General features: G+C 36.6%; 2 protein-coding genes across 2 annotated transcripts; both read right to left on the reverse strand.

The window, feature by feature from the left end:
• Nucleotides 1–10,441: 10,441 nt before the first annotated feature.
• Nucleotides 10,442–42,200, reverse strand: LOC131859078 (uncharacterized). The gene is made up of 3 exons (XM_059212606.1): nucleotides 42,195–42,200; nucleotides 28,658–29,237; nucleotides 10,442–10,677 (listed from the first exon to the last, which is right to left on the reverse strand). The coding sequence occupies exons 1-3, from the start codon at nucleotides 42,198–42,200 to the stop codon at nucleotides 10,442–10,444; spliced, it is 822 nt and encodes a 273-aa protein (XP_059068589.1).
• Nucleotides 42,201–42,751: 551 nt separating this feature from the next.
• LOC131052086 (uncharacterized) lies at nucleotides 42,752–45,046 on the reverse strand. Its single transcript, XM_057986675.1, has 6 exons — nucleotides 44,558–45,046; nucleotides 44,146–44,238; nucleotides 43,961–44,059; nucleotides 43,797–43,838; nucleotides 43,450–43,681; nucleotides 42,752–43,320 (listed from the first exon to the last, which is right to left on the reverse strand). The coding sequence occupies exons 1-6, from the start codon at nucleotides 44,708–44,710 to the stop codon at nucleotides 43,121–43,123; spliced, it is 819 nt and encodes a 272-aa protein (XP_057842658.1). The 5' UTR covers nucleotides 44,711–45,046; the 3' UTR covers nucleotides 42,752–43,120.
• Between the last annotated feature and the right edge of the window lie 27,043 nt (nucleotides 45,047–72,089).

Below are 72,089 nucleotides of genomic sequence, written 5' to 3' on the forward strand. Positions count from 1 at the left end.
TCTATGTCATTATATTGCTCAGATGGTTGATTTATATATCGTGTGATGTAATTTTGTAATTAAGGGTTGAGGGTTTGGTCGCCCTTGTAGTCAAGGTTGATGAATTGTATAAATAGGGGTTATATTTATGTAATTTGGGTGTCGATGGTGTATCTACATTATCAGAGAGTGGTGTATGTGTGAACAAATGAATTCATCTTTCGGTGTGGTGTATTGAGAAAAATTGTTGCAGAGAAAACAAATGAGGTTACCCGGAACTATTATCAGGCATTAGTAGATGCTATCTTTGCAATTCATCTTAAACCAATTGTAGTTCAAACATTATTGTAAGGTAGTGAGCCTTCCCTGAGAGTTGGAGCCTTCTGGGTCATTGTATTTTGAGTAGTGAGCTCTAGGAAGTGTGCCTAGATCCATGTGCATTCCCCATTGTAATATTTACAATACTACTATAGAGTATCATCTTATTGTGGGTATTCTCCCATCGTGGTTTTACCCTTAACCGGGTTTTCCACATCAAAAATCTTGGTGTCATGTGCGTTGCTATTGTTGTTATTATCTTTATTCCTATTTTAGTTGATTAGATCTGAGATTGTGCTTAATTTGTTTAATCCGGTGAAACTGATTCACCCCCCCTCTTAGTTTTCCCTCATTGTTGTTGCCAACAGTATGGAACTATGATTGGAGGATTGTTATATTTAATTTCCTATAAACCAAATATCATGCAAGTTACCTATTTAGTTGCTAGAATTCAAGTTATTCCGAAATAGTCACATGAGCAAGTTGTAAAGAGGATTTCTAGGTATTTTAAAGGGAGTCTGGATTTTGATCTTTTCTATAAGAAGAATAAAGAATTTGTGCTAAAAGAATACACAGATGTTTATTGGGCCGAAATTATTGATGGCAAGAAAAGTACTAACGGTGGTGCATTTTTCTTTGGAGACAGGTTGGTTTCTTGGTGAAATAAGAAGCGGGATTGAGTATCATTATCTACTACGAGAAGCATAATACATAGTAGTAGCATCCTTTTCTACTCAAGTTATGTGGATGAAACAAACTCTTAAAGATATTAGAATGGTATATGATGAAGCTATTCCTAATATGTGTGGTAATAAAGTCAATGCTACAAAAATTTCAAAGAATTCGATAATGCATTCAAGTACTAAACATATCTCAATCCAATATCATTTCTTAAGGGAGAAGGTTGTAGAAAGGGAAGCTAGATTGGAGTCTATTTCTACAAAAGAATAGGTTGTAGACATTTTTACTAAGGTGTTGGCGAAAGATGCCTTTGAGTATCTTAAATAGAAACTAGGGGTTAATGCCCCTCCCCTTTCAAAATAGATGCATAATTGTGGTACATTTCCAAGGGAAGATTTGGAGTTTATCTTTTATCTCCAGGATTGATGTTGTTGCTTCTCTCATGAGGAGTAGTGGATTATGTGTTGGGTGATCAGTATTTTGTGTTTTTCCCTTTGTCTTTGATGTCAAAGTGGGAGAGAACTTTGTTGATAGGGGGAGATGATTTGATGTGCTCAAGTATTGTCAACAATGACAAAGCGGGAGATTGTTGGAAATATGAGTTTGTATGGTTGTCATTGATGTCAAACTTGGTTGTCTAGATGGATTACATACTGAATATGTTCATGTTATTGCAATTGAGTTTGATATTTGGGTTTGTTTGTGGAAATTTGGTTTTGGTTTGCTGAAGTTGGTTGTTTTTCTTCTTTGACAGTAAGAGTGTCTATTAGACTGGTCTGAAAAGTCTTCAGTGGCCTCCGAATATGTTGAAGTTTGTGTTGTGGTTTAGTAGTAATGTTTTTGTGGCTCATGTAGTATTCTCAGTCTTTTTAGTGGTTTTTTTTTGTTCCACAAGAGAGCTATGATGATTTATGTTCGAAATATTCAATTGTGTTTTGGTTTGTTGTGTTTAGATAGATTAGCTTTTTGGATCATGCCCTTTGGTCTCGATATGCTTTGGAGAAAAAGTTAGAATTTTGTTATGGGTCTCACCATTCTGTGTGGAGAGTTGCATCGCATAATTTCTATAGACACCTAAAATTGTCCAATGCTTGCAAACACCAATTTTACTAATTATTCCTCTATATTGATTAAATAATTTAAATAATTTAATTAATCTAATTTTCTTCTTTGGAATTAATATTCCCCTTTCATTTTAAATTAATTATTCAACTCCCCTCTTAAGCATTTAATCAATTGACCATTCCCTCTTAAAATTAATCAAATAATTTTATTATATAAGTAATCTTGATTATTTACTTTAATTAAATGATCTTTATTGTTTAATTAAATTCAATTTCTATTTTTTCAAAATTTAAAAATTTCTTTAAATTATTTAACTATCTAATGATGTCCCCTAAATTAAAAACATTTGATAAATTTATTTAATCTAAATTTCACTTCATTCCAAATAAATCAAATTTCCCCCAAATTTGAGTTCATTTCATTTCCCATTAATTTTCATTTTAACGTTTTCAAAAATCCAAATTCAAATGACATTTCATTTTAATTTCCTACATCACATGTCAAATTCTTAATTGTCACCGACTTCTAGTTAACTACCCACTCAACCTTTTATGACTAATCAATTAAATCAAACAAATATTGAATCAAACTTCTTAACTAATCAATCAATCTTGTTCAACTCCCAATCAAATCACTTAACTATTCAATCAATTCTCTTAACTCCTCAATTAATCTAGTTGATCTCTTAATCAATTCGATCTAGCTAAATCATGCAAGTAGTTCACATTGTAATCATCCCTCGTCAAGTTGTCTCATCAAATCTCTACCATTGATTAATTATTTTCTCAAATTGATCTTGGTAATTTTATCAATCCTTTTGAAATCTATAAATTTTGCATCAATGATTTATTTTCATTAACGACATTCTTCAAATTCTTGTGCCTAAATTCTATAGGTTCTGTGCAACTTTGAGAGCACTACCATATTGCACATCAAGGAGGAGATGAGAAATGAAGAGTACATATATTGGAGTTGACATTAGATTCATTACTTAATTTTTGTGTTGTTGATTTTCATTATCATTCTCTATTGTTGTTACAATCAAATTACTTAATTAGATTAGATTTTGTGTTTTCTTGTTTATTTGATTAATGTCAATGAATTTCCCTCATACACATTCTAGCATCCTACCTCCATTCCTCGGCATACTGGGGCATATTTTTCATTTTTTCTTTGAAACAATGCTATTTCAAACATTGCCTCAAAGAGGGGCAAAATGTAGACACCTAAAATTGTCCCACACTTGCAAACACCAATTTTATTAATTATTCCTATATATTAATTAAATAATTCTAATTATCCAATTAATCTAATTTTATTCTTCAAAATTAATATTCCCCTTTCATTTTAATTAACTATTCAACTCCCCTCTTAATTATTTAATCAATTGACCATTCCCACTTAAAATTAATTAAATAATCTTATTATTTAATTAATATTGATTATTTACTTCTTTTTTTTTTTGAAATAAAAGGGTAAAAACTTTATTGAAAATCAGACACTAGAATTACAAAGAGAACCAAGGCCCCAAGGCCCTAGAAAAGAACCACAAGCCCAACCCAAAATCAGCCAGTTTTGTACCCATCCATGTCCTCAGCAAGAATCTTTTGCAAATCTTGACAGTAATCCGAGGAAAGATGCTCCCAACCTTCCACTTTCCAATCACTACTGTGTTCTGAGGCCCACTTAGCCAAACAATCTACTGCTCTATTCCACTCACGAGGAATGTGGATGAAAGACACCTGCTCCATAGCCGAGCTAATATGAAGAATCTGACGAACAATCTCTACCAACTGCCAATGAACCCCACTCACATTTTGCTCTGTCAACAAGTTCACAACAATTTCTGAATCTGATTCACAGATAACCTTCCTTTGATCCAACTCCCAGGCACGCTCCAAGGCATAGAGAATTGCAAAACCCTTCATAAAATTATTAGAATGTCGCCCTTTATGAACCAAAAATAAGAAGACTAGCTTCCCCATACGATTCCTACCAACACCACCAACCCCAGTAGGGCTTGGGTTACCCCTAGATGAGCCATCGGTATTAATCTTGATAAACTCATCGAGAGGAGGCATCCATCTTCCCATCCTTTGAACCTTCTTCAAAGTATGTCTACCTCTCCTAACACAAGCTGAGGTAGAAGACAACTCTTGCAACCCCAACCTACACACAATATTCGCCTCATCTCTATTTAGAGGAAAATTCACCTCACATTTAGCTTCCACCGTCTCTCAGATCATAACAATGATTATATTCCACACTTGTTGAACCACCAGTCTGACCTCACAAAAGATCCTCCTATTCCTCTCAAGCCAGATCTGCCACAGTATGAAAATGGGCCCAATGTTCCAAACAGTCTGGAGGAAGGAGGAGATGATAGGAGGTCTGCCCAAACTGCTCCAAAACTCCACCAGGGAATCTGGGTGAACACAAGGATGCTTCCACACCCCCCACCAATAGTGCCAAATAAGCATAGAGAAGGGGCATCTGAAGAACAAGTGTGAGGAGTCTTCCTCCCCATTACTGCACAAGGCACAAATGGAAGGCCCAAAAAATCCCTGCTTGTGAATATTGTCCCACGTTAGGCCTCTATTCAAAGCCAAAGTCCAAGTGAAGCAATTATACTTTAGCCAAGAAAGATTATTCCAAACATGTTTCCACCAGGGCACCTCTCTTCCCTCAAGTCTTTGGTTCAACAGTTCCCGATATCCACTAGCTATAGTAAAGATTCCCTTAGGATTCGGAAACCAAGTAAGTCTATCCCTACCCTTGAGAGAACTACAGTGTCTATTCGCCAGAATCCAATGCAACTCTGCACACTCTTCCTCTATCCCAGCAACCTGACACTCATTAGGAGCCTTCCACCACTCCATCTCTAGTCGCCCACACCTATACACAGCCTTGAAGTCACTTGCCCTAGACCACCCTGCCTCCAAAAACCTCTGGCAAAGATTCTCAAGGTTGGGAAACTGGTCCAGGATGGGGGGGTAACCATCCCAAGAGTCATTCCAGAATAGGACCTCTTCCCCCCTCCTACAAATCCAAAAGAGACCTTCCTTAATAAGAGAAGCCCCCTTCTTAAGAGTACTCCAAATCATTGAGCCTTTACCCTCCAACGGATATCTTGGAATTTCCTCCATCAGGATCCTATACATATATTTGTAGGCCAAAATCCTAACCCAGCCACGATCCTACTCAGCATACCACCTCCAGTACAATTTAGCCTCCAGGTGAACGCACAATAATGGTTCCCACTTTTTTTCTACTTTTGACACTGAGATGAACAATTTTAAAATAATCTTCAACTTCTGACAACTATAACTTTTAAACTATTAAGAATTTGAAGATGATGTAAATTAGTGATTTGTAGAATTTTGTCTGTAGATTCTGTATATATTTTTTTCAAATTTTTTTGAAGGATTTTTTTTTTTAATTTTTCCATCTCCCTCGAAAAGTAGTTTTTTACAACAAACTACATTTTTTAAGAGTGATGTGCCTCCCGAAATGCATAACTTTTTTTCTATAAATGATAAAAACTCAATTCTTTCAAATTTTGGTTTGTAACATCAATATCCAAGGCTTGTAGTTAGTTTGATAGTGATATGTTCAATATTTTTCATTTTATTAAGTTTTGAAGTCCAACTAGTCATAATTCAGACATAGGTTTATGTTTGAACACATAAATTATTCTATATATATCAAAATTCAATTTTATTTTTTTTGTTAGAAAGAAGACATCAATATCCAGGGCTTAGATATTTTTCAAAAATTTTTTGAATTAGTTTCCTATTTTTCCCAATGCGTTGAACAGAGAAGTTCATGTTCGGTGAAAAACCTATATTTGGTAAAATTAAAAAAACAAGTTCATAATAAACTCATTATGTAATAAAATTATATTCATTCGAAAGATTTCTTTGAGGACTATAATACTAAATTTTGGGTTGTCAAGATCATTCCATTTGAGCCTTCAACTAGAGGTTTCAAGGCCAAAAATCTGCAAAAAAATGTTGAAATCTTTAGAGAAGTGTTAAAAAAGGGGTTCGAATGAAGGGGGGTTCGAGCGAACCCCCCATTTTTAGGGGGGTTCGAATGAAGGGGGGTTCGATCGAACCCCAGTGCTATAACTGAAAAATGACATAAACGGGCATTAAAGGTGCTTCGCTCGAAAGATGGGGTTCAAGCGAAGTGGGGTCTTCGCTCGAACCCCAAAGGGTATTCCGTTCGAACACCCCCACTTCGCTCGAACCCCCCATAAACAAAATTTTCTACTTTCGTCAATTTCCTTCATTGGCAAAAGTGGGAACCAGCTTTGTGAGTTCACCCCGCCAGAGCCTCCCCAAATAAAATAGACTACCTTAAACCAAGCCCCCCCGACTGCTTTGGGCTACACACCAAATCCCAATTGACAAGGCTCCATTTGGAGGGGGAGAGGCTACTTGCCCATAAGAATTGCCTAGCCAGAGAGTCCAACCCCTTCAAGAACCACTTAGGAGCCACTTGAAGGATACATCAATAAATCAGAAGAGCCTAAACCACTGGCTGAATCAGTTGAACCCTCCCAGCAAAGGATAACCATCTATTAGTCTAGTGATCAACCTTTGTGCGAAACTTGTCCAAGATACCCTGCCAAGATTCCCCAGGAGGGTTACTAGGCGAAATAGGAATACCAAATAAGTCAAGGGAAAAGAGCCAACTTCGAATCTCAAGATAAGAGCAATCCTCCTTTGAATAGAACCAGGAGTGTTGAAAAAGAGGATAGAAGATTTATCCTATTTAATCATCTAGCCTGAAGTTGCAAGATAAACATTCAAAACCTTTCTCAGATTAGTGGCCTCTCTGATTTGAGCAAGCCCCATTAGGGTCGTGTCATCAACAAGCTACAAGTGAGACTACGGCTGCAAGTCATTACCCCAACTTCATCCCTAAATAAATCCCTGACCCACATTATGCTTAATCAATCTCCCTAGACCCTTAGTCAGAAGAATGAATAAGTAAGGGGCTAGGGGGTCCCCCTGGCGAAGACCCCTAGAAGCACCAAACAGCTCAGTATGATCTCCATTGATTAGCATCGAGAAAGATGTAGACATAACACAACTCATGACCCATTGGATCCATTCATCAATAAAGCCAAACGCCCTGAGAATCTTCTGGAGGAAGGACCAACGAACTCTATCGTAAGCCTTAGCCATATCTAGCTTAATAAACATATCTTTTTCCTTGGAAATTTCCATAGAGTGAATAGTCTCTATAGCAATGACCACCCTGTCCAAGATTTGGCGCCCTTCCACAAACCCACTTTGCTCCTCTGAGATAACATCCCCTAGACACGTTTTCAACCTATCCACTATCAGCTTAGAGATGATCTTGTAAATCACATTGCAAAAAGAGATAGGTCAGAATTGGCCTAATCGGTCAGCCCCATCACATTTTGGGATGAGTGCAATGAAAGTCGCATTCAAGGTCCGAAGCATCTGCTTATTCCTCTGGGACTCCTGAACTACTTCCCATAAATCCAGTTTAATAATATCCCAGAAATCTTGAAAGAATTCAATCGGGAACCCATCTGGTCCAGGAGCCTTTCCCTTTCTCATGTGAAACACAATCCTCTCTATTTCTTCCAGTGAAATGGGACCCATTAGTTTTTCATTCATCTCCCTAGTAACTAGAGAAGGGATGCAATCAAGAACTTGATTCTCCTCCACCGAATCCCCTTGAGAATCCTCCTTGAAGAGGGATCAGAAATAAAGTAAAGACTCCCTAGAAATCTCCTACATGGATAAAAGTTGCTCCCCTCTATCATTAACCAGAACCAGTATGGCATTTCCATGTCTTCTTGCTTTCACTAAGTTGAAGAAGAAGGTAGTGTTCTTATCCCCCTCTTAAAGCCAATCAATACGAGCTCTCTATTTCTAGTAAATTTCCCCCCTAAACTCCCATTCCTTAAGAGCCTTGACAACCTTGTCTTCCTCCCTAAGCAAGGCTTCAAAAAAACCATGCTCTCTGATGTTGCTGGTGATGCCATTCAACACTATCTGAGCAGCTTTCTTAGCATGAAAAATATTCCCGAAACCCTGACGGTTCCATTGTTTAAGCTGAAGCTTAACAAATTGCAGCTGCTTGGAAAAAGTGTACATAACAGTGCCAAAGGCTGGCCTCCCTTTCCTCCACCACTCCACTACTAGAGTCTGTAAAGAAGGATCCTGAAGCCACATAAGTTGGAATTTGAAAGAAGGAGAGTGAGCGACCTGAGCAGAAGAAGAAACCAACTTTATGGTCTAGTGATCGGACCCTCTTCAGTCAAGAATCTCCGAGCTTGTGGACCACTCCCCACCAATCCAAAAACTAGAAACCAGAAAATGATCCAGCCTTTCCACAATCCAATACTCCCCTACTCTCCTATTGTTCCAGGTGAATAGACCATTACTAGGCTTAATGTCAACAAGATGCAATGAAACTATATTATCCCAAAAAAGGAAAGACGAAGGTTCTAACTGCATAACACCCTCCTTCTTCTCACTCAACTCAAGGATGGCATTGAAATTGCCCACCATAATCCAAGGATGAAAGGGGACCAACCTCCGCATACAAGAGATATGGGACCATAAGTTCTGCTTACCCTGAAGATCAGTGGGGGCATAGATGTTAGTAACCAGGATATATTCCCCAGTGTCAAGACTAGAGACAACCCCGGATAACGAAGATCTGGAGGCCCCCCACTAGACAGGGCGAATCCTTAGAGGGTTCCAAAGATAGGCCACCCCTCCCGAGGAGCCCATAGCCCCAATACACTGACACTGGCATCTCCCCCAAAGCTTTAGCACCAGATCCATCATACTTTCCACAGAAAGTTTTGTCTCCTGGAAAAAAAGGATATCAAGAGAATGGCTCCTTATCAACTCCCGAACAACTTTTTGTCTAGGGTCGTTGTTCAAGCCCCTCACATTCTATGATAAAACAATCATTTAGGGGGATTGGAAAAGTGAGAATCCAGAGTCTTTACTGACCCTGACTCAACCAAATTCTCCCCCATCAATTTAATCTTCTCCAAGTCCTTTTTTCTGCCAACCTTTGAATTCTTCTCCGATGATCCTTTCTTAATGTCCTTCTGGTGGAGACCCAAATGTGAGCCCATCTTGTTACTTTTGGCCCCAACAGCTTCCAGTTTTTGAGCTAAAGGAGAGACCTCCCCCCAGCCAACTCCACTATAGCAATAGGAATGGTCCCCAACTTAGCCACAACTGGATGATCCATCTCCATTTTCTGGCTCCCAGCAATTTGCAAAGCCTGGGTTGAGTCCAATTCATACTATCATTGACCAACCCTGGTGCACCCTGATCCAAAGAAGTCAGCCCAGGGTTCACCTCTTGTTGGGTGAGGTCATCTAGGGGTTCAAACCTATTAAAGGTATCCTCCTCCTGTCTCTCTTATAGGGGCCTCTTTTGTCCCCAATTCCTGTTCTTTATCTTAACTGGGACAAAACCATCAGAACCCACAACTTCCCCAGTCATGGCGGCTTTTCCTTTATCAGCCCCATTTGTGTTATGGGTCGGCTGTTGAGATTGGTGCACCATCAGTTTGTACCTAGGACACTTGCGCTGCAAGTGACCGTACTCATGACATAGATGACACCGAAAAGGTAAAGTCTCATAATCTAGCTATTGAACCCAGGAATAAGAACCCGCACACATATCTATAGCATCTGGCAGAGGCTTACTAAGATCAATTTCAACACAGATACGAGAGAAGGTCATAACCCTTCTCCCCAGGGTTTGTGATGAGGCTCCAACTAGCCTCCCAAGCACTAAAGCAAGCATCTGTAGCACATCCTCCCGACAACATTCCACTGGAAGACGTGGTAAACAGACCCATACTAGGACCCTATTTGGGAGTTCCTCCAAAGGGTTGAACCCTACATGCCAAGGTTTGATGAACAACCCCATCTAGTTGTAAAAATATGACCCTCCTTCAAAAACCCTACTCTGATCCTCCATGCAATTGAAGGCAACCATGAAGTAGTTGATTTCCAATAACATAACCTCCATCTCCCCTTCAGGAGCCCAAGATCTCTGAGCCCAATTCTCCAAAAACTGTAGAGAAACCCTCATCCCCAAAAACTTGTAGTATAACGAATGTTTAGAAATGTAATCGACATCTTCCGCTATCATCTCTGGAGGAATACTCAACTTTGATCTCTTGCTGCACTTCTCCAGGCAACCATTAATCTTCGAGATCCGAGAACCCCCAGCACTTCCAGCCCCGGATTTTGAGGCAAAAAGGTTATTATCAAAGGTCTTTACATTTTGGGGTGGAGATTTAAAACCTACCACAACCCAGAAATCCATATCGTGAGGCACCTTCGAGGCCTCTCCATTAGATCTAGCCATCGCACCACTCAGAGATCCCACCTCCCGAAAAAACTAGCCATGGACACCACACTCCCTTGCAACCACACACCCTCTCCCCACCATGTATCATGAACCCCCCACTGCCCTTCCCCACAAACAGGATGTAGTTCCGCAAGAACCCCGAGCCCCTGCCTCCCACAGCACCCCCCCCCCACCCACAGCCACCGCTCTACCTTCACCCCTATAGCCCTGAAGAAAACCCCTCCCACAGCAACACCCCTGACTGCAAGCACCACCCTCGTGCTGCCGCACCAGCATGCAGGCTCCTCCTACAAGCTAGGGCTGTGATACCCTAGCCCACGTTCGGCTCCCTCCACACGCAGCGCCATCCTTTCCCCAACATAATATTTTCATTTACTTTAATTAAATGATCTTTATTATTTAATTAAATTCAATTTTGGATTGTATTTGGTATTGCATATCCTCCTCCCTTTTTCTTTTATCGTTAATGGCTCTTCTCGTAGCCTTTTCAAAGCTTTTAACAGAATACGACAGGGAGACCCGCTTTCTCCATTGTTATTTGTGCTGATGGCAGAGGTTCTTGGTAGGATTATAAAAAGGAAATTATCTTAGTGAGTGTGTAAAGGGATTAAGGTACATAGAGACCTGGATCCTATTACTCATTTGCAATTTGTGGATGACACTATTTTGTTTGGGGAGGCGACTTTGCATGAAGCGGCAATGATCAAAGATACTTTGGATGAATATGTGTTGGCTTCAGGACAACACATGAATAAATAGAAGTCTCAGGTGTTTTTCATTAATACTTGTAAAAGGGTCCAAAGAAGGATCACCAACATTTTGGAATTTCATATTACCTCATTCCCCATGACTAACTTGGGAGTTCCACTATTTATAGGACACAGAAAGTCGCTTATGTGGGAAGATGTTATCAATAATTGTTGGATGAAGGCTTTGATGTGGAAGAATAAATGGCTCACTTGGGCTAGGTGGATTAAGATGATCAAGTTAGTTTTGTTGGTTGTACCCATTTACACCATGTCATGCTTTAGGCTCTCAATGAGGGCTATTGGGGCTCTGGTTGGCTTCTTGAGAAAATTTCTATGGGAAGGATCCAAGGAGGCGAGAAAGATTTCATTAATCAATTGGGATCCCGCGTGTTTAATAAAGCCATTGTATGGACTTAAACAAGCACCTAAAGCTTGGTATGCTAGATTAGATAGATATCTGCTACAACAAAATTTCAGGAAAGAAACTACTGACAACAATCTTTATTCTAAGGTTCAAGGTAACAAGTTGTTGATCTTTGTTGTCTCTGTTCATGATATTATATATGGAGAAAGTGATGGTCTATGTAAAGAGTTTGCTGAAGAGATGCAGAAGGAATTTGAAATTTTAATGATTGGTGAATTGTCATTCTTTCTTGGTCTACAAGTTAGTTAGAGGATGAAATTTTCATTTTTCAAGCTAAATATGTCAAAGAGATGTTAAACAAGTTCAAAATGGAGAATTGTAAACTGGTTACTACCCCTTTAACTGTTGGTAGTAAATTGAGTAAAGATAATGTATCTCCTGAAGTTGATTAGAAGTATTATGGATCTATGATTGGAGGATTGTTATATTTAATTGCATATAGACCAAATATCATGCAAGTTATCTATTTAGTTGCTAGAATTCAAGCTAATCCGAAGCAGTCACATGAGGAAGTTGTAAAGAGGATTTTTAGGTACTTGAAAGGGAGTCTGGATTTTGATCTTTTCTATAAGAAGAATGAAGAATTTATGCTAAAAGAATACACAAATGTTGATTGGGCCAAAAGTATTGATGACAGGAAAGTTACTAATGGTGGTGCATTTTTCTTAGGAGATAGGTTGGTTTCTTGGTTAAATAAAAAGCGGGATTGAGTATCATTATCTACTACAAGAATCATAATACATAGTAGTAGCATCCTTTTGTACTCAAGTTATGTGGATGAAACAAACTCTTAAAGATATATATTAGAATGGTATATGATGAATTTAATCCAATTATGTGTGGTAATATAGTCAATGCTACAAACATTTCAAAGAATTCGGTAATGCATTCAAGTACTAAACATATCTCAATCCAATATCATTTCTTAAGGGACAAGGTTGTAGAAAAGGAAGCCAAATTGGAGTCTATTTCTACAAAAGAACGGGTTGTAGATATTTTTACTAAGGCATCGGCGAAGGATAAATTTATCTTAAGAAAAAACTAGGGTTTAATGCCCCTCCTTTTTGATAGGGGGAGATGATTTTATGTGCTCAAGTGTTGTCATCAATGACAAAGGGGGGGATTGTTGGAAATATGAGTTTGTATGGTTGTCATTGATATCAAACTTGGTTGTCCACATGGATTCTATTCTGAATATGTTCATGTTATTGCCGTTGAATTTGATATTTGGGTGTTGTTTGTGGCAATTTGGTTTTGGTTTGCAGAAGTTGGTTGTTTTTGTTCTTTGACAGTAAGAGTGTCCATTAGACTGGTTTGAAAAGTCTTCAGTAGCGTTCGAATATGTTGAAGTTTGTGTTGTGGTTTAGTAGTAATTTTTTTGTGGCTCGTGTAGTATTCTTAGTGTTTTTACTAGTTTTGTTTTGTTCCACAAGAGAGATATGATGATTTGTGTTAGGAATATTCAATTGTGTTTTAGTTTGTTGTGTTTAGATAGATTATCTTGTTTGTATCATGCCCTTTCATCTGGGTATGCATTGGAGATTAAGTTAGAATTTTTTTATGGGTCTCACCATTCTATGTGGAGATCTGCATGGCATAATTTGTGTAAACACCTAAAATTGTCCCACGCTTGCAAACACCAACTTTACTACTTATTCCTCTATATTAATTAAATAATTTAAATTATTTAATTAATCTAATTTTATTCTTTGGAATTAATATTCCCCTTTCATTTTAAATTAATTATTCAACTCCCTCTTAATCATTTAATCAACTGACCATTCCCTCTTAAAATTAATCAAATAATTTTATTATTTTTATTAATCTTGATTATTTACTTTAATTAAATGATCTTTATTGTTTAATTAAATTTAATTTCTATTTTCGCATAATTAAATAATTTCTTTAAATTATTTGATTATCTAATGATGTCCTCTAAATTAAATAGATTTGATAAATTTATTTAATCTAAATTTCACTTCTTTTCAAATAAATCAAATTTCCCCCAAATTTGAGTTCATTTCATTTCCCATTAATTTCCATTTTAACATTTTAAAAAATCTAAATTCAAATGACATTTCATTTTAATTTCCTACATCACGTGTCAAATTCTTAACTATCATCAACTTCTATTTAACTACCCACTCAACCTTTTATGACTACTCAATTAAATCAGTCAAATATTGAATCAAACTTCTTAACTAATCAATCAATCTTGTTCAACTTCCAATCAAATCACTTAACTATTCAATCAATTCTCTTAACTCCTCAATCAATCCAGTTGATCTCTTAATCAATTTGATCTAACTGAATCATGCAAGTAGTTCACATTGTAATCATCACTCATCAAGTTGTCTCATCAAATCTCTACCATTGATTAATTCTTTTCTCAAATTGATCTCAATGCTTTTATCAATCCTTTCAAAATCTATAAATTTTGCATCAATGCTTTAGTTTCGTTAACGATATTCTTCAAATTCTTGTGCCTAAATTCTATAGGTTTCGTGCAACTTTGAGAGCACTACCATATTGCACATCAAGGAGGAGATGAGAAATGAAGAGTACATATACTGGAGTTGACATTAGATTCATTACTTAATTTTTCTGTTGTTGATTTTCACTATCATTCTCTATTGTTGTTACAATCAAATTACTTAATTAGATTAGATTTTATGTTTTCCTATTTATTTGATTAATGTCAATGAATTTCTCTCATACGCATTCTATCATCCTACCTCCATTCCTCGGCATACTGGGGCATCTTTCTCATTTTTTCTTTGAAACAATGTTATTTCAAACATTGTCTCAAAGAGGGGCAAAATGTAGACACCTACAATTATCACATGCCTGCAAACACCAATTTTACTAATTATTCCTATATATTAATTAAATAATTCTAATTATTCAATTAATCTAATTTTATTCTTCGGAATCAATATTCGCCTCTCATTTTAAATTAACTATTCAACTCCTCTCTTAATTATTTAATCAATTGACCATTCCCACTTAAAATTAATTAAAAAAATTTATTATTTAATTAATCTCGATTATTTGCTTTAATTAAATGATCTGTATTGTTTAATTAAATTCAATTTTGAACTGTATTTGGTATTGCATATCCTCTCATTTTTCTTCTATTATTATTGGCTCTTCTAGTGGCTTTTTTAAAGCCTTTAACAGACTACAAGAGAGAGACCCACTTTCTCCATTGCTATTTGTGTTGATGGCAGAGGTTCTTGGTGGGAATATAAAAAGGGAATTCTCTCACCAAGTGTGGAAAGGGATTATAGAGATCTGGATCCTATTACTCATTCATTATGTTGTGGATGACACTATTTTGTTTAGGGATGTGACTTTGCATGAAGTGGCAGTGATCAAAGATACTCTGGATGAATATGCATTGACTTCAGACAACACATGAATAAATAGAAGTCTCTGGTGTTTTCCATGAATACTTGTAGAAGGGTCCAAAGAAGGATCACCAACATTTTGGAATTTTAAATTGCCTCATTCCCCATGAATAACTTGGGAGTTCCACTATTTATAGGACATAGCAAGTCGCTTATGTGGGAAGATGCTATCAATAATTGTTAGATGAAGGCTTTGATGTGGAAGAATAAATGGCTCACTCAGGCTGAGCATATTCAGACGATCAAGTCAGTTATGTCGGTTGTACCCATTTACACCATGTCATGCTTTAGGCTCTCAATGAGGGCTATTGGGGCTCTGGTTGACTTCTTGAGAAAAATTCTTTGGGAAGGATCCAAGGAGGCGAGAAAGATTTCATTAATCATTTGGGATATCACATGTTTAATAAAGGCATTGTATAGACTTAAACAAGAACCTAAAGCTTGGTATGCTAGATTAGATAGATATCTACTACAACAAAATTTTAGGAAAGAAATTGTTGACAACAATCTTTATTCTAAGGTTGAAGGTAATAAGTTGTTGATCTAAGGTTGAAAGTAACAAGTTGTTTATGTTTATGGTCAAATGGAGCTTTCAAACGAGAAGTGAAAATTTATTTGATTTCTTGCTATCATGGTCGATGGATAGACTGTATTCGAAATGGGGTGATCTATGGCTAGTAGGCTTGTCCTTTATTTTTTGACAGCTCTGGAAAGAAAGAAACAAAAGGGTCTTCAAGGAAGAGTATTAATCAATATATATCATCACAGGGAGAATTAAAAATGTGATAGTTGAAGTGTTCAATGGGAGATTGCAAGGCAAGCACATTAAGGTTTTCTCAAAATGGGACAGTTGATGGAAGAGAAATGGAATACATTGAAGGTAGGAGATTGTCAGATCATGGATAGTCGGTCAAGGAGGAAAAGGGTGCGTTGGCTGGCTCCTAAGTAGGGATGGGTTAAATTAAACTTTAATGGGGCTAGCAAGGTGAATCCTGGTGACTCTCAATTTGGGGATATTGTTAGGAATGAGTTGGTAGGGTTGGTGTCAGCGGTCATGGGCTTTATGATAATTGCGACCAATAATGAGGTTGAACTGAATGCTTTGGAAAATATATTAGAGATGTTTTTTGATCAGGGTGTTTCTAAAATTTTAATCAAAGGTTCTCAAGTGGTTATTAATGGAGTGATGAAGTCCCATTTCAATAACTGGAGACTTGACCAATGGCTACTTGCAATTTGGGACAAGTTGGACAAATTCTTAGAATTTAGTATTAGACACACATTCAGAGAAGGGAATAGGGCGGCAGAGTGACTCGCATGTGAAGGGATTGGGAGTCGTAAGGAGGTAGTCGAGGTGGATGAGAGGATAGTGCAGAAGGAGTTGATGGATATCATACTAGTGGAGTTGGATTAGGGGAAGTGCATTCATGAGTCGGGATTGGCTGAGTTGCTCTTCTTTTTAGGTCTAGGTGGTAGATAGTTGGAGGTCATATGTATGGAAAGTAAGATTCTAGAATTGATTTTCCAACTTTGAGGGATTTCCCGTAGATATGGCATCTAGATTTCGAGAAGATAAGTACCAGACGGTCGAAGTGCTTCGGGATAGGGGTGAGAAGATAAGCTTTCTGATGGTTCGAAGGCGGATTGGATTTCTATTCAAGGAGGGCATAGTTGGCAGTATTGAAACATAGTGTTTAAAGATCAAAATTGATATGGTTGCATCTTTCAGAGTGGAATACTTGTGCACCAAGAAGGATGGGGTTGCCGAGGCATTGGAGGAAAAAATTAGTAGGTTTTTCAATAAGGCAAACGACAAGGATAAGGAAACCGTCATCCAAATACTGGGCATAGACTTCTAGAGTGACGGACATGTGCATGATGGGGTGTTGTTAGAAGTGTTGTTTGACCCAATCGTACATATTTTTGGTTACCTTGTCTCTTCATTCGGGGTTGTGCATAGAATGGTCTGAGAGGATCTGGTGGGCGTGGTCAAGACCTGTCTAAATAAATTCAAACCTATTTCTAGAGTCTAGTGTCATGGTTGGGTATTTTGATCTTAACGCTAAGGGTGTGAAGACAAAGATGAAGAAGGCATGGTCCCTGTACAAATCTGGGGTGGGCAAGGAGTATAGCTTGGATAAGTTTGAGACCTTTATGAGGGAGAACAACGAGATCATGATTGAAGACATGGTTGCTAGGTTGGTAGAGCTTGGCAATGGGATTGTGTATCTGTATCACTAAGAGCTATGCTCTGAGCGCTAAGTTATGTTATGTAATTATTTTGCTTTAATAGAAGGGTACTACCCCCTTAGGCAGATATTACTTAAAAAAAATTAAATTAAATTAAATTCATATTTTACCATAATTAAATATTTTCTTTAAATTATTTGATTATCTTATTATATCCTCTAAATTAAATAAATTTCATAAATTTATTTAATCTAATTTCCCCTTCATTAATTCAACTTTCTCTTCAAATTCAAACTCAATTCATTTTTCATTAATTTCAATTTCATTTCATATTTTTTAAAAATCAAATGAAAATTAAATGACATTTCACCTTAATTTCCTACATCACATATGGCAAAATTCCTAAATGTCATTGACTTCTAGTTAACTACCCAATCAACCTTTTCTGAATAATCATTTAAATCAGTCAACTATTCAATCAAAATTCTTAACTAATCAATCAATCTTGATCAACTCCAAATCAAATCACTTAACTATTCAATCAATTCTCGTAACTCCTCAATCAATCCAGTTGCTCTCTCAATCCATTCAGTCTAGCTGAATCATGCAGGCAGTTCACATCACAATTATCTCCCATTAAGTTGTCTCATCAAATCTCAACTGTTGATTAATTCTATTCTCAAATTGATAGCATCCATTTAATCAATCCTTTCAAAATCTATAAATTTTGTATCAATCCTTCCTTTTCGATAACCACATTCTTCAAATTTGTGTGCCTATATTCTTCAGGCATCATGCAACTTTGAGAGCCACTATCATATTACGGATCAAGGAGGAGATGATAAATGGAGAGCATGTGTATTGGAGTCTACATTAGATTTATTGATTAATTTTTTTGTTGTTATGACCAGATCAGTTAATTAAATTAGGTTTTGTGGTTTCTTGTTTATTTGATTAACATTGATGAATTTCCCTTGTACATAATTTGCTTCGAAAGATGTCTTTTTAATGAGTTTTATTGCCTATCTACACATTACATTTGATTTTGACTTAGGAGGATGTGTTAGTGTGTGTGGATCATTTGATTCATCTTGGAAGGATTTGTTATGATGCATTTGGGTCCCCTCTTTCTCCTGGAGTGGACCACCTTGAGTATTTTTGGTTTGAGTGGCTTATTTTATGCAATAATATTTATTCCAATTGTGGCCAACCCTGAGTTATTTTTTTGATGATCTATATTATATTTAAGAAGTGTGGTTGTATGTGTTGAGCAATGAAATGTGTATGATGAGAAGTGTATGTGAATGATATGAAAGAAGATTTGAGAGTGTAGATGAGTGAGAGTTAGTGAACATCTTTGAAGGTGACATATTCTATGAGACAATGCATTGAGATAGTGATAGTGATCAAAGATGTTTGTCATGATTTTAGTTGCTTGACATTGATGTTCAAGGAAATTTCATGTTCAAGAGATCCTTCTCATATCAATTCTTTTATTTTTTTGTTGTTGAATGGCAGTGGGTCCTTTAGCAACATTTTGTATCTATCCCTAAAGTAATGTGCCTTAGTTGTGCAAGTCCATGTATCTTTCCCTAAGGCAATGTGCCTTAGTTTTGCAAGTCCTTCAGGTGTTGTTTCTCCTTGGAAGTAAGCCTAAAACATTGCAATCATTTCTATTCATATTGTGATTTTTATTCTCTCCATCATTTTTCCTAGTTTGGGTTTTCCACGTAAATCTAGTGTTCATGTGTTAATGGTTAATGTGTTCTCAGTATTGTTGTTGAATGGTTAGAAGTTGTTTATAATTAATTTGTTTTGAAGTTCTAAACTGATTCACGCCCCCCTTTCAATCCTACCATAGGTTCAACATAGCTTTCTTATGTGATTATAAATTTGAAAAGATTGCCAAATTTGGAATTAAATCCAAAATGAACATGTGATTGCACCATTCAACATAAATATAAAAATAACCATACTAAAAAAGACACTAGATTTACTTGAAGAAATACCTTTGGGAAAAAACTCCACTAGAGAACACGGCAAGTATATTATTATCAAAAGAGGAAATAACACAATAATACACTTCACTACACTTCTCTAGATGATCCTAGGACTACTTGGAAACAATTAACATTGATGATTAAACAACTATGCCTTGGCTCCAATTTATAGCCAAATGGGAGAGGAAAAACCATTATTGTTTTCCCAAAATAAGGGGCCAAAACCACTTACAAAATTCCATGCCTTGGAGAATGAATAGCCAATAGGCATAATAGAATAACTCTTCAAGTGACTCCTCATGGGAACCAAACCCAAATTCACTTAGTCTTTACACATTTCAAGTGCTCTGAAGCTTGCAGTGACTATTCAAAATGCCAAATGGATAACTTTTCTTCTCCCAAACTTGATCTCCTTATGCATGATCCTTCATGTCTCATTATGGATGTGGAAAGGAGTGTATTTTATCCATTTGATTTATATTTATCAACCTCTTCATGTTAAAATCTTGAAAATGCAATTATAAATAGCCATAAAGTACAAACATTTAATATTTTCCTCACATCTCCTAGGGAACACTTTCCAAAGAACATGGAGATATATGAATGGCTTAGGATTGCAAGGTTATCCTAACAGCACATGCATGTTATGTAACATGAGTGTGATATATAACACTCTCACATTATGGCTTATATAATTTGCACACATTATGGCATGGTATAATTTACCAAGCCATAACATGTGTTATGTGTATTTCAATATAAAATCATCATATTTTCTTTAAAATATTTGATTTGTCTATTTTTTTACCCCTAATTTGGTACACTCACCCATCTTGAAAATACAATGGTTCAAAATTAGCTTGTGAAAATAAATAATTCTTTTACAATCTTACCTCTTGCATCACCTTCGTGTGTTTTACTTGTATTCCTTTGATAAAATTTACTTAAGCTTCTTATCTTGCTTGAATTATTGGGACTTGAAACTAGATTTGTAATAAAATTAAACGAGAAGGTCCTTGGTGTACTTATACTACTTGAAATTAAAATACTAATGGAATGCTCATTAATGATATAATCAATTTACCACCATTAAAATATATTTTGACTTGTCAACATGGTCTTTTTGATGACCATACACCTCCATGTCATAAAAAATAATATCTCTTGACACAAAAATTTTGAGTGAAGATTAAATACATGATTTTATTTTTGGATCTAAAAATTGTCTCTTTTGATCTACTATATGAATATAACATAAACAACCAGAAACTTTAAAATTATTAACATTAGGCATTTCTTTAAAATTATTAACATTTAGGCATTTCTTTAAAAATAATAAAATATAATAACTTACCCAAACAAATTGTTTGTAGAGGATCATACATAATCATAATGGGCCCTCCATGTACCTCCTTTAGAATATTTTCTCTTATATGTTTGTCTTTAGCACATCCTCCATAAACCTTTGTGTGTTTTTCAATTGACCTCATGCAAGCCATAAACCAATTCTTTTGACATTAGTAGATTTATATTTGTCTATATTTGAGATGCCACAATAAACTTTTGTCTTCATATCATATTGACAAAGTTTTTGCTATGTTATTCAAACTTCTACAAGATCATCCTATTTTTTGACATTGACAGAACTATAATTATGTTTTCTTCATTTTAATGATAGATTGTATGTTACTTATTGTATACACCTAAAAATGGTCTGAAGACAATTAATTAAATAAGATATCATTTAATTAATCCCCCTTCCTAATTTAATTGAATTCATTAAGCAATTTGATTAAATTCCCCCATTCATCTATTTATTAATAAATCTAAGGATTTATTTAATAGGTTCATTTCAATAGTCCCCTTTGATTAATTAATTCAAATTAATTAATCCTCCCCTCACTTCAATTAATTTTCCTAATCCTCTAATGAATTAAAACAAATCAATTTATGAGTTGTTGAGAATTAATTAGTCTTTTCCTATTATTTGAATTTTTAAATTCAAATTATCCACATGCCTCCTAACTTCTAACCACCTAACCTAACCATCCCTCTAACCTAACCCAATCCACCTAACCTTGGGTTTGCCTAACCCTATCCTATCTTGCACATCCTAACTTCCTTATCCTAGCCTCCTATGGTGTGGATATTTTCTTCTTAAGACATGTGGCACTTTGGCCACATGTCTCCTCTCTTGGACACTTGCCCTTTTATGAGCAAAGCTTCTTAACACTTGTCACCACAGAGATGACAAGTGTCTCTTCCTCCAACCTCTTCTTCAACCTCCTCCAATTTCACCCTTGATATCTTCAAACTCAATCTTGACCGTTGATTCCTGCCACCTCACCCTGGCCTTGGAAATCCTATAAATATCCCCCATTTTGGAGCAATAAGGATCCTATCTCATTTTCATCTTATGCATTGTTACTATAGGCATATCCATTCTAGCATATCATTTGAGCATTGTTATTATAGGCAATTTCATCTTAGATTTACTTTAATTTAATCATTTTCTAGCATAATTATTGAATCATGTAGCTTAATCAATCTCTTTTCTATCTTAATTGCATCATCATCATAGCTTAATCATGCATATCATTAGTTTAATTAGTCTCTTGGATCAATCTAGCATAATCAATCTCATCTTTTTATATCATTATCATTTCAAATCCTCCATCTAGGTGTAGTCAAGTCACTGGGGTTGCTTATACAAATCTAAGATCAAATCCATACTCACATCTCTTAGGAGGCGATAGGTCACTTTGTCATGGTTTTACCTTTGTTTTCTTATTATTTGCTAACCATGCTTGTAATGATCTATTGAGTGTTTTTTGTGGCAGCTGCAGGTATCACACATCACAGAGCTCGACATTTTGGCGCCCACTGTGGGGCTTGAAATCTCATTTTTGGTCTCTCAAGAATCGTCAAATCTTTATTTTTGGCTATCTCATATGAGCTCCTTTATGTAGTGATACGATAATTCTTTTCGACTCATACAAGCTTTGAAGGACACTGAAGTGTTGTACAAGATCTATTTTGCACTCGTATGGTCCTGGAAGGGTACTCGTACGGTCAGGTAAATTGTGTCGTATGAAATTATGTTTCTATCTTTTCAAATCAGTTTTCATTTTAAGGGTTTCATGCTTCAATTTGTTTATTACTAATGCTAACCCTAGTCTGTTTGTGAGGTTTTCGGCAGCCTAACTGGTTTTTGTAGGACGATTGTTGAAGATTACACTTGTCAAAGCTTCACTTCAACAAAACACATCATGACTACTAATGCATCTATTTTGCAAGTTGCCTAGGAGGACTCAAATAAACTCTATGTCTTCTTTATGTTTTCTAGGCACACTTGATTTTACTAATGGAAATGAACAACCATGTTTTATGTGTTTTGATGATAGGCCAGTATGCTCTCACCTTTCTTAGGTGATCAGAAAGCTAGACTCATCCTTTTCTTTCATTAGTGCATCTCTTTAGCGGGCCTACCCTCTCGAGGAGCTAATAACTCTTAGCCATTAAGGCCAGTGAGAGGGGAATGACCTAAGTGGGAATGGCTAATGCCAAGTAATCCAACCCACTATAAAATAAATGTGATTTGATGAAAATCAAGTCAACGGCAGTGCTCGGGAATAGCTCTCCTTCATACCTTCGAGAATATCAAACCTTGGTTTTCAAGGCTGGGAGACCTTTTAATTGAGTATTATGCCCCGATGCACTGAACGGATCCCTTACTAGTTCCAGTTAAATTAGAAGATACCCGATTCACCTCCGAAAGGGTGATAATCTTTGTGCAAGAGAGATAGTAACTCTCCCAAGACACTTGCCATATCGTGCCCCCATTAGCATTTGGAGTCGGATAATACGACATTGAGAATCCATTGCGTGAGACTCAGTGGTCGTATTGTGATTAGCTATTGGGTGTGTACCTAAGCTTACAAGCAAAGGTTTTCTCTCTCAACCAACTTCCTTAGGTAGCGTAATGTGCTTGAAGGTCACTTATCATATCATGTGTTTGCTATGTATTCATCCCTAAAACAAGAAAATCAAACATTTAAAACTGGAAAACATAAGAAAAAATCAAACTTCAATGATCGAAAATATGTCCAAACAACATTTTTTACCTATGTTCTGTCTTGAGTCATATGAGCTTGTGTTTTATCATACGAGCCTTCTGGTTTATCATTTTTCTCATTAAGTTTTGTCGTACGAGCCTTCTAGTTTAGCGTTTTGTTCAGTAAGTTTTGTTGTGTGAGTCCTCTGGTTTATCATTTGATCAGTAAGTGTTGTCGTACGAGGCCTCTAGTTTATCATTTTTCTCAGAGGGAATTATCGTACGAGCTTCTGATTTTTCCTATGAAATTCTTGATTTGTCATATGGGCCTGTATGTATTGTCATCTGAAGTTCCTTAAACTGTTGTACGAACTTCTATCTCTGTCTTCTTGCACATCTTTTTCAGGTCTGTCATATTTTCTCGATCAATTTGTAGTGATCATAAGCACCTATTATCTATCATTTCATGCTTGGATTGTCTTCTTGGTTAGCTTGATCAAGTTATCATCTATCAAATCAGACTATAGAAATAAACACCTCAAGATGTTCAAGTACTCACCCTCAACAAGTTTAAGGTCTAAACATCTCAAAGTGCATCATCAACCTCTTTGATAAACTGATCACCCAAAACATAGTTTCTCATCAGGATCTATCATCCTTTATCACGAAACTACAATGTTTGGTCAGGATAATCTTGTCCCACATCGTAGGATATATCTTTCCTATTGGACTTGGTTTTTATCAAATCATCATCATTGCACTCCAAAACCAAAGATCGAAAAACTTGCAAACTTTTAAACACTTGAACCATCTTTCTGTGTCATATCACTCTATCACATTTACATTAATAGTTGATCCCTTATCAAAACAACTTTTAGACAATTGAATCCTAGCACAATATCTAAGATATGTGTATTCCCATTTCAACCAGAGCACAGAGACATAAGATCGCTGAAACAGAAATTGAAACATTTGAAATAGCTGAAGATCATAGCAACATGGCATACCAAAGAAAAATAAAAGAAGACATAACAAGCCAACGTATCAGAGAAATCAAACAATTCCAAAATTAAAATCCAACTATGTCAAAACCTCACAAGGATTCAAATGCATCTCCAAAGAAAGGTGGCTCTTTTATGCAACTCTTAAAAAGATCCCTAAGGGATTTTGATGAGAAAGATCACAATCATGCACCTGTGTCTAGCAATGGCTCATCCCCCCATAAGAAAATTGACTCTCCAAAGGCATTTATTCCTACACCTCTTGAAAACTTGCAAGAACCTTCCATAGCATCATCACCAAACAATACACCCAAAGATGAAGTTCCCCAAGGGATATCCATGATTGCCATCAAACCTATTTCAGAGGACCCTATTCAAATCTCATCTCCTTCATATCCAAGCATTAATTCATTGCAACATCCCCATAATGCTTCCTTGCAAATTGAAGTCCTCAATCATAGAACACTCGTTAAACATGTCCTAATAGATGGGGGAGTTGGCTTAAACATTTGCTCTTTGAGTATTTTCCATGCTCTAGGTTATTCAGAAGAGGCAGTTGATCCCCATAAAAAGATCACATTCAAAGCATGTGATGAAGAAGAACATTCCTCTAAAGGAATTGTGATATTACCCATCAGAGTGGGACCTTTACAAAAAGATACAGCATGCCAATTTTTTGACTTGGACCTACCATACAACATACTCTTGGGAGGACCATGGATACATGACATACAGGCTATTCCATTAACATGTCATAAGTGCCTAAAATTTCCTTACAATGGGCAGGAAATCACGATCTCAGCAGACTCAAATCCATTGCAGTGCTATAGTAATATAAAACTAGCTCAAGAGGTCATTGTTCCACATAACAGAGAAGCGGCACCTTCAAGCACACAATCCAAGGAACAATCATTTGCATCAATTTTGTCAAACATGGAAAAAAAAATGCAGCTAAAAGATTGAGGTAACGGAGAATATTTTCTATCACAGAAAAACAACCAAGAGCAACTTAAAATTGAAAGGGATGAAGAAGATGTAGGTATCGATATAATTCACATGTATGCAGGACAAACATTAGGAACTATCCCACTTGAATTAGAATCACATTCGGTTGACTTGGACTTAATTGAGGACAATCGGGAGATACTTGTGTGGGGTCATTCTGACGAGAGTATCGTTCTAGACATGGAAATACCTATTGAAAAATTCTAACATCTCTATCATAACCCCTAATATCTTTGACAGAATTCAACATGAGGATCCTTTATCCTTAATCCCTCCTAAACCTATGGACTGGGAAAATGAAGAACATATTGCCATTGATACTTTTCCTAATGACCATGACATATCCTTATATCTTAATGAAATCAAATCCGCAACAACTTTCACCAGGGATTCTGCTAACATACCTTCCAGTCAAGTGGGTGCCAAATCTCCTAGTCGCAAAAGTGAAAATAAAGAAAACAATATCAGTTTTCATGTTGAAAACCATTTATTGGCAACATTAGACCGTGAAAAAGTAAAAAGAAAGGATGCATCTAACGGTGAAAACCTCCTCAAGGCACCGGAAGATGGGATATTTGACACCTTACCTAAATTTTATCAAGAGAGGTCATCTATCTTGATAGAACCAACAGAGGCAGTTACCATTGGCACAACTGATCTATGTCCAGCAACTTCCCTATTAGAACTAGCAAGGCAAAAATATTTGGAACCCTTCAAAAGATGGCAAATCAATTTTACCTGGTCATATCCAGACATTCCAAGGTTCGATCCATATCTTACAATACATCACCCAAATATCAGTCCAAGAGCAGACAACAATAATGGAACACAACATGGATCAGGAGAAGGTATTCTATTTATCACACCACAAGGTCATACAATCCAAAAAGCATACAAATTAAGCTTTCCATGCACCAACAACACAACATAGTATGAAGCTTTGGTTAAAGGTATCAAAATGGCTATAGAATGGAACATTACACAACTTCAAGTCTTTGGAGACTCTCAGCTCGTCATCAATCAAATCAATGGTGATTATCAAACAAAGGACGAAAAGTTAATGCCTTATTAAAAGGTGGTTGATGATATCAAGAAATACTTTGTAGAAATAACTTTTCAGCAGATTCCAATAAATGGCAACAAAGCAGCAGACGCCATGGCTACACTTGATTCTCTCCTTCAGACACAGGAAAATCAACATCGTTATGAATTCCTAGTAGAAGAGTTGTTTTACCTTGCTCATAATTGTCCTAATTCCCAAACTATTTGTCACCTTGTTGGGCATGATTCCTCCCGCTACAGCCAAACTTACACATACCTGAAAGATAATATCCTCCCTCTTGACTCATCAAAAAATAAAAAGAGAAACTTTATTCGCCAATCCTCCCATTATACTCTTGTCGCGAGTACCCTGTTTAAATGAGGTCTAGACAATACTCTTTTAGGATGTCTTGAACAAGAAGAGTCTAAGAAGGCCTTACATGAAGTCCATAATGACATTTGTGGCACTCATTCAAGTGGTCTTACCCTTTCAAAAAAACTCATATGCTTGGGCTATTATTGGCCAACCATGGAACGAGATTCTTTTCAGATAGCTAGAACATGCAAACAATGTCAGATCCATGGAAATTTGATTCATGCACCTGCACAAGAACTTCATACTTTGGCAACATCTTGTCCTTTCTGTCAATGGGGTCTTGATCTAGTAGGAAAAATAAATCCTTCTTCATCTAATGTTCACAAATTCATCCTTGTAGCTACATAATATTTCACAAAATACATTAAGGTAGTACCTCTCACAAATATCACTGGAAAACAAATTGTTGCATTTATCTTGAACTACATCATTTGTCGCTATGGAATACCCATGACCATTATCATTGATAATGGGCGATCGTTCAAGAATCGGGATGTACAAGAGCTATGCGAGAAATTCAAGATCTAACACATATTTTCCACACCCTAATATCCACAACGGAATGGGCAAGCAGAAGAATCAAACAAAACTATTTTGAAAATCCTCAAAAAGACAGTGAATGATGCTGGAAGAGATTGTCATATTCAATTGAACCCTTCTCTATGGGCCTACCATACCAGTATCTACATGCCAATAGGTGCCACACCTTTCTCTCTTGTTTATGGATCAGAAGCAATACTGTCAATAGAAGTAGAGATACCTTCTCTACAAGTATCATTAAAAGGTCTTATCCCAGATGAAGAACAATGAGTATCTAGACTGTAGGAGTTAGAATTGATCCATGAACGAAGAAAAAATGCCTTTGATCATTTAAAGGTATATCAGCAAAGAATGTGCCGAATTTATGATCACAGGGTCAAACCACGAGTCTTTCAAGTTGGGGAACTAGCACTAAAAGAAAATCCACACAACCAGGCAGATCGAGAAAAGAAAGGAAAGTTTGAACCAAACTGGTTAGGTCTGTTTGTGGTCACAGCAAGGTTAGGAGCATATTAGCTATCAACATAGGACGGAGATCAGCTCGAAGAACCCATCAATATCATGCATCTCAAGAAGTTTTATGTCTAAAAAAGCAGAAAAAATCCAAAAAACGGTGAAAAAGCAGAAAATCCAAAAAAGTGAAAAAGCTGTTAGAATATTCGAGTATTTACTTGATTAATTAAACAATATTTGTTTAATTATTTAAGTTCCCTTTATCTCTTTTACACTTAAGCTAACTTTAGGTGCATATAATTAATTATTTTAATTAATTATTATTTGCAAACCTAGGTTTTCCCTTTTAGGGTTTCTTGACCTATTAAAGGTTGATTTCTTTCTTTTTATTGTAAGAATCACATTACATATTTTTGTGAATATTGAGCTCTCTCTTTTTGAGCATATTCTCTATGTATTTGTTTTTCTATATTTGCTTCCTTGCTTCTCCTTGTAACAAGTTTTTTAGTTTGCAGAGATCATTTGGGCTCCTATGGTGTTGTATTTTCTCAACTCCTTTATGGTATCAGAGCTTCAGATCTGCAGCTATCTATTCTTGTTTTGAGAATTTTTGCAAGGGAAGTAGATCTGGGGTTTCAGAATTTTTTTTATGCACCTAGGGATAGGTTTTTTTTTTGGAGCACTTTGGGCCTAAACAGACCTCACCATCGTGCTCAGAAGGCTCGAAAACCCCTATGGTCATATAAAATTTTACCTTTTTTGGTTCCTAAGCCTAAGGGAGTATTTTTTCTCCAGATCCAGGCCATACAACCTTGGCATGTAGTTTGAGAAAAAAATATTTTGCCATTTTACGGCATGCAAGCTGGATTTTGATTTTTTTTTTTTTAAATCTTCAAAAAAAACATCAAAAAATAGGGCACACAAATTTTTTTTTGGCAAAAAAAAAGTTTTTGGGGGCCCCCACGGTACACAGGGTACCGTGGGGCCCCTGCCTTGTTGCAAGCCTTGTTGTCCGGCCCCTTTCGACCTCGGGCTCCAGCCCCTGCCGGCCCCGGCTTTCGTTCTCGTCGGCAACCTTCTCTTCCCAGCACTCGGCGCCTACAGAACCCCCAGAACTCCGGCCCGTGCTCAGCCCGCCAACGCTGGCCGCTTCCCACCTATGGTACCGCCACCTCTTCCTAGCCCCCGGAGCTTGCAGAACCCCCACGCTACTGCTCTCTAGTCGCCACTTGCTGGCAGCCTCACCTCCCCAGCCGCCGCTGCTCCCCGGCCCGCTACCTTCTACATCGCCGCCGCCGGATGCCTCCGCCGCCCCAGCCGCCCTGCGACCTCCTCCTTGGCCCCCGTCGCTGGCTTTGCACCTGCCACCGGCCTCCTTGCGGCCCAGCTGTGCCACTACCACTGCCGCCGGAAAACCTTGGCCTGGCCCGCCGGCTGCAAGGAAACCACGAGCCACTAGATCTCCTCCCGGCCACTGGAGTGCCGGTCCCTGGCCACCTCCGCCCGCCAGAGCCACCGGAGCTCCTCCCAGCCATCGGAGCGCCGCTCCTTGGCTTATCTGGTTAGGATGTCTCTATTTTGGTTCTCATTTCTATTTCTGGCCTTCTTATCATTGTAGCATTGTAATTATGCAAATGCACTGAGATAAAGTGCCATCATGCATTGTTTACTTGGAATCTTGCACATCTTGTGCCTTGTTGTACATGCACTATTGATTAAGTGCCATGAGGGGGTTGATGTTCCTTCCAAGACACCCTATACTTTTCTTAGCACCTTTGATGTTCCTAGTTCTTCGTCATATAGTTCTTGTTGGCTATTCTTTTCAGTGTACTTGTCCCTCTCCCTCTTCCGCATTATGGGGAGGTTTATCCTATTGGTTCTAATGCTTATGTGGTTTGATTGATCAGCTCTTCAAGCTTTGATGTTTTCATGCCATTTGTATCTTCGATTTCAGTTGTTTGCCTTGTTTGCCTTCTGATTCGAGTAGTGTCATTTGAGGGCACTCATGCAGATTACAGTCTTCTCTACCTAGTCATGTTCTATTTCAGTGGAGGTTCTTCAGATCAATATTTATTCTTCGACAGAGTTTGTAGGTTCTTCATGCTTCAGTGGTATTCTTTTCCATCTCTTTTTGGAGTAGAGTTTTGTTCCCACGTGGTTTTCTCTATTTCTCCAGTTCATAAAGATTTCATTGTATTTGGGTACCTGATCAGGCCTTGTTGTTGGGACCCATCTTTATTGCTTTCAGTAGTTGTTCTAGGTTTTAGCTTCTCCCTAAGTCTAGCTTAAGGGGGGGTTTTAGAGTATTCGGGTATTTACTTGATTAATTAAATAATATTTGTTTAACTATTTAAGTTCCCTTTATCTCTTTTACACTTAAGCTAACTTTAGGTGCATATAATTAATTATTTTAATTAATTATTATGTGCAAACCTAGGTTTTCCCTTATAGGGTTTCTTGGCCTATTAAAGGTTGAGTTCTTTCTTTTCATTGTAAGAATCACATTACATATTTTTGTGAATATTGAGCTCTCTCTTTTTGAGCATATTCTCTGTGTATTTGTTTTTCTATATTTGCTTCCTTGCTTCTCCTTGTAACAGGTTTTTTAGCTTGCAGAGATCATTTGGGTTCCTGTGGTGTTGTATTTTCTCAACTCCTTTAAAAGCAAGAAAATTAAAAAAAAAGTCAAAAAGAAAAAGTCAAAAAAAAAATCAAATATGAGAAAAAGTGCAATAAAAACAAATGGTGAAAACCTAGCAAACAGTGCTATCTATCAGCTATCTCTTCCATCTATTAGTTCATGCATCCTTCCACTTGCATTCATTCAGCGTTGTTCATATGCATAATAAAGTCTTTGTACATACGTAGGCATCTCGGGTGGCTTCTCGCCATGGTTTGAATCATTGGGTATATCATAATGAATTTATTTCTAGGCTTGGGGCAAAATCCTACACCTAGTTAGGGGCAAAAATTTTGATCATTTTGAGCTTAATCAAATAGGTAGAACAACAGTTAGACAACTCTTATCAAACGAAAACTGAGACATATCCAACATCGAACATGAGATCAAATTGTCAACCATCAAACTATCACAAAGTCAGTCTAAACACATGGATGATATCTTTTGGATAATGATTTTAACATGATTGTTCAATTTTACTATCTTGATTTTCGCTATCATGATTTCTGAGTGACTCCAGGATATCTTTGACTAGAGAAACAAGGAAGGAACATGATTTTTTCTTGTCTGTTATCTATAAATTAATTATTAATATGTGCAAATTTGTCTCAGGACATGATCATTAGAGTATCATCAAAGACATTTCCGATTTGCGTATTGAAATGATTAATACTGCCTGTTTTATGCAAGCAACACTCTGGTCATCTCGGTTCAATTATACCTAGATGCTTGTGCTAACTTGCCATATCAAAATCTAGGAAAGTTGTGCTTAGGTCATCATGGTTTAATTATACCATCGTTGTTTGCACTTACTTCCCACATTTTAAAAAGCTCAATGATGACAAAACGCAATAACTCAATGACTGGTCTGGTCGTAGCTTTGCATTAGCTTTGCATTTAGCTTACATTTCATTCTTGCATGGGATCCCGCATGCTCATTTTATCCAAGGTTAAATCTATCGCAGGAATCATCAAAGTATCATCATAAGTATATACACAATCAAACTGATGACTCATCTCTATCTAGATGTTATCGACCCAGCAAAATCTTATATTACTTTGCCCTCAACAGAACCAACATCAACATATCTAAATCTTCCTACAACTTGATATCAACAAACTGTCAGTTCTTTATCCAATCAATCTTATCAAATTCTATTAATCAATCGCATCTAAATCGATCCTATCATGTCTTATACAAGATGTATCTATCCTGAAACCAGATGTTCTGATCATGTCTTATACAGGATATATTGTTCTTGAAACCAGACGCTTTGATCATCTTTGTCTTATACAGGAGGTGTCATTCTTGAAACCAGACTGAATCTTGATTTGATATCAATCTAATCAATCAAGCTTTATCAATAATCAAAAACCACATCACCATGATCATAGAACTCGCATTTTCATCAACCACAGTTGCAGACATCAAATCATTTCTAATCAGGATATCAATTTCGCAAAAAATCCAAACACTCCAAAGGTCAATTATCTCAATTGATCTCCCAAGGGGGCATCATCGTATAACAATTTATCAATCAATAGCTGGGGCATCCTATCAAACCAATATCATCATCAAAATGAGATTATTCTTTGAATCAACGTGTCATCACACCTCATTTCAAAGAGGGGCAAAATGTATACACCTAAAAATGGTATGAAGATAATTAATTAAATAAGCAATTATTTAATTAATCCCCCTTCCTAATTTAATTGATTTCATTAAGCAATTTGATTAAATTCCCCCTTTCATCTACTTATTAATAAATCTAAGGATTTATTTAATAGCTTTATTTCAGTACTCCCCTTTGATTAATTAATTCAAATTAATTAATCCTCCCCTCACTTCAATTAATTCTTCTAATCCTCTAATTAATTAAAACAAATCAATTTATGAGTTGTTAAGAATTAATGTCTTTTCCTATTATTTGAATTTTTAAATTCAAATTACCCACATGCCTCCTAACTTCTAACCACCTAACCTAACCATCCCTCTAACCTAACCCATTCCACCTAACCTTGGGTTTGTCTAACCCTATCCTATCTTTCACATTCTAACCTCCTTATCCTAACCTCCTATGGTGTGGATATTTTCTTCTTAAGATACATGGCACTTTGGCCACATGTCTCCTCTCTTGGACACTTGCCCTTTTATGAGCAAAGCTCCTTGACACTTGTCACCACAGAGATGGTGTTGGCATTTTGATGATGTTTTGATTGTCATTGATGGACACATACTTTCTTGATGATGGACACACACTTTCTTGATGTATGAGTCATGCTCAACCGGTAATTGTTCCAACCGGTATTGTGTATTATTGAATATATAGTCTTTAGACTATCGGTATTTTGCAGAAGATGTTTACCGGTCACAGATTGACTAAAGAGCTCAAGCGGTATAGAGACCTCAAGCGGTTAGAGGATCACAAGTGGTATGAAGGACCCAAGTCTTCATTTTTGACAACCGGTAATCAGTATATTGTATTAACTGGTATTACTCTGTGATAAGTTACCAGCTGGTATTTCTGTAATGTGTGATGAGTTATCATCCACCAACACTTTGGCGTTGATTTTGTGTCGTGTTACCAAATGTGTCTAGATGCACTGAACCTAGGAACTTGTAGTCTAATCCTATTGGACCGACATGAAATCAGTTTCCTTTATAAGGACATCATGTCTGGGGTTTGTATGTATGAGAGAGAGTATGAAAGATAGAATAGAAAAGGTTATGTGCGATCATACTAGAGAAGATTAGGTCTGTGTGAAGAGACAGAGTGTGGAGATATTGAAGACTAAAGTAATGCTGAAATGCATTAACAATGAGTTGTCAAGGATCTAACTAAGCATATTGTGCTATTATCTAGATCATTCACTTGTTGATTACTAATATCTTTGACAACTCTGAAACCCTTAACTGGGTAGGCTCAACAATGCCTTTGTAAATCCTCTAACAAGGTGGTTCACAACTGTGGATCTAAATTCCTTTAACAAGGTAGTCTTTAATAGGACTTATCTCCTAACAGAGATCTAGATTTCTAACAGGATCTGTTCTGGTGAAGAACATTGTATGACCTTAACTGGTCTGGTTTCTATTCTGCAGATAGTTACTTGTGAGTTTCTGCTCACCATGGTTTTTCCCATTTGGGTTTCCATGTCAAATATCTTGTGTTATGGTGATTGTGCTCTTGTGGGTGAATGCTTTGTTTTCTATTTGATTTGCATTTATCTTAACCGGTTTATTAGTGAATCTGTTGTACCGGTTATTTGCTAAACTGTTTAAAAGTTTGTTTACAGTAATTTTTGGTATACTAATTCACCCCCCTCTTAGTATTCATCAATTGGTATCAGAGCCAACCTTTCTATAAGTCTAACCACTTGAAAGGAGATATGGGAGAATACAGTGTGAGGGAACTTAATCATCATCTCACTTAGACTGAGAGAGCCTATGATGAACTCAAAGTCAAGTATAAAGCCTCTTTGGCCAAAAGAAGAGAGCATGCTGAAAAAATGATAGAACTTACTGAAAATAGCTCTTCTGATGAAGCAAACATGGATTCTCTAGTTGAAGAAGTTGAAAAACTGAATGAATCTAAAGCCAATCTGAGAAAAGAGTTGGAAGGACTGACTATCAGAATGTGTCAAGAGCTTGAGAACAGAAGGAAAGTTGAAGATTTGGTAAAAGACAAAGATCATGAGATCTCCAAGCTAAAGCAAGAAATTAGTACCCTTACCGCTCATCTTCAAGAGAGTAAAGTGGAAAAAGAAGAAATGCAAGGTGAACTAAACATGGCTATTTCTGAGAATGCAACCTTGATGGAATCCAATGCTTCTATTTCCAAGGAACTTACTGAGTCAAAGGAAATACTTGCCAAATTCAATAAAAGTACTGCTAAGCTAGAGCAAAAGCTGGAATCGACAAAGCTAGTAAAGAATACCACTGGACTTGGTTTCTCTGGGTATGAGGAAGGTGAGACCTCTGGAAAAAAAGATGAAGCATCAAAGAAGCAACCGACATCCAAGGATAAAGGTAAGCAAAAATTTAAACCTGTTTGCTTTAATTTTCTCAAAGAAGGACATACTACCAATGTGTGTAGAAGCAAGGTCTACAACAATTTTCCTTATTTTCTAAACAATAAGCCTAGATCCAATAGATTCAATGGAAACTATTATGCATGCAACAAGTTTGTGCATATAGTATTTGAATGCAGGTCAGTTTTGCACAACACTGGGAGACATCCTCCAAGGATTCAAGGAGTTATCCTGGAACCTTGAACCGGAATCCCAACCGGTACAATACCTATGACCATCAGTCAGGTGGTTATCAAGCGGCAACTAGTTGGAGAGCAACCTATTTGATCTGTTGTGGTAGAGGTCACACTGTTACAACATGCAAAAGGAAGAATGTAAGTATAAATAATGGACCATGGAGAACACCTAGAATGGTATGCTATCATTGCAACAAACCGGGACACACTGCCAAAACTTGCAGACTAAGAAAGAACCTATCGGATGATATACCGATCACTCCAGAAGGGAAGATTGATGATGAAACCGTTCAAGTGGAAATGAATAAAACTTGGAAAAAGAAATCTGAAGAAGAGTCACAGAATGAACCTGTTTCTGCACCTAGTGTGGAAGCCTCTGAATCAGCAAACTGAGCTTCAGAAAATCTTGGGGGGAACACATCGGTGAAATATTTCGAACCCCCAGTTTATATCGATAAAGACCTTAACCAGTATATGTTACCTATCAATCGACAGAAGATTTGAAGCGGTAAAAGGCAAAATTAGGGTTTTTGCCCTAGCGGTGATGCGTTTATTATGGTAGGTGAGAATTTGTTTAAAAGGGATTTTCGTCATCATTATCACTTATCAATTTTCGAGAGAAGAATTTTCAAGACCAGAGCGACAAAGAGCGATTCGTCTAGCGATTCAAAGTGAATTCAAAAGTCTTGCAGAGAAATCCAACGATCTTTTTCAATCTATCAGTGAAGAACACTAAGCGGTAATCTAGCAACTGAAGTGGTGTATTGTGGGCGACATTGGAAAACCCTAAATTTCAGATTGTGAAGGTATTTCTCGAAATTCTCTCTTATCATGGCTTTTGCATCGCACTCTAGTTCTAGTGCACCTATAGATTCAGTCGAATTTATTCAAAAGAAAATGAAATACAATGCCCCATCTCAAATACCCACCAGAGTTATTGTCGAGGAAGACATTTCAGGGTATATAGACTATAAGTTGGAAGACCTAGGATCCCTAGTAATCCATTCCCAGCTAAGTCTGTTCTGTGGGGATGACAAGAAGAACAAACCTGAGTATAGTATCCTTGAAAAGATGAAACTGCACAATGCGATATATTTTCTGGAAGAGTTCATAGAAGATCATATTTGCATCATCCTTAGCAGAGTGCACGGTGATAAGATGTATCTCGAGCGGACGCATGACATCACATTGGAAGCAATTTATGCCGTCACCAGTTTCTACAAAACTGGAGAGGTACCAGCTTTACGGAAGGTCACCAAAACTAAAATGACAAAGCTCACCAGTTCTATGAGTGACCAACGGGCGATGACCGTCAACACCATTAAAGATGATCTGGTGAAATATGCTTGCATGGTGATTGGTTACCAGATGTTTTATGCCAGCAGAATGAATTCTATCCCTGCTGCTGCGATGAATGTCGTTTACAGGATGATCAAGGAAGACACTACATTTGACCTATGTACCTGTCTATAGAAGCAATTGTTGTTGAATCTGAAGTCCATCAAACAGGACAATTCTCTAAGGTTCAGGTTTGGCCAACTTCTAGTCGTCTTATTCTTTTATTTTCAAGGTTATTTCCCTAGAGTAGGTGATGTGCAATGGTCTACTGACCTACCGGTCTCCAGACAAATTAAGGAAAGTCTACAAGTAGTGGGAACTACATATCCTGAGGTTCTAAATAAATATTTTGATGAATTCAAGCGGAAGATGAGCCAGAGAATAAGGATATCTGGTGATATTGTGAAGAAATATGAAGATGACATCTTCTTCACAATAAGGATTGATGACTGTATAATGGAAGCAGTGGAACCGAGAAAGGAAGTAGTTGGCCCTATGCGGTATGAAGTGATGTATGACATGTTGATTGGGTATGCCTCTACCTTACTTGCCTCTCCACTGGATGCTAAGAAAAAGAGAACCGGTACCTACTTAGAAAGGGTCACATTGGTTGAAGAACCAAAATAGAAAAAGGACAAAGCAGTGCCATCGGTATCTACACCGGTTACCTCTACCAGTCCGAAAGTGACCAAGCGGTCACCAGCTAAGAAGAAACCTAAGAAGGTATTTGAGAGGAAGCGGAAAACCAAAACCAACTCACCGGAGTTAGAGGACACTGAACTGGAAATCCAAACAAAGAAGATGAGGCAATCAAGAAAGAAGGAGAAGTCTACCGGTAATGTACCTGCAACTTGAGCACCAATAAATATAGATATTGCCTCTTATAAGCCAATGACACATTGTCAGAGGACATTAAAGAATATTAGGAGAAAAGTGCTTGATGATTTAAAGAAGTATTTTGATGATTTTAATGATAGTGAGAAAGAAGAAGTAGAACAGGAAGTCATCAAATATTTATGTGTTAATGATCGGTCGCTAAGATTAGATCGGTTACAACAGATTCTTTGTATAATTCTTTATATAACAAATGGTGCATTGCCATTGAGAAAGAACAAGAGATCAGGGAGAAAATTTTTGCACAATACTTTCCTGATGCTTCAAATTTAGAATTATTCGAGATAATGGATAAGAACAAAGGCATTTTCTTCATGAGAAGGAGAAGACTCGGGCTACTAGAAGGAAAAGATTTTGAAGTGGAAAAGGATACTCATACATGTGAAAGTTGTTGTCAATATGCACCAAGTATCTGAAGCTGCTAAGCAGGCTGACCAAGAACCGGACCTATCCTCAGACCAACCGGATGAAGTGTTTGACAATGAAGGTGAAAGAGTGACAAAACAACCTATTGATGTTGATGCCTTAGATACTGAGGATGTCACTCTTGATAAACAAAAAGAAAAGAAAAGAAAGAGAAACAGGACAAGGAAAAAGTTGAAAAAGAGAAACAGGATGAAGAGAAGAAGAAAGAGAAAGAGAGAGAGGAAAAAGCAAGGCAAGAAGAAAACAAGAGAAAAGAGGTAGAGAAAAAGAAAGAGGAAGATAAGAGAAAAGAGGAAGAGAAGAGGAGAAGAGGAAAGAAGAGGAGAAGAGGAAAGAAGAAGACAAGAGGAAGGAAGAAGAAAGGAAGAAGGAGGAAGAGAAGAAAAAGCGGGAAGAGGACAAGAAGAAAGAAAAAATGGAGAAGAAACAAGAAGAGGAGAAAAAGAAGAAAGAAGAGGATAAGAAAAAAGTAGAAGAGGAGAAGGAAGCAGAGAAGAACAAACAAGCGGAGACTCCTAAGGCAACCAGTGATCAAACCAAACAAGTTGATACCACCAGTCTTATTTATCTTCAATCAACAAATGATTCTGAGCTGTTTCGAAGCATCAAACATTGCACAGAAGAGACTGGAAGCATTGCGGAGGAAGAAAGAACAGGATGTCATACAAACTGCAGTTGACACCCTTACCAGTCTAATTCCCGGTACCAACCTCCCCCGATTCCTCTCTATCCAAGCTTAAACTTTTGTGTACCGTAGTGGAGGACCACATACAATGCTTGGAAGATGTTGCTGAAGCCACTGCAAAGAAGAACCGTGAAAGGTACTCAATGTTGCCTTAGTCAAGCAAATGAATGAACTACGGACAAAACTACTGAAACAACAAAATGATACCAATGTTGCTATGGGCGATGGTAAATTACTGTTGAGTAAAATCTACCAACCCTATCTATTTTGTGAAGATGTGTTTAACCAGAAAGCTAAACTCCAATCGGAGTTACAGGCATATATCAGCAATTTCAAGATGTCATATGATTCATTCACTACATATGGACAAACCCTTCATCATTATTAGTAGCAGACTGCCAAGATGGACTTAGAGATCTACAACCGGTCTAAAGATTTGCAAGAGCTTCAACTGCTCCTATTGCCAAGACTGCAGATTCTTTAGAAATATTTTCTCAACCTAGAAGCTATCATGGTAACTCAAGAGATGAGTACCATTGATGCAATGGAAGAACTGGTATTCCAGATGAAGACTGAAAGTGAGGTTTCTACCTCAATACTTGAGTCATGGACATTGGCCATGAAAACTTTTATGTAGGACTTTAAATCTGTTTTTGAGAAATTTCATTCCCTATTGTCATGAACATTTACTCTATTTTTATTATATATGCAAAAAGGGGTTACTTTGCATTACTTTGTCATTGTTGGCAAAGGGGGAGTAGTGTACATTAAAATTTTGGTGAATGTTACCATTTCATGTATACTTTCATGATACCATTTTGGGAAGTAGCGTACATTGTAATTTCTGCAAAAGGGATTGTGTATATGCTTAGGGGGAGTAATTTTGATTATGGAAATCTTTGTTGTAAAAACACTTAGATGTGAAAATTTTCCTAAGTGTTGCCATCAATTCCAAAGGGGGAGATTGTTGGCATTTTGATGATGTTTTGATTGTCATTGATGGAAACACACTTTCTTGATGATGGACATACTTTCTTGATATATGAGTTATGCTCAATCGATAATTGTTCCAACCGGTATTGTGTCTTATTGAATGTATAGTCTTTAGACTATCGGTATTTTGTAGAAGATGTTTACTAGTCACAAATTGACTAAAGAGATCAAGTGGTATGGAGACCTCAAGCGGTTCGAGGATCACAAGCAGTACGAAGGACCCAAGCAGTAGTTAACTTTTGATCTGAACACTATGATCTACCAGTCTTCATTTTTGACAACTGGTAATCGGTATATTGTATTAACCGGTATTACTCTGTGATGAGTTACCAACTGGTATTTCTATAATGTGTGATGAGTTATCATCCACTGACACTTTGGCAGTGATTTTGTGTTGTGTTACCAAATGTGTCTAGATGCACTAAACCTAGGAACTTGTAGTCTAATCCTATTGGACCGACATGAAATCAGTTTCCTTTATAACGACAGCATGTCTAGGGTTTGTATGTATGAGAGAGAGTATGAAATATAGAATAGAAAAGGTTATGTGCGATCATAGTAGAGAAGATTAGGTCTGTGTGAAGAGACAGAGTGTGGAGATATTGAAGATTGAAGTAATGCTAAAATACATTAACAATGAGTTGTCAAGGATCTAACTAAGCATACTGTGCTATTATCTAGATCATTCACTTGTTGATTACTAATATCTTCGACAAGTCTGAAACCTTTAACCAGGTAGGCGCAGCAAAGCCTTTGTAAATCCTCTAACAAGGTGGTTCACAACTGTGGATCTAAAATCCTTTAACAAGGTAGTCTTTAACAGGATTTATCTCCTAACAGAGATCTAGATTCCTAACAGGATCTGTTCTGGTGAAGAACATTGTATGACCTTAACTGGTCTGGTTTCTATTCTACAGATAGTTACTTGTGAGTTTCTGCTCACCGTGGTTTTTCCCATTTGGGTTTCCACATCAAATATCTTGTGTTATGGTGATTGTGATCTTGTGGGTGAATGCTTTGTTTGCTATTTGGTTTGCATTTATCTTAACCAGTTTATTAGTGAATCTGTTGTACCGGTTATCTACTAAACTATTTAAAAGTTTGTTTACAGTAATTTTTGGTATACTAATTCACCCCCCCTCTTAGTATTCATCAGATGGCAAGTGTCTCTTCCTCCAACCTCTTCTTCAACCTCCTCCAATTTCACCCTTGATATCTTCAGACTCAATCTTGACCGTTGATTCCTGCCACCTCACCCCTGGCCTTGGAAATCCTATAAATATCCCCCATTTTGGAGCAATAAAGATCCATCTCATTTTCATCTTATGCATTGTCACTATAGGCATATCCATTCTAGCATATCATTTGAGCATTGTTATTATAGGCAATTGCATCTTAGATTTAGTTTAATTTGATCATTGTCTAGCATAATTGTTGAATCATGTAGCTTAATCAATCTCTTTTCTAGCTTAATTGCATCATCATCATAGATTAATAATGCATATCATTAGTTTAATTAGTCTCTTGGATCAATCTAGCATAATCAATCTCATCTTTGCATATCATTATCATTTCAAATCCTCCATCTAGGTGTAGTCAAGTCACTAGGATTGCTTATACAGATCTGAGAGCAAATCCATATTCGCATCTCTCAGGAGGCGATAGGTCGCTTTGTCATGGTTTTACCTTTGTTTTCTTATTATTTGCTAACCATGCTTGTAATGATCTATTAAGTGTTTTGTGTGGCAGCTGCAGGTATCGCACATCACAAAGCACAACACTTATTATCAAATGCTACTTGTAATCCTACCAATAAAATTAACCAACAAATAATAAGTTATGTTTCAATTTTCAAGTGGAATAAATATAATTAACACATTATAAACCTTGTGTAGTATAAATCTTTATAGCTCCTTTTGCTACAACTTCCAAGCATTTGTCATCACCATATTTTGATCTTGATTTTGAAGCTTTCATCTAGTGTAAAAATGTTCATCATCCTTTGACAAATGATTACAGAAAACTAAATCTAAACACCTAAATCGTTTAGGACTATTTTAAATTTTGTCATATGATAAGAATAAATTATTGGAGAAGTTTCCTCATCCTCATGAACATAATTGACACTTTACTTTCATTACAAGCTTTGAACCTCCATTCCCTTTCAAAATGACCATATGTATTGCAATAATAACACTGACTATTTGTCATATCAAATATTCTTCTATCTCTTCCTCTATTTTATCTTGAATAATTTGTATTTATGTCATTTTTCACGTCCTTAATAGTTGACACCTTAATTCTTTATTATATACAATTTTGAAGAAAAAGCTTTCTCATCACTTTCTTCAGATGCATCTATTAGTATTTCTTCATGAGACAAAAGAGATGCAAACAAGCGATTAAACTAAAGAGTTGTCAAATCTCTACTTTCCTTGATAATTATTGTAATGTGATTCTATCTTGGTGTTAAGAGACCACATCATGTTTTTAAACCATAACCTCTTTTTTCATAGTTTTTCTAAAAATAGCCATTTTGTTGACCACATCCTTTTAATCATATATAGTAATGAGTGACACGCTAAGATCCTTGCATCTTCAAATTTTCAAATTCTCTTCAAAGTTTACAACTTGATAACTTCAACTTAATTATCGACTTAGGAAACTTGTAGAGAACTTTAAGCACCCATGTTTGCCTTTGCACCTACAATCCTTAGAAATAAGTTCTTATTTGGAACTGGTTGATCATGAAATCAAGCTTGAGAGTTCTAAATTTAAACACCTAAACCCTTTAGGACTATTTTAAATTTTGTTGTATGATAAAAATAAATTATTGGAGAAGTTTCCTCATCCTCATGAGCATAATTGGTATTTCTACTTTCATTACAAATTTTTAATTTTCAATCCTTTTCAAAGCGACCAGATATATTGCAATGATAGCGCTGAATATTTTTCATATCAAATTGACTTCTAACTCTTCCTCTATTTTCTCTTGAATAATTTGTATTCATGTCATTCTTAATTGTTGACACATTAATTCTTTATTATATAGAATTTTGAAATTAAGCTTTCTCATCACTTTCTTCACATGCATATGTTCCAACCAAGTGATCAAACTCAAAAGTTGTCAACTCTCTACTTTCCTTGATAATTATCGCAATGTGATTCTATCTTGGTGTTAGAGAGTGCATCACATTTTTTATCATACCCTCTTTTTTCACAGTTTCTAAAAACAGCCATTTTATTGACCAAATCCTTTTAATCTTATATAGTAGTCAATAACACACTAAGATTCTTGCATCTCCAAATTTTCAAATTCTCTTCAAGTTTGCAACTTGATAACTTCAATGATGAACCTGCAATTCTTAGAAATGAGATTTTATTTAGAACTTGTTGATCAAGGAATCAAACTTGAACAGTCTCTTTAAACTTCCTTTTTAGCTATTATGTCATTGGTTGCAAGAGTGGTTCAATTTGTTGGTTCTTGATTTCTTATTTTTACAATTTTTCACATTCCTTTTCTTATCAAAGGAATCATCATCCTAATCTAAAATAATCATATTATCAATAGTCATTTCAATTAAATTTTAGAATGAATAAAAAATTAACATTCAACATGATCAATTGTTAGAGAGAATTCAACTGTAAAATCTATAACTCACACAAACTAAACTACCACTTGATCTAAAATAATAAATGAGGATTTGAAACAGGTCTCACTATTCCATAATCCAACGAGAAATCAAATGGAACATCACATTAAAAATGTGTGCACAATTCAATATTCCACAGAAAACCAATAATCAGCAAAACTAATAATTACCAAACAGTACTCATGAAGTTTTGTGCTTAACAGAAAAAAGAAGCTCCCTCTTTATGAACTCTGAAATTACTGTCTTCTGTTATCTTAGATCAGCAAAGAGGTAATTGTTTATGATGAGCTTTGACTGAAATAATACAGATAAAGAAAACTATAGCTGTGTTTTAAATAACATTAAAAACTCTTTAAAACTATTAAAAAAAGTGATTCTAAGATCATCCCCTGATTTCATCAAGACCAGGAAAAATATAACTATGAATAGTCTTTAAAGCTGCTTTCAAATAAACTTTCACAGCAGTATTCATCCAATGGTTTCTCTGTGTCCTAGATTGTCACTGTTCTATGCTGATAAAGACTCTGTGGATACTGGTATAATCCCATCAACCATATCCATGCTGGAGCCATTGCATATAGGTTTACTTATCTCAGTAGATTCATCAGTTGAACTTTGTAACATATGTCCATTCTCTGGTTTTTCTTCGGCTTCCTTCAGCACCAAGCTGTCAATGAATTCATTCAGCTGCTTGACTGCTTCGGTATCTGTGTCACATTTACATAAACTTCTTTGAATCATCCAGAATCAATAAAAGCAAGTACAAACACTGGGAAAAAAAGAAATTTAGCTTGAATGGTTGAATTCACATCACTGAGTTGAATTAAAGAATGTACCTAATCTTGGAACAGTGTGGCCCTGTGGGTGTTTGATAACCAAAGGATCCTTAAAGGCCTGTGTAAATTCTTCACTGGGTTCCTTCAACCAGTCCTTGGCACCTATCATATGAACAGATGGGCATTCTATGGTTGGAGTATACAAAATTTCACACATCTCTGGCTTTCTGAACTTGGTTCCAGAAACAGATATGATGAACTTTATAGGGGGGTGGTTTTTCAGCAGCACTCCCTGCATGATTCATCACATAATTAAGTTAGGGTTTGGAATTCATCATAATCCCAGTTGCTTAAAAAGATAAAAAATGGGTTCCAAACGAAAATGATGATAAAAACATTATTTTCACCTTCCTTTGATACCCAACTAGAGCACCAGACAGAGTGGCCCCCTATAAGATAACAGGCAATTTGAAAAATTAATTTTACAGTCCTAATTCTCAGCAACAAAACAATCTAATTACCCTAGCATTCAACTTGTAAGGTAACAATTCCCAAGGCTAGTGTCACACACCTGGGAAAATCCAAGCAACCCATCAAAGGGGCCATTCTTCTCCATATAATCAGCAATGAAGGCAAATCCTTTGTCCAAGTTAGTGTATTCAGTAAACTCCTGTACAGGGTGCTTATGAATTAGCTCATTATCAGTACTAATAATGACATGGCTACAGGAAACCCGATTATCTGGTTAAAACAAACCTCATTATATTGGAACCATTCATAATAGGGAGGAGGAAAGATTCCCTCAATTTCAGACTTCCCTCCAGCAGGAAACAGCCCATCCAAGAAAGTCTGCACCCAAATATTTGTAATTATGCCAGTTACAGCTCAACGATTACAGTCTCAGACAATGGAGGGATTACAAAATTTGTGAGTAAACTATCAAATTCATGAAATTTATAGAGTCTATAATGATATCAAAATTTTGTTTCTGATTATTTATGTTTTTTGTTGTAACATTTAGAATCAAACCATATATGTTTTATTTAGGCCAACATTTCAAATCAAACCCTATGATCAATCATTAGAGCAGATAGATGGAAAAGAGAGGAGTAAACAATTGAAATTGCTATCATGATCTGTATTGGCAATGAAAAGAAGAAGTACCGACCATATCAAGCTTGTCCATGATAGAAGAGTCCCATTTGCTGACTTGCTTTTGCAGAAAGCTCCCACTTGTCCTGAATCCATGGAGACAGAGTACTCTAAGCTTTCTGGTCTGGCTCACTTGTGGACCCTGTTCCTCCTCCCTCATCTCACTCATTCTGAAGATTGTCTTCTTTCTGTGAGGAAGAAATTTAAGTGCAGACAGGCTATACTATCTGCTTAAGAAGAGAACTGGAATGAAGAACATATTTCCTGTTTGTTTTGACTCTCTGTTAGCATGCCTTAAATGAAAGGGTTGGTGAAATGAGTTAGATGAGCACCTGCTCCACAGATTCTGCACTAAATTGTTGAGTAACATTCATTTTTGGTATAGGTAGCGGTCAAACCACACCATTCTGACCTGCAGGTTCCCCATTTCTGCCTTGGATTTTATGCTCTTGCTTTAAAATATATACCTAGTCATTTTTCTACTATATTTTACATACACTATCTTCTTTCGCTGTATAAAAACATTCTGCTGGAATTAAGCAAAATGAAATTCATTTATTATAAAATTATAACTATACCTTGGGAAGGATACCTGTTATATTGATTATTATTATTTATTATATTACCAAATAAATTGAATGAGTTTGGGGAAAGATTATTATTATTATTGAATGGTAGATAGGTAGAAGTATATTCATGTTGATGAGATGGAATCAACAAATTATAAAATTAATCTAATTCAATATTCAAATTTTTAGTGTATTACATACATTAGCTTTTATTTCTACATAAAATATTAGGTTGGACTTAAGGAAATGAAATTTGTTTATTCTTATGAAATTATACTATAGCATGAGTAATAGTGGAGGAGTGTTGTTTATTGTAGGATCTATTGTTTATAGATATTTTTCTTGATTAATGATATGGTAAAAATAATAAAAATTATATTTTTTATGAAAATAAAAAAAGTCTTGAGATTATGGATTTATATATATTTAAATAGCAAGATTATTTTTCTTACATATTTTAGTCATTATATAATAACTTAGTCTAAATTATATAATGACAATAATTGCTTGCTTTTGTGTTTACTTCTTAATGAGTGTGATAGTTTGTTTGTGCTACTTGTTAGAAAAAGTATGTTATACACCTTGCACAAGAAAAAAATTATTTCAATTATGCAAACTAAATATCTATTTGTGATGCATAAGTGGAGATGTGTTTAGCCACATTAAACACATGTATTTGGGTCCATTTGTAAAATTGTCATAGTTTCACTTAAAAGGGGTAAAAATTTATTCAAAAACAAGAAGAACACAAAGCACAAAAATTAACCAATCCTATCACTCTCCACTAAGGTATCCAACTCTTAGAACAAATCCGGGGGTAATTGACCCCAGTCCACAATATGCCAACTATACATAGGATCTGAGGCCCATTTGGCCAAACAATCTGCAACACCATTCCATTCTCTAGGCACATGATTAAAAGTCACAAGATCCAAGGAAGCACACAAATTAAGAATTTGTTTAATAACCGAAGCAAGTTGTCAGCAGATATCATCCAACTATTGCCTGTTCAACAAAGTCACCACAATCTATGAATCAAACTCACAAATGATCTTTTGCCACCCAAGAGCACAACTGTGCTCAGCAACATATAAAATGGCAAGGGCTTCCATCAAATTGTTAGAATGCAAACCCTTGTAAATAGAGAAAATAAACCGAACATCACCAGAACTACTTCGCCCAATTCCAGCAATACCAGCATGACCTGGGTTACCATGAGAGGAACCATCAGTGTTGATTTTCAAAACCCCCTGAGGAGGAGGGCACCAATGCCCCTCTCTACTTATCTTTCGAAGAGGATGGCGAAACCTATTTCGCATGACTTGTTGAACTCTCAGAAGGCCTCCCGGAAGAGGAATTTTGAGACGATCACAAATAGCAACATCTCCCAGATCCACATGTTCTGCCAAGTCACACTTGGCCGAAACAGTTTCACGAAGAGAATGAAGAACTTTCCACCACAAATGCTTGATAATTAGTTTAACATCTTGAAATATCATACGATTCCTCTCCAACCAAATATGTCAAATGATGAAGGAAGGACCAAGAGCCCAGATAACTTGAAGAAAAGAATTCTTAACCGAGGGTCTACCCCATTGAGCAAAAAAGTCAACCAAAGAAGAGACATGCCAACAGGCCTGATTCCACACACCCCACCAAAGGTGTCAAATCTCCCTTGAGAAGGAACACTAAAAGAAGAGATGAGAAACACTCGCAACATTATTACAACACAAAACACACCTTGAGGGGCCTTGGAATCCATGCTTAATCAGATTATCCCAAGTAAGACACCAATTTTGAATCACCAACCACATTAAAAAATTGCATTTAGGCCATGCAAATTTATTCCACACCTTTTTCCACCAAGGGACCTCCATGTCTCGAAGCATTTGGCCAACAAGTTTCTCATACCTTGAAGAGATAGAATACTTACCAAAAGAATCCCTTCCCCAAGAAAGGACATCATACCCAACCAAAATATTACACTCACGAGAAGCTAGAATCTAAGCCAGCTCTTTCCTATCCTCTTCCGAACCACCTAGTAGCCATTTAGTAGAATGCTTCCATTGATAACCAAGAACTTAACCAAAAGTATAGGCAATCTTGTACTGCTCAACATATCCCAACCAACCACCATAAAAAATATCACAGAGGGATTGGAGATGCGGTTACTGAGTGAGAATAGGAGGTTTACCATCCCAAGAATCCAACCAAAAAAGAGCCTCAGACCCTGAATGACCAATCCAAAAAATGTCTTCCTTAACCAAATGAGCCCCTAATTTCAAAGTATACCAAATCATAGAACCCCTTCCCTCCAAAGGATAGTGAGGAATATCCAGGGGATTAACCCCTTTAAGATACTTGTGAGTAAGAATTTGAGCCCAAATCTGATGTTGACTAGTACACCAGTGCCAATAAAGTTTGGCATCTAGAACCTGTCCATTCAAAACAACAGAACAAAGACTAAGGCCCCCATTCTTCCTAGGCCTGAAAACATATTCCCACTTGACTAAGCTCCATTTTACATTCTGTAAAGTACCACTCCAAAGAAACTGATGAGAGAGGGCATCAAATTCCCTAAGGAAATACATAGGAGTCGCCTGAACAAAACACATTTAAATAGGAAGAGCCTGAATGACAGATTATATAAGAGTAACTCTACCAACTGTAGATAACCAACAATGGGTCCAATGAGCAATCTTAAGACACAACTTGTCAAGCAACTGTTGCCACGAATCCCTAAGTTGTCACCCAACAGTAAGAGGAATACCCAAATAAATAAATAGAAGAGACCCAATCTGAAACCGAAGAATGTTGGTAATCCTCCTCTGAATAGCTTCAGGAGAATTAAAAAAGAAAATTGAAGACTTATGTTCATTGATCTTCTGTCTTGAAGTTGCAAGATAAATATCCAAGGTCCGCCTAAAGGAGAGAGCTTCCTGAAGACAGGCCAACCCCATAAGAGCAGTATCATCAATGAATTGGAGATGTGAAAGAATAGGCAAACCATTACCCCACCTCCAACCATGAATAACACCCTGGGAAACCTAAGATTTAATGAATCTGCCCAAACCCTCAGCCATAATAATAAACAAATAAGGAGTGTAGTGTCATAAATTGTACACCCTTGCTAGGGTGGTACAATTTCACGCTTAGGTTAGCACCCACCTTAGTGTGTCTTGCATCTTGCATTTCTAATTCCCCTTTAAGCATTTAATTAATTAATTAATTTAAATATAAGGTCATGTTTCATCACTTTACATATTCTAAAGTTGGGCTCTTTACCCTAAGTGTGCCCCTTTTTATCTTATTCCTTCAATGAATCATTTAATCATAAACCCTATTATATCTTATTTTGACTGTTTAGGCCCGACTTTGCATATCAAAACATCTCAAAATCAGCTATAACTTTGGGATGCACTCTAATATCATCATATCTAACGGCCCAAAAAATTTGGTGAAAAGTTGGTCGGATCGTGGCGGGAATGCACATGGTCCGTGACTTTTTCCCCAAAATTTTGGGAGCACAATACTATGATATAATAATGCTTAACCCCAAAATATCAAAGGGAAATTTCAATCCTAGGTCGGCCTAAACATGAAATTAAGATCTAGGGTTTCATACTTAAGAGATCTCTTTCTTCATTTGAAGGGGTCTTCTTCTAAGAATATAAGGGCATGTTTTTGGAGTATTAGAGCCTTCTTTGCAGCGAAAGAGTAGATCTTTGAAGTCTTCAACAACATTCAACATTCATCCATCAAACATTCATCAAGCATCATTTCATCAATTGGGAGCTTTTGAAGATGTAGAAGAACAATAGGAGATCACCGACTGACGATTGGCTTGTACCTCTCCCTTGGGGTTGGGTATGGTTTCATGTTGTTTTCATGTCTTTGCATAAGCTTCATTTGATTCATATTCATGATTTAGATCACTTTGAATTGTGGATTTAGAGAATTTACTTTGTCAATTATAAACAATTAGGGTTTACTCTTTATGGTTGCTCTAGATTGTTTGCTATCATTTTAGGATCTTGCACACACATTTTCAGTACATTATCGGCTATTCGTGGAGGTGTAAATCACCAAAATGAGGGTTTGACTAAGGAAAAACCTTATATAGCCACCCCAAACCCTCTTTTTTAGCTTCAGGTACAGGTTCGGATCTGAGTGTCACTGGAGATTTCGAGACCAGAAGAGCACACAGGGATAGTTCTGGGTTGCAGATCTTAGCAGAAACCCCAAGGATAGGGGTGTGGTGCCCTGGTCCTGCCTAAGACAATGGTGTGGTGCCATGGTCCTGCCCTCTGTCAGCACAACTTGGCAAAACAACACTTTGCAAGTCTCAGAATCCTTCCTGTCAGTTGCAGCTCCAGAATTGCAGAATCAGGACGGTGGCTTGGCACCCTAGTCCTGGACATTTCTGCTTAGATTTCAGACATAGGTGCACTTCTTATTTTTCCTTCTGATCTATACTTTTCAATAGTGTATCAGTTGTTCTTTGATTTGCATTCTCAGATTAGGGTTTTCTTGCTTTCTAGGCTAGATTGCATTTTGCATCATTCCTCTCTCTTGTTTACAACAAAGGAATAGAAAACCTAAGAGGTAATCCATGAATCTCTCTTTTTCATAAGAAGTAGCTGATGTGTGTTACCTCCCTAGGCTCTTTTGTATTCCATGAGTGTCTATGAGAGTGGGATTAGGGTTTCCATACTTAGTCTCACTTTTTCCCCTACACATCTTTGGTGAACCTAACGTGAATCCAATTTAATTCTCATTGCATTGCATCATTAGATCTATATCTAGTTTATTTCATTTCCTTTCAAAAAAGAAGAAGATAGGTTTCTTTCATTTTCCTTGCATTGTGTGTTTGAGTTTCATGCAATTTTCATTTCAAAATGTCAAATTTCTATTTGCAAGATGTGCATGCTTTTGATGATGTATGCAATTTTGTTGATTATGAGTTTATTAAGGATGAATTAGATGAATCTCTAGATGATTTTTTGAACCCTAAGCCTTCTAAACCATCATTTTGCCATAAATTAATCAACCTTGTTACTATGCCATTTCGTGGTGATGAGAAAGATAAGTTGAATGATTCCTCTCATTGGTACATTCCTATCAACTCCTCCACTAGATTTAGAAACATGGTTGACTCCCTTGATTCCCTCTATGATGTTATGTCTCCTTTTGAATCCAAAGATAAGCCTTTCAATCACTATGACCATGCTTTATTGGATGATGCCCTTGATGACTTTATGTCCTTGCCTAAACTTTCAAACAAGAATAATGCATCTAAAAGGTTAATCAATATGATCAATGTGAATGAACATATCAAACCACTTTTTGTTTTCCAAGGTGCTTGTGCTTCTCCAACTTCACCCCTTCCTAATCAGCCTCTTTTCATGGTTCAAGGTGGATATGGTCATGATTCCTTTAGTACTCCAAACAAACCTATCATTACAGTTCAAGGAAGGAATTTCACTAAGAGTCCTTATAGCTATGCTAGACAACTAACTAAGGAGAGTTATAATGCAATTTCCCATACCTATAACACAAGAAACAATAGGCAACCTAACCCTCCTCTGACTGTTCCAACTCCTCTACCTGATCCTCAACTCATCCTTCCTCAAGCACCTCGTATTTCACAAACCCTTGGTAAGGAATATGATCTTGTTGAACAACTTAAAGCTACTCTTGCCAAGATATCCCTTTGGTATTTGCTTCAAACTTCCTCGACTCATCATGGAATGCTACAAGATGCCTTGAAAAATTTGAATATCCCACCCCTAGTGACATCCAATAATATGGCTTCTTTGATTCACTCTATTACAACACCTAAGGCTCAGATTGTGTTTACACAAGATGAGCTGCCCTCTAGTGAAATTCAACAACAGTATGATCCCTTAATGATTTTAGTTATCATAAATGATAGTGTGATAAGATGAACACTAGTGGACAATGGTTCTGGCCTTAATGTTTGTAGCATTAACTTGTTACATAAGATCAATGTTGATACATCTCTTATTAAGCCTGAATCTCTCACTATCTGTGGCTTTGATAATGTTGCTAAATCTTCACTAGGTATCATCACCTTTCTTGTTAAGGTAGGTCCCGTTACTCCTATCCATGTTATGTTTGGAGAGTTAACATGCAACTTGTTTCTAGGGAGACATTGGATTCATAGCATGCAATTTATTCCCTCTAAATTGCATAGGCAAATCAAGTTTATTCATAACAACACAACGTACACCTTGTTAGGTGACACCAAATTTTAGGCTTGTTTACAAACATCAAGTTCTAAATCCTCTTTAATCAATTCTTCCCCAACTATCTTAGATGATTCCTCTAAAGCTTCTACTCCAATTAGTGTGACCAGTTCATCAAACTCGTCTCCTATATCTGGATCGATTCCCAATACTTCCTCAAGTGGACATAAGGTTCTCGAGGAAGAGTCTTCTCAGCCCGATTCTACGATTGAGATCACTTTCTCTCCTGAAAAGATTCTTGCAGAAGATGATTGGGGATCCCTTTATTTCAATCCTACTTTCGTAGGGGAATACAAAATTCCCCCTAGAGAGCCTAAGGTCGAAACGAAGAAAGAAGAAGAAGAACCTAAAAAGTAATCTACTTTGTCTGGGCCATTGAGTAATAAATTTGTGGTGGCTTCTCAGACTTCATCTCCCTTAGTTTCTTGTCTAGAGGATTTTGATCCTTTACTTTTTGAAAATCCTTCTTCTTCTTCAGAAATGACTAACCTTTATGGTCTTGGTTTTCACATCCTGGCTAGGTGTGGATATAATGAAAAGGGATGTGGTGCTCAAGAACAAGGGATTAAGGTTCCCTTGGAAAACAAATTTTTTGATATGACATTTGGGCTTGGTTATGATCCTTTCAAGCGCACTAAAGCCTCTAAGAGACCATTTATTAGTGTTAATGTCATTTATGCTTCTCTCTCACTAAAATATCCATAATATATTGACTGTGACCATTCTTTTGTCTTCACTTTGGATGCTTTTTCTATCGATGATTCCTTAGCTGAATTCTTGGGAGCTTATGACAACCTTCCTCGTTATCACCATAACTACAATTTTCCCTATTGTCTAAATGCAGAAGCTTACTTTGGGAAGGAAAGGAATAACGATGAGATAGTTAAAGAATTTCCTCAATTAAAATATGCTCCTCAACAAAGCAATCTCCTAATAAATGACACCATTGATATCAAGATGGATCATAGTGTTGAAGATAAGATCATCAAGATAGGGAAATGTCTTGACGAAGAAGAGCAAAAACAATATGCTGAGTTGTTGCATGAATTCTTTGAGATCTTTGCTTGGACATATTCTGACATGCCTAGCATAGATCCTAAGATTTTAACTCATAACATTGTCCTAATTCCTAATGCTAAACCTGTGAAGAAAAAGATTTGAAAGATTCACCCTAAAGTGGCATTACTTGTTAAAGCTGAGATTGAAAAATTGTTGGATGTTGGATTCATTCATCCTATCAATTATTTCCCATGGATTTCAAACATTGTGGTTGTGGCTAAATCTGAAAACAAGATTAGGATGTGTACACATTTTTTAGATTTAAACAAGGCCTCTTTAAAGGATGACTTTCCTCTTCTGAATATTGATATGATAGTGGATACGGTAGCAGGGCATGCTTTATTATCCTTTATAGATGGTTTCTCAAGATATAATCAAATCTTCATCAATCCCCAAGATCAATATAAAACTACCTTTACCACTTCTTGGGGTACGTTCTATTGGATTGTGATGCCTTTTGGATTGAAAAACACAAGCGCAACCTATCAACGTGCAATGACTCTCATCTTCCATGATTATATGCATAAAACCTTAGAAGATTATGTTGACGACATCTTAGCCAAATTCATTCTTCGTACAGGTCATGTTAAGATCCTTCGTCAAATCTTTGAGAGAATTCGTAAGTATAACATGCATTTGAATCCCCGAAAATGTGTTTTTGGTGTGCATAGTGGAAAACTATTAGGATTCATAGTTTCACAACGTGGTGTTGAGGTGGATACAAAGAAGATAGATGATATTGTTAACATGCCACCTCCTAATAATGTTTCCCAACTAAAAAGTTTGCAAGGAAAGATCTAAGCTATTCGTAGGTTCATCTCTCAACTTGCAGATCATACCTTTCCCTTCACACAATTGCTTAAAAAAATTATCAATTTCCAATGGAATGAGGATTGTCGTCAAACATTTCAAGACTTAAAGACTTATTTGGCTAATCCTCTTATTCTTCAACCAGCTGATCTTGCTAAGCCTTTTCTTTTGTACACCACTACTTCCACTCAATCTCTTGCAACCTTATTGGCAAAATGTGATAAGGATGGTAGAGAATGCCTAGTTTATTACATAAGATGCACTCTACTCAATTACGAAGTTCGATATTCTGCAATAGAAAGACAGTGCCTTGCTTTATTCTTTGCAACCCAAAAGTTGAGGCATTATCTCTTGAATGTTGAGATCCATGTTATCATTAAATTCGATCCGCTTAAACATCTTTTCTCCAAAACTGACCTTTGCGGGCATTTAGCTAAGTGGGTTATGATGTTGATCGAGTTTGACCTTAAGTTTTCCTCACAAAAGGCAATAAAGGGTCAAGCGTTGACTGATCATTTAGTTGATGCTCCTTCACCCTTCTCCCTACCTAATCCTAAGTCCTTTCCCGATGAATACATTTTTTCCATTGAGGTTGATGAGACTTGGGAATTGTACTTTGATGGCTCTAAGTGTCATATAGGATCAGGGATAGGGGTGGTTTTAATCTCTCCTAAAAATAAGCCTATTCCTTTATCATATCATCTCAATTTCTTATGTACCAACAACATTGTTGAATATAAATCTCTTATAGTAGGAATTAAAGAAGCCTTGGCATTGAATGTGAAACATCTACATATTTATGGAGATTCTCAACTAATCATAAGACAAGTGACAGGAGTTTATCAAGCTAGGCAAGACAAATTATCACAATATAGAGATCTAGCTTTATCCTTGTTTCAAAAACTCGATTCTTATACCACGGAGCCCGTTCCTCGAAAAGATAATCGACATTTTGATGTGATGGCATGTGTTGCTTCTGTTGTGTCTCTAGAGGACCCCTTGGTAGATCTTGAATTCATTAGTCACAACCTCACTACCCCGACTATTTCTGATAATCCTAGTGATGTGGCATATTGTTGCATTATAGATTTTGATGAATGGTACTCACATATCATGAGATATTTTAGTGATGGTACCTTTCCTGACTTTGTGAATAAGAATACTAGGGCTAGGATTCACAAATTAGCTGCTAGATACATTATCCTCTCTAATGTTCTTTATAGGAGGGGTTATAATGGTCTTCTTCTTTGATGCTTAAACAAGGTTGAAATCCCTATTACTCTTGAGGAAGCACATTCAGGTGCTTGTGGGGGACATTTTGGGGGTAGGTCTTTAGTTCAGAGATTGCTCTGAATGGGATATTATTGGCAAACCATGGAAAATTATTCCTTTGCATTTGTTAAACGATGTCATCAATGTCAGCAACATAGCAATTTGATCCATGCCTCCGCCTAAGAATTTTGATCATAGGTAGCATCTTGGCCCTTTTCTACATGGGGTTTGGATCTTGTTGGTAAAATATCTCCTCCCTCATCTCAAGGACATACCTTTATCATAACTACCATTGCTTACTTTACAAAATGGGTGGAAGTTGTTCCTCTTCGATCCACTACTACTAAAGTAATTTGTCAATTCATTTTGGAAAACATTATTTCTCAATTTGGGATACCTTCCGCCTTAGTTTCAAATAATGGAACATCATTCAAAAATAAGGATGTGAAGAAGTTCCTTGAGAAATATCATATTCGACATAGATTTTCTACACCTTATTATCCTCAATCAAATGGTCAAATTGAGTCTTCTAATAGGATGATTGAACAAATTCTTTGAAAGACTGTAAACAAACATGGTAAGGATTGGAATACTCAATTAACCTATGCTCTGTGGACCTATCACATGAGTGTATGTGTTGCTATGGGTTGTACTCCTTATAATCTTGTTTATGGTGTTGATGCCATTATGCCTTTGGAGTTAGAGATTCCTTCCTTGAGAGTCTCTCTTAGGGGGGTAGTGGATGATGATTCCTATAGAGAGAAAAGACTTCAACAACTTGAGATGCTCGATGAACGGTGTATAAATACCCTCGAACATATTCAAGCATATCATAAAACTTTGCAACAAAGCTACAATGATAAGGTTATTCAACATTCCTTCTCAGTAGGGGATTTAGTGCTTTACGAGAATCAACACAACATGAATCCCTTACCTGAGGAGAAAGGAAAATTCAGCCCTAATTGGATTGGACCATACATTGTTGTTGAGGTCTATGGATCAGGTGCTTACAGGATAGCAGATATGGAAAGTATGCCTCTCAAGGAACAAATAAATGCTATGCACCTTCGTAGATACTATGCCTATTTCTATTTTTCTTTCTCTTTCTTTCTTTCTAGTCTACTTCCTTCTCTCTCTCTATATCTCTTCCTTCAAAATTGGGTAATATGTTAGCATGTCTTCATTAAAGTATGTAAGACGGAATGATGTTATATTGTTTGGTCTACATTACTTCATTCTTGATAAGCATGTTTCATTACTTTATTGTTTGTCTTGGATTATTTTATATCAAATGTAATTGATTTACATTTCATATGTGCTAGCATGTTATACAATTTCTTATGTGTTAAGTAGAACTATATAATATTGTGTTAATTATAGTTAATTAAATCACATTTTTCAAACAGTTTTCAGGCTTAATACATTCTTCTTTTACATCATCAAAGAAGCATTTGATTAAATACTCAGTAATTTAATTAAATCACACATGCATAAATTTAATCATGAAACATTGAGAAATAAATCACATGGAAATTAAAATTAGACATACATGTTCATTGCTCAATATGTTACTTCTAATATGAGAAATGCATATATTGTTTAAGCATTAAAATAACATAGCCATGAGTATCATCATATATAAATCAAAATCATCTCCTATCCCTGGGACTGGTAGTTGGAGGATGGTGGCTAGATGCCCCCTCCTGCTCTGGCCATGGGGGTGTATCGTGATACAAACAACGAGTGACTCCATGAGGAGCTCCTGTGATCCCTCTCCATCATGATCCCACAGTATGTGGTTGCCTTTGTCTGTGATGTTGCTAGGTCATGCTTTATCTGTTGTAATCTCTCTCGTAGGACCTCCACCTCTATCCAAATAGGAGAGAAAAGATCCTCGTGTCATCCTACACTCCTCTAGGATCTATGCGATATTTGTGATGAACTAGGAATGTGCACAATGATAATGAGGTCTATCACTGCATTCTGAATCAAAGAATGCCACTCCTAGATAATAGCTGCAAGAAAGGGAGAATATTTTTCATCAGTAACTTTCTCTATCATCATATCTAAAGCAAGTAAGATGCATAGGTTAATCAATAATATGACACTTTACCTGGATCTCCCTCTCGCCAGTGGGGATCGTGGACAACGACCGCTTGAGACTGGGACCTGCTAGGTTCTCTGCGCTCATACTCTCTCTGTATAGTGGGAGTGGGCCGATGGGGACCAGGATCAGGACCCCTTATAGGGTCCTTCTCCACCTAGAGTGGGAGACTCAGTGGATCTAGGGCTATGGTATCCTCCCCGGAGTGATGAGGAACTGCATCTGACTCTCCTTGTCCTCCTCCACCTCCTCATCCTCCACCTCCTCATCCTCCTCCTCATCATCCTCCTCATCCTCCTCCTCCTCTCCGTCCTCCTCATCATCTCCATCCCGATCTCCCTCTCCAGTATCAGGATCATCTCCACCTACCTCCTACTCTCCAGTATCGTCAACCTGATCATTTGAGCCCTCCTCGGATGTATCGAATCCCTCTCAGTTGCTTGACTATCTCCATGGTCCAGGGATCCAGCTAGGGAAATCTATGGGGAAAATGGCTCTAGGGTATGTCATCATCCACCATGTGATGTACCACCAGTGCGCACCTGAATCATCTCTATAAATTATTGTTGTGTCTTGATCTGACCCATCTGAATCTGTGATGTCAATTTCATCACTAGTAGGCCTAGGAATGGCTCCTAGCCTCAACATCATGCATGAGTGTTGGATGTACATAGGCACATAATTAGGAACACACTACTCAAACCCAAACTTCCACCCAACTTAGTCAAAGTAGAAGGAAACGACTATGTGGTTGTATCGTCCCTCTAGTAGACAGTTCCTCTCATGCTGAACATTTGCCTTCTTATCCCTGCCCACATGTACATCCTGAGGTAGGGTCTCCATATGACTTCACCCACTATCAATCTATCCAAGCTCAACCTCCAATACATAAGATCTCTGAATCGACACTCATGGGTAAGAGGATAAGCAAATACCCTAGGCTTCTCTAGGACTAGCTCTATGGGGGCTCCACTAGGCCTAGTGCAGGTAATATGCTCAAATATCCACACCTGTAGTAGTGTGCATGTCATTAGGATGCATCCCTATCCGAACACATACTCCCCAAGGTTGTAATAGAGATGTGCAAGCATGCTCCAACCCCAAGAGTATACCCTCCTTTGTCTCTCCATCGCTTAGATAGCGTAGATGAGTCCTCCATGCATATGTGTACCACGCCCATTAGGGAACACAACTAATGCAAGGGTCGCAATCATGAGTCACCTCACTAATGGAACCTTTACAGTAGGGTGTAGGAGCTATTTGATAATGATGTGGCCCCTCATCTCGCTACGTATCACTCTCCCCACATCATACACCTTCTCTCTTGTAATCCTCCTCTATCTGGTCGGATCGGTATCTCACGGTCTCTCCTCTAATGGGAAGGTGCAGAATGTGGCATACATCCTCAAGGGTGACCATCATCTCCCCCACAAGTAGTGAGAATGTTGAGGTATTTTCATCCCACCTCTCCATCAGTGCCATCAACATCACAGAATGGAATCAGATTGTCGACATGGTCATCACATCCTACAAGCCCACTGCATGTAGCAAATCCCTCTCTCCCACTGTCAGCCTTAGGATCTGCTCCTGAAGGATTCAAAAGGTGAGACCAATGGTATGCTTGCAGATGTACGGTAGTATCTGCAAAACGCAAAACAATCTATTGTCAGTAATTGATCAATCATCACTCTCATGTAATCAATGCAATCACTCTATCAATTCTAACATTCATCGCCTAATCCTGTGTCACTATTGGTCACCTCAAACAAGGACCAGGGCACCCTACTGGGACCATGGCACCCAGATGGGACCAGGGTGCCCCCTTGGGACCATGATGCCCTAGGAGGACCAGGGAACCCTAGGACCCCTAGGTGCCCAAAGAGGGGGTCTGAGCCCGGAATAGGTGATGACATCATCATTCCTAAAAATATGAAAGAATGAAAAACTCAAATGTAGTCAATGGAAGGTCAACTCTCCTTGCCTAGCGGTTGATCGATGAGTATGGGCTGGCGCAGGATCTCCATCTGTGTAGGTTGCTCAGGTCGACGTCGAGGCATGATGGCTCATATGTGGGCTCCTCTATAGTGAGTAGTGCCAAAAATTTAGAAAGTGACAAATGAAGGTGTCACTTTCATATTTATGTGTTATGCACTTTTTGACTTTATGTTTTTAAGTTAAAACTGTAATTTTTTCACTTTTTCTTCAATCTATCATATCTTGAGCTAGGAAGCTCTGATTCTCGCACCATCAGTGGCATTGGAATCATGAGTTCGCCCTCTCGCTTTGCATTAGTTCCACAATATTCTTGGATAATCAATCATGCCTTTTTATAAACTTCCTTCATCAAAATCTTTATCACAATTTGTTGTGGAAAACATGATACCATGTTTCACCTCACTAATAAGCAAGTCGAAATAGGGGGGCATATAGGTACCCATGAATTTCATCACCTTCCTTAGTAATAATTAGGAAATTTTGTGATCTAACATGTCGTTTTGTAGGGTGTGGTTCCTAATTGTGTACTGCAGATACTACTGGGGGCTTCGTTTGACAACTTATGGATATATCCTTTTTCAAATGATGTTTACTTTTTTGTACTTTAGCTTGCATATGCACGTAGTGTCATATGACCGCTAAAGTGGGGGCTAAATGTAGTGTTGCAAATTGTACACCCTTGCTAGGGTGGTACAATTTCACACTTAGGTTAGCACCCGCCTTAGTGTGTCTTGCATCATGCATTTCTTATTCCCCTTTAAGCATTTAATTAATTAATTTAATTAAATCTAAGGTCATGTTTCATCACTTTACATATTCTAAATTTGGGCCCTTTACCCTAAGTATGCCCCTTTTCATCTTATTCCTCCAGTGAATCATTTAATCATAAACCCTAATTATGTCTTATTTTGACTGTTTAGGCCCGATTTCGCATATCAAAACATCTCAAAATCAGTTGTAACTTTGGGATGCGCTCTAATATCATCATGTCTAACGGCCCCAAAACTTTGGTGAAAAGTTGGTTGGACCATGGCGGGATTGCACATGGTCTGCGACTTTTTCCCCAAAATTTAGGGAGCACAATCCTATGATATAATAATGCTTAACCCAAAAATATCAACGGGAAATTCAAATCCTAGGTCAGCCTAAACATGAAATATAGATCTAGGGTTTCATACTTAAGAGCTCTCTTTCTTCATTTGAAGGGGTCTTCTTCTAAGAATCTAAGGGATAGTTTTTGGAGTATTAGAGCCTTCTTTGCAATGAAAGAGTAGATCTTTGAAGTCTTCAAAAAATTCAAAATTAATCCATCAAACATTCATCAAGCATCATTTCATCAATTGGGGGCTTTTGAAGATGTAGAAGAACAATAGGAGATCACCGACTGATGATTGGCTTGTACCTCTCCATTGAGGTTGGGTATGGTTTCATGTTGTTTTCATATCTTTGCATAAGCTTCATTAAAATTCATATTCATGCTTTAGATCACTTTGCATTATGGATTTAGAGCATTTACTTTGTCAATTATAAGAAGTTAGGCTTTACTCTTTAGGGTTGCTCTAGATTGTTTGCTATCATTTTAGGATCTTGCACACACATTTCTAGTATATTATCAGCTATTCGTGGAGGTAGAAATAAAAAACATGAGGGTTTGACTAAGGCAAAACCCTATATAGCCACCCCAATCCCTCTTTTTTAGCTTCAAGTACAGGTTCAGATCCAAGTGTCGCTGAAGATTTCAGGACTAGAAGAACACACAGGGACAATTCTGGGTTGCAGATCTTAGTAGAAACCCCAAGGATAGGGGTGTGGTGCCTTGTTTCTACCCAGGACAGTGACGTGGTGCCATGGTCCTACCCTTTGTTAGCAGGACTTGGAAAAACAACACTTTGTAACTCTTAGAATCCTTCCTGTCAGTTGCAGCTCCAAAATTGTAGAATTAGGATAGTAGCGTGGCACCCTAGTCTCAGATATTTCTGCTCAAATTTCAAACATAGGTGCACTTCTTATTTTTTCTTATGATCTGTACTTTGCAGCAGTGTACAGTTGTTCTTTGATCTACATTCTCAGATTAGGGTTTGCTTTCTTACTTACTTTCTAGGTTAGATTGCATTTTACATCATTCCTCTCTCTCATTTACAACAAAGGAATAGAAAACCTAAGAGGTAATCCATGACTCTCTATTTCTCATAAGAAGTAGCCGATGTGTGTTACCTCCCTAGGCTCTTTCGTATACCATGAGTGTGTATGAGAGTGGGATTAGGGTTTCCATACTTAGTCTCACTTTTTCCCCTACACAAGGAGAAAGAGGGTCACCTTCGCAAAGGCCCCTAGAAGCTCCAAAGAGTTGACAAAGTTCCCCATTCACAATAATAGAGAAAGAAGATGTGGTTACACAACTTAGAGTCCAGCTAACCCATTCTAAGCTAAAGCCAAAAGCTAAAAAGAATATTTGCATAAAATGCCACTTAACTCTATCATAAGCCTTGGCCATATCTAGCTTTCTGAACATAGATTTATTCTTAGACATCATCATCGACTGAATGGTTTCAGATGCCACCATAACCCCATCTAAAAAAATTCTACCGGCCACAAAACCCCCTTGTTCTTCGGAGATCAAAAAGGGGAGGAAAACTTTAAGTCTTTCAGTAATCAATTTAGTAATGACTTTATAAACAACATTACAAAGGGAAATAGGTCAAAAGTCGTCAAGATGACCAACACCTTTTTTTTTAGGAACAAGAACTAAGAAAGTAGAGTTCAAAGCCCGCAACATCTGCTTACTTCGAAGAGACTCGTGAACAACCTCCAACATATCCAAATTAATAATATCCCAAAATTCTTGAAAAAAATCAACTGGAAAACCATATGGGCCTGGAGCTTTACCCCTATTCATCCCAAAAACCACATCTTCTAATTCAACCAAAGAAATTGGATGGATGAGAGAATCATTCATCTCATTTGTGACCAAGGAGGGAATACAATCAAGAATAAAAAATTTCTCAACCTCCATAGGAGGAAAATCTTCAAAAAAGAGTGCAGAATAAAATTGCCTAGCTTCTTGAGACGAGGCCTACAAAGAAGACAATTGAATACCTTCAGAATTAACCAGAAATGAAATATAGCTCCTATTTCATTGGGCATGTACACAATGATGAAAGAAAGAAGTATTCCTATCCCCTTCCTGAAGCCAATCAATTCTAGCCTTCTGCTTCCAAAAAATCTCCTCACAAAGTTCCCACTCTTCCACTTCTCTAACAACCTGAGATTCTGTAATGCCCAAAGCTTTTGTGAAGCCAAAATCATGGATCTAGAGAGTAATCTCATCAAGGCGTGATTGAGAATTCCTTTTCATAACCTGAAGATTACCAAAACACTGTGTATTCCACTTCTTAAGGTGATATTTCACAAATTGCATCTTCTTAACAAAAGAGTACATATCAGTACCATAAGCAAGACCTCCAGCCTCCCACCAACGAGCCACAAGATTATGCAGAGAAGAATCCCTTAGCCACATAAGTTGAAACTTAAAAGCAGGATTCTTAGGGACTAAAAGAGAGGATGCGACAAATTTGATTGGCCAATGACAAGATTCCCTCCAATCAAGAATCTTAGAGCTAGAAGACAAATTACTGCCCACCCAAAAACAAGAAACAAGAAATTTGTCCAACCATTTAGAGATTGCTTCCTCTCCACTCCATCTATTATTCTAGGTAAAAATCCCATTAGAAGGTTTGATATCAATTAAAGCAATAAGGTTCACATTCGCACAAAAGAGATCAGAATAAGGACCCAATCGAGCCAAACCTCCCTGTTTTTCCTCCAAACTCAAAACTCCATTGAAATCACCAGCTAAAATCCAAGGGAAAAGGGAAGCATACAATCACACATACCTTATATGAGACCATAGCCGAGATTTCCCCTTAATATCAATTAGAGCATAAACATTGGTAACCAAAATAACCTTTCTAAACTCTAAAATAGAAGCAACCATAGACAAAGAAGATTGGCCCGAATTCCACCAAAGAGGAATAACCTTTTGCGGATCCCAAAAAAGAGCCAAACCACCCGAACAACCTTGGGAGCCAATACATTGACATTGACCACTACGCCAAATGTGAGAGGTAGTCTGAAGCAGGGAATCAACTGAAAGCTTGGTCTCCTGGAGGTAAAATATATCCAGAGAATGGACTATAACTAAGTCACGAATAGCTTTTTGTCTAGGGATGATATTCAACCTTCGTGCATTCCAAGAGAGAATAATCATAGTTGTTATATATCTTATGTGTGGATTAGATATTGAAAAATATTTATTATTATTAAAACTTAGTAACACAAAATATATGTTGGGGTCAATGATTTTGTGCACTCATGGTTTTGAAATGCATAGTTTTTAAAATACCACAAAGTTGTAATTGAGTGAACTTGATATTATAAAAGCAAACATATATTAAGTGGTTAGGGTTGGTTATCACAACTTTTGAAGTTGGTTGTCATTTGTATTGAACTATCTTGTAGAATGTATATGTGGAGCATGACATGACATGTAGTTGATTGATTATTGATTATGTTTTGACACATAAAATGATGCATTGAAGGATTTTAATGATTCGAAAGTATTCATGGAGACTTTGCAAGTGTGATGTAATATTTTATTACTAAATAATACATTGAGTGTGAATGATTTTAGAAGTTGAGTTATTTTTTCTTTTGAAATTTTTCTCAAGGTATATCTTGTGTAATCTTTTGGTATGTCTCTAATCTTTGTAATATGGTCATTATTTAAAATTTTATGTATATTTTTCTCTCATAGAGTTGTGTATAAAATAGTTTGATTAACTTGATTATTTTTTGATAAGTGGTACATGAGAGCCATGGTTATGGTTGAGGGGGGTGAGAGATCCTTATCTGTGTTTAACCTTTGTTTGAGTAGATTTGATGTAAAGTTTAAGCCATAGTACTACTAAAACTATTTTATACATTTCAAAGTATGAGATTTGTTGTTTAGGTTAGAATTTTACAAATTTATGGTTTAAAGTTTGTAGATTTGTAAATATTTTTGTAGATCCAAGTTTTGAAAAAGATTTGGTAAAAAGGGTTTTTTGTGGGTGTTCACTTAGTTCATTTTTTGGAGGAATTTTTATAAATGAACCAACTAAACAAATGAATCACACCATTATATTAAGAAGATCCGAGAGAGAAGGTTAGTTCATATAGTTTGACCTATTTTGGCCATTAGGATTTGAAGGAGAAAAATTGCACAATTCAATTGTATGAGTATATGGTCTACATGTATGTTTAATTAAATAAATAAAAATAATTTCAAGTAAAATCCTATGCAATATTTTTTAATGAAATTTTTAAAATTTGGAAAGTGGTGGTATAGAGTCTGTAGACACATGCATCACCCTAGTACCTATGAGTGCTTGACATCGATAAGAGCTAGGGTATCAATAGTGGTCAATGCATCAACAAGGCTTGTATAAGGGTGTTAATTCCCATTTCTCAATAGTCAACCTCTAGCTAGTGGGGTCAACCTTGACTTGGGTAGCGCTAGAGCATAGTCTTGCAAGTTCATTTGAAAAAATAGAGAAATATATATATATATATATATATATATATACATATATATATATATATATATATTTCAAATTAAGACCTTTGAAATTTACCATCCTATCTTAGTTGAAATGCCACCTAGAGCACCACCATATCCCCATACCACTCGAGAACTACTATATGCATCGCCTCTAATATTAGTAGTACATCCTTTTGGCCTCCTTTTAGCCCTTAGAGGGTGTTTTTCTTCATAGGGTTATAACTGTCACCCATACTATTAGATTTTCAACTTCTAATAGTCTAGAATAAATCACTCCAAGCACTAGATAGTGGTATAAGTTTTCTCATTAGATTTTGTTGTTTGTATCAATATTTTACACCTAAAGCTAACATTTCTCTAGGATTTGTTACATATTGCATAATGGATCATGCACTTTTTATTTGGATGAATTAAGATATACATTTATATTTATTTGAACACTCGTAGGAGAGCTTGAGGTTTCCTATGTGAATATATGAGGATCAAGATGAATTTATGGGAAAACACTTATAGGGGTGCATGTTTTCATGAGAGTAGTATGATGAAATAGTTTATTATCAGATATAGTACTCTTTGATACAAGTGTATAAATATCTTTAGAGTATGGAATTTGATGGAGTTAGATACATAGGTTGTCTTCTATTTTGACAATATGGTTGATACATGTGTGAAATTCAGAGTCACAATTTAGTCAAAGTTGAGTATAGGCACATTAATGGTGATTATTATGGTGTCATGGATATTAGTGTGTGTTTCAACATTGGTACACCATGATCATATTTGCATATGATGATATGATTGGGTTGTGGTGTTTTTTATTGATTGATGATTATAGGTGGTGATGTGGTTAATTTTTAGGAGGTCATTCTTATCTCCTAGATGTGTATTTGGTTCTTTGACTATGGTTATTCGATTGTAGATTATTTTTGGAAAATCATATTTAAAAGGTAACATAGTATTTAAATATTAATATCTATAGACCTTATCTTCTTTGTTATCTTAGTTTGAAAGTTATTGATATAATGGTGAGTTTACATGTTGCATTGACTTGGGGCTTATATGTTACGTAATTTTATAGCTTTTCCACCCATTGGTTGTAGTGATATGACTTAGATGTTAACCATCTATATTCACATATCTTCTAATGTGGATGTAGATTTAAATAGTTGAATTTTTTTATGGTCATTTGTGCATTGGTATGTTGCATTGGCATGAAAGGATGGATGAGTAGAGTGCCTAGATAGTCATTTATTGGGATATATCATTTTTTATAATGATTTTGTGGACAACTTGGTTACATAGTTTAGTGAGAACTACTAATAGTGATGTTTTAATGGCAATTTATCTTCTTGTCCTAGAGACCTTAGTTCTTTTTTATTCTCTAGAGCTACTAATATTACAATTGAGTGTGTGTGGAACTGGGTGATCTCTATTTAGGATATATTTATCATGGGGTATGTGCACCAAGATAGTGAACAAAAAAGTGGTGACTCACAAAAAAACTCAAAAACATAGGTACCACGTTTGAGAAATTCAAGCCTTAATGTGTATAGGATTTTAAAATTAAAACCCCATATATGTTAAAGTTAAAATAGTGATTGGATTTTTAAAATAAAAGTATTTCGATTGCATTTTTTATTATTATAAATTTAAAAAAAGACCCAACTTAGTCATTTTAACTCGTGGCCATGAAATTTTCCTTCAGAACCCTTCCAAAAATATCAACAAAAACTTGAATGTGTTCCTCCTTCTATCAGCCATTTCATCATGCCATGATGTTGCAAATGTAAGTCATCGTTCTTTTTCACATTTTATTTGTTTTAAATTAAAATTTCATTGAATTTCATTGTTTTTATTAATGTTGTTTCATTTTTTAAAACTGTTATCAGATGCTCAAAACAATCACCCTCAAAAAAATTTGCCTCGATAGCCCTGAAGAAAAACAATATGATATCCCTTAGATGGGCAACCCTCCTAGTCCTCCAATACACCCTTCTCAAAACACACAGGAGGAATTATTAGGTTGTTTGGCACAAAATAGGGTGACCATATATCAATTAGTGACTAATCTAAAGGACTCAAAACACCATCACCATGCATCCCTTTCCACAACCTTAGAAATAATGATGATAGGTGCAGATACAATTTTCAACCATGTAATTGATTGGAAAACATATCAGGATTCATGTTGTGACTATTATACAAATGGTCTAGCATACAATGAAGTGAAAAATAAAGAAATAAGAAAAGGACAAATATATGCTCTTTTCACTAATCCCCAAACTAATGAAACTCTACCTCTTAATTCAAAGAGGTTTACTATCCATTGGTGTAATCATGTGCCCATGAAAACCAATTTTTGAGATAGGTGTTGGATGGTTTTCAACCAACCTCCTTGCAATAATTTTGAGGTACCTTTATATTTTTTGAGAAAAGTATACTATGAGTTCATCCTTAATCTGATGCCCAGATTTTTTGACATGATGGAGTTCTAGGGTAGAGATGGAGACTCTGCCCAAGATAGACCAAGGGCTCAATGGGTACAAAACCACCCTAATCATATACCACTAGTTGTGAAACCTATTGTTCACGTCATAGTCCTTGTAGCCCTAAAGGAGTCTATGTAGATGGATACTATTTAGGTAGTTGCCACACCAACTGGCACAATCATTCAATATCAGAGTTAGTTATCCCAACCTCTTGGCCTATATAATGATGTAGCAATAGGGGCCAAAGCATGGACCTATGTCACACTTTGGGCCTACGGAGGGTAGTCTGGCCAAACTCACTCCGACCAGACTACCATCGGGTTGCATGGCGCCTGTGTGGCACTGAAATGGCTTCAAGAGTCTAGTCAAACCGAGTCTGGCTAGACTTTTAGTTATAAAAACCGATATTTTTTCCACCGACCCTCATTTGCACCCTAAGGAGCTTTGGGAGTTCAGCCGAACTCACAACAAGCTTATTTCCAACCCTCGTTTTTTCATGTAGGTTCATTTTTTTTCCTTTTTTTTGTTTTGTATTTGTAATTTAAAAAATTAATATATTTATATTTATAATTATTTTTATTTTGTAGTTTATCAATTTTTTGAAAATTTTTAGAATAAAAACATTAGAAAAATGTTAGAAAAATATAAACTTGGCAAAATTTGAAAATTGACACTAGGAAACTATTAAAAAACATGCACACATACCTATTAAATAATAAAAAAAAGTTTCATTTCTAATTACCCTTACATATAAACCATAAAAAATTATAATCAATACACTACACATAAAAAAAAAATCCTCATACTCATACAAAGACATAGACACATACACCGGCATCCACACCCACACCCAGACTCACGTGCACATACTTACAAACACACATACACACATACACATGCATACATAGATGTACATGTTAGATAATTGGTTAATCCAAAAGACACTGAGAGGGGGGGTGAATCAGTGTTTGATTGGTAAATGAAAGATTTAAACTTATTTGCAATTTTGTAACTAAGATTAATATATCGATAAACAAACAATAATGCAGTAAAGAGAAACACAGGAATCATCATCAATGAACACCATAACACAAATATTTTGGCGAGGAAACCTGGTAAGGGAAAAACCTTGGTGGGATTTGTGACCCACAATATTTACTCACTGGCTATATGAATAAATATTACTTAGTACAAAAGGGGCCTGCACATGTAGGAAGGCCAACTGCCTAGAGCTCACTGATCTGTTGGCATTATAATAGACAAAGGGAGATTGTTGGCATTTCAATAAGGATATTGAGAAGGTTGTTGATGATTATGGATATAACTGATTAAGGATGTTTACTGTCTTAATATTATTATTTTGTCATTGATGTCAAGAAATTGATTTTCTAATTCAGTATGATGTTGCCATATCTTAAGAAGTATGATTTGATGAGTATAAAGATGTCGGTAAAAGACATAGAAAGAATATGATGAATAAGGGGAGGAATAAGTTATTCAATGGGTAACTATTATCGAGTTAGACAATGATGAGATCATGATGTTTAGATTGTTTTGATATCATACATATGTTATTTATTGTAAGGTTAATACTATACTATGTTACCGAGCAAAGAACCTAGTCGGTAAACCCTAAGGAACCTAGTCGGTAAACCCTAAGGTTATCGCTATTGGTTAATGAAGGCAGAATGTCTACCGAGTTGCAACCGAGTAATAACATAATACATTGAATGAATAAAAGCATTATTTTATAAAGGAAGCTGATGAGCTGGCTATGATTAAATCATTGGTATACCGTGAATGAAGTTTGTTAAAGAATCTATGGCAAAGGAAAATCGACAGGAAGATCTACAACTCAGATTGAACCGCAATACCCTAGCACAAGTTCCAATAAATGTATGCAAGTTCCAAGGTGGGGCAAAACATTTTTAGATCGAAGGATACATTGAACTTGGTCAAAGTTTGAAGATCTGATGGCTATGATTGATCATGGGAAATGTGATCAAGGAGATTAAGCGGTTGGCGAATTGTTTATAAATAAGGAACTGTTGATAAACAATGTATGTGGGCAAGTGTATGCACAGGGATGCTACATAGTGATTACCGAGCACAGAAGCTTGAAGACTTATTTGAATAACAGAGTATAGAGCCCAGCAGATGGATAAGATTAGTCCTATCTTATTGAGCAAATAAGAATCTGCTTTAGCATTTTAGATGTGAAGATGCAGATAGATTTTTATTACTGTTATTTTGTGAAGTGATAGAAAATTTCTTAACCGAGTGGACTTAACAGTCTTATTTGTAAAACCCTCTAGCAAGGTGACATTCTGATTGAGTGTTTGAAATCCTTTTACAAGGTCACTTCTAACAAGGTGAAGATCCTAACAGATCTGAGGGAAATCCCTTAAATGGGTCACATCTAGCAATGTGTTTGTAATCTTTAACAGGATTTGCTTTTAACTGAGCATACTCTAGAAGAGTATATTTCTTAGTGGGTCCGAAATCCCACAGTGGTTTTTCCCTATTTGGGTTTCCACGTTAAATCTGGTGTTATGAGGTTTATATTGTTCATATGCTTTTGAGGTTGCATGTTTAACTGTTTTGGTTATATTGCTGAAGTATATGTTACCGAGGTTGAATCTGATGTTTTTATGGAAGATTAAGTTTGTATGATTCACCCCCCCTCTCATCTTATTAGCTTGGCATCTGTACTTAACATTAAGTATCAGAACTATCATGATCAACAACAAAAATGGAGTCACACTGATGTAAACACAAAAATGAACTCTTACAACTTGCATCAAAATGTTGTATGAGTTCATTGTTATGCTATGTCTGATACCAGTTCTACCTTTGCCAAAAACCCTAGCCTGTATGTTGTCAAATGATTCTGTTTACACAGAATAATCTTCGCTCAGCTTTGCTTCTTATTCACTCCAAAATAAACACATCAAAATGCATGTACAACTATTTGCTATCATATCTCTATCCTATCTCATATTACAACTTACATACATTTCAAATGACCTACAAGAGCTCATAAATATATGAGTCTTTACAATACAACATGTCGGCCATACAATTATAATTTATATTACAATTCATTTCACATAAATAATACTATTGCCAAGTCGGCCTGGAATGTCGGTATAATCTTCTGCCGGTGTGAATAAGCCTTGTTGTATCTTCAGGTGCCGGTAGGTGAATTCTATTGCCGGTTGAACTTGTGGAACCTTGTTGCCATCAATGATAACATCCATCATTCTCATATGAGTGTATAATGCCAACAATCTCCCCCTTTGGCATTGATGGCAACACTCATGAGAAAAATCAAAACTATGAATAAAAAATGGTGAGTGCTCCCCTCGAGCAAATGATCTATTCACTGTACATTTTTCTCACTATACCATTCCCCCTTTGACATCAATGACAAAGGATGTCAAAAGTTTCAAAAATTTACTTAGATCCCTGAAGTCTGTTATGTACAATTTAAAAAATATCTGTCAAAACTAAGTTCAGACCCTACATGAACTTTGTACTGTCGGTAATTATTGTTTCAGTTTGCCTGATCTTCCCGGTAAGATAGTGCATTTTCTGTTATGGTGATCTATCTCCTTGAATTGTAGTCATTGATAGTGCATTCCGGTGAGTGATTAGATTGTCCAGTCTTGGACCAAGCTTATTCTTCAACTCCCTAGTTTTCATTTTCAGTCTTGCCTTTTCTTTTTCAATATTTTCAATCTTTTCCTCATATATACCTATTTCCTTTTCTATGATTGATGTTAGTTCCGAAGAACCAATTATGTTATCCACAATATCATCAATTTCTTTCTAATTTTTTTTGATCCGATCATCAATATCTTTTGTTAGTTGATGTGGTTTCGAAAATGGTAGAATTCAATGCTGGGAGCAATGTATCAATCTGTTGAGTACATTCCTTTATTGTTTTTCCAAATAATTCTTCCTTATCTTTATCAACTTTTTCTTGAATAGTCTTCTCATTTATCTTGTCTAATGTCTGAATGTTAGTAGAAATGAATTTAGACAATGTGTTCAATTTACCTATCGATCCAACAATATGATCTACCTTGCACTTTGGTACAATCATCTGCAAAATTGGCAGAGATTCATCGATAGCCTTAAATGCTAAGGCATTACACTCTGTTATTTTCTTTATAGAATCCAAAAGTACTTCTGTAACAATTGTTGGTCTGAAATCCAAAGATGAAGTACTAGGAGAAGTGCTAGGTTCTGGATTATCTTTCTTCTCTTCTCCTGATTTCTTTGTCCCTTCCTCTATTTTCTGTTTAGCTACCACTTCCTCTTCCTTATTCTCATTCTTATCCTTTGTTGATTCAGATGTTTTCTGTTCTTGTGCTTTATCTGCTAGTATCTCAACATCCTGCTGAGTGTCAACTTCCTTGACCGGTGAGTTAGAGATCTCAACATTTATGGATTCTGATTTCTTCTCTTCAAAACTTTCTTTATCAATTTCTGAAATAGAGGTATCATCCATTGTAATTTTGATGTCCTGAGTGTCAACCTTCATTGTGAATAGAATGTTTGACTCAGGATCAACGACATTTGTTCCTTTTTCTTCCTCTGATGTATTTTCTACATGTTGATTCTGCACTTTTGCCTGTGCCTTTGCTACTGCTGGTGGGGTGTCCTGAGCTGGTGGTGGTAAGTTATCCTTTATTGTTAAGTCAGGAACACTGCCAACCTTATTCTTCCCTTTATCTCCTTTTTGATATATCTTAGTAAAAGATTTATCAACTTTTTGTCTTTCTTTTTCTTCTCTCTTCTCTTTCTCCACAAAGAAAATATCCCATTTGTCTGTTGTCTCATCTGCGATTTCCTTTGTCCTATTGGTCATGAGGCTTACTTGCGGGTGACCACTCACAAAAATAGTTCTATTAGCTTCAACTATCAATTCATATATTTCTTGTCTAGACTTAGCTAGATGAACAACCAACAATGCTTCAACCTTCAATTTCTTGTCCAGTTCCATGATAGACATTCTTTTTTCCTCAAGCCTTAGATATAAGTCATTGGGGAGAACAACAATGACTTCAATAAGAACTCTCTTATATATATCTAAATACAAGATTATGATTTCTTTAATAGTGTCCTTATCAAAATCATTAAAAGAATGATAAAACTTACTGACATTGCTGAGATTACCATCCCGAGTTATTTCATTAACAAGCTCTTTCGGGGAAAGTGTATCAGATACCTTTGGTTCTAGTTTCTTCTATGCAATATTCTTCTTCAAACCGCTAGGCTCTCTCACAGCCTTTTCTTTCTTCCTAAGTGTCCTAGTCTTCTTAGGTGATGGAGCAAGTGTCGGTGAGGATTTTCTCTTCTTTCTATCCACCCTTT

The sequence above is a fragment of the Cryptomeria japonica genome, chromosome 10 (genome assembly GCF_030272615.1).
Source record: "Cryptomeria japonica chromosome 10, Sugi_1.0, whole genome shotgun sequence".
NCBI classification, from domain to species: Eukaryota; Viridiplantae; Streptophyta; class Pinopsida; order Cupressales; family Cupressaceae; genus Cryptomeria; species Cryptomeria japonica.

Coding starts and splice junctions, on each gene's coding strand:
- LOC131052086 (XM_057986675.1), bottom strand. CDS start 44,710: ATGAGTGAGATGAGGGAGGAGGAACAGGGTCCACAAGTGAGCCAGACC. Junction 44,060..44,145: donor AATGGTTCCAATATAATGAG/GTTTGTTTTAAC, acceptor CACCCTGTACAG/GAGTTTACTGAATACACTAA. Junction 43,321..43,449: donor CCACACTGTTCCAAGATTAG/GTACATTCTTTA, acceptor AATGTGACACAG/ATACCGAAGCAGTCAAGCAG.
- LOC131859078 (XM_059212606.1), bottom strand. Junction 10,678..28,657: donor AACAAGGCAGGGGCCCCACG/GTACCCTGTGTA, acceptor TGGTGCTTGCAG/TCAGGGGTGTTGCTGTGGGA.